Source organism: Miscanthus floridulus, unplaced genomic scaffold (genome assembly GCF_019320115.1).
Source record: "Miscanthus floridulus cultivar M001 unplaced genomic scaffold, ASM1932011v1 fs_102_3_4, whole genome shotgun sequence".
In the NCBI taxonomy this organism is placed as follows: Eukaryota; Viridiplantae; Streptophyta; class Magnoliopsida; order Poales; family Poaceae; genus Miscanthus; species Miscanthus floridulus.
This window is the reverse complement of record NW_027096177.1, coordinates 1-60,000: the sequence shown is the minus strand read 5'-3', so window position 1 is coordinate 60,000 and position 60,000 is coordinate 1. Positions and strand designations below refer to the sequence as shown.

The window sequence follows — 60,000 nt, the reverse complement described above, 5'->3', positions numbered from 1 at the left end:
TTTCTCCTGCTAGGGGCTAGATCAAGTAGGACCTCTCAAGAAAGCAAAAGGCAGCTTCAAGTACATCTTTGTAGCAATTGACAAGTTCACCAAGTGGATTGAATTCAAACCACTTGCAAAATACAATGTAGCCAAAGCAGTCGAGTTCATCCAAGACATTATGCACCGCTTCGGCATGCCCAATCGAATCATCATAGATTTGGGTTCTCCCTTCACAGCCACTGAATTCCAAAGTTGGGCACAGGACTACGGTTTCCACATAGATTACGCATCAGTCGCACATCCAGAGGCCAACGGACAAGTAGAAAGGGCTAATGGACTCATACTAGCTGGATTAAAACCAAGACTGTATGAAGAACTAGTGGACTATGGATCAAAATGGATTGAAGAATTACCCAAGGTCGTATGGGGGCTACGAACTCAAATAAGCAGGGCCACCAGATACTCACCTTTCTTCCTGGTTTACGAATCAGAAGCCATACTACCTACCGACTTGATTTGGACATCACCAAGGATAGAACAATATGACGAAGGAGAAGCAGAATGCACCCGAAGATTAGAGCTCGACTGTACAAAAGAAGTCAGAATAAACGCTACCCTTTAATCAGCAAGATGCCTCCAAGGATTAAGGCGCAACTACAACAAGAATACCCAGTCTCGATCATTATAAGTCGGAGACCTAGTACTAAGAAGAATACAAAAAACTGACGGACGCCATAAACTACTCAGCCCATGGGAAGGTCCTTTTATCGTAAAAAAAGTCACCGGACCAGGCACATACAAGTTGATAACAGAAGATGGAAAAGAAGTCAACAATACATGGCACATCAGCCAGCTATGAAGATTCTACACATAAAAACAACTTAAGGGAAAATATATATACAAGCCACAAGAGATCAATGTTCATGATCAATAAAGATAGCGCTCATCAACAACATATGTACTATTATGACCTATCAATATTCATGATCAATAAAGATGGTTCTTTCTCAACAAACATATGTCTTATTATGGCTTTCCCCGAGTTGTTTCCAATGAGCATCAAAAAGCAAAATGGCTGAAAAGACGCCTGAGCATACCGGCCGAGAGCAAAAGAGCTGAAAACATGCTTGAGCCTACCAATGAGGGTAGCTAACAAGCTAACACCCGAAACAAAAAAGCAAAATGGCTAAAAAGACGCCTGAGCATACCGGACAAGAGCAAAAGAGCTGAAAACATGCTTGAGCCCGCCGATGAGGGTAGCTAACAAGCTAACACCCAAACCAAAAAGCAAAATAGCTAAAAAGACACCTGAGCATACTGGCCGAGAGCAAAAGAGCTGAAAACATGCTTGAGCCCGCCGATGAGGGTAGCTAACAAGCTAACACCCGAAACAAAAAGCAAAATGGCTAAAAAGACACCTAAGCATACCGGCCGAGAGCAAAAGAGCTGAAAACATGCTTGAGCCCATCGATGAGGGTAGCTAACAAGCTAACACCCGAACCAAAAAGCAAAATAGCTGAAAAGACGCCTGAGCATACTGGCCGAGAGCAAAAGAGCTGAAAACATGCTTGAGCCCGCCGATGAGGGTAGCTAATAAGCTAACACCCGAACAAAAAAGCAAAATGGCTGAAAAGACGCCTGAGCATACCGGCCGAGAGCAAAAGAGCTAAAAAGATGCTTGAGCCCGCCGATGAGGGTAGCTAATAAGCTAACACCCGAACTAAAAAGCAAAACGACTGAAACTAAGCCTGAGCATAAATCAGAGCAATTTCAAGACAAGACCCTCCAGCTCCTTGTTCTAAATAGCAAGAGGCTTGAGGGCTACACTCAGAAGATCCCAAGAAGCGCTACACAGTTTTGCTCAAGAAAGCATTCAGACGATGCTTGTTCCTGCTCAACAAGACTTGAAGGAACAAGACAAGGCTTCCAGAGCTCTACCATGAAGTGCTCGGGGGCTTGTCAATCCTAGAATGTTTTTGCAACTAGAGATAGGACCAGATGCTGACCACACTCCGAGAAGAAGAAGCTAGAGATGTCCTAAGTCTTTTTAGTACTAACAAGAACACAAAGATTGTCGAGATTTACAAGTCATAGACGAAAGCCAGACAAGCACTCGACAAATCAAGAAAGTCTATCAAGACATCAACCTACATATACTGAGTTGTTTACAAGGCACAAACGAAAGCCAGAAAAGCACTCGACAGATCAAGAAAGTTTGTCAAGACAATGATTTACCTAAGCCGGGTTGTTTACGAGACAAAGAAATACAGACAAAGAAGACATCAACAAAAAATAAAGATTCTCCATTCAGTTTTCAAGTATAGTGTTTTGTTACAGAAGCTAGAATACAAAGGTCGATTACATTAGGCATTGTCATCAAGAGAAGAAACATCAATGTTAAGATTATCTAAAATCTTTCTGGCTAAGTCATCGACCTTAGGCTCCAACCTCTCAACAGCATCCAGGTACTCTTGGCTCTTGGCTTCATCGGCAACCTTGGACAAAGGAAAGTCTGGAGAAAGAACCTGGACCTGGGCAAGAACGTTCCTGGTGCAAACATGGGCACACCTCTTCATGAACTCCTGGAAACGGGTCGGCACTTGGGGAATGAACTGGGCCCAAGAATGACCGTCGTCTGCTGGAGTCCGGAGAAGGTCGGCTACTGATCGAAAAGACTTCCACAAAGCTTTCCAGTTCTCAGTAGCAGTTGCCAACTTGCCAGTCAAGTCCTCAATAGTCTTTTGGGCCTGCACAAGATCTCTATCAGCTCTACGCCTAATCAACTTAGCAAGCGTGAGTTCTTCTTCAGCTCGAGTAATTACCTCCTCAGCCTTATTATGGTTAGTGCGAATGAGTGTCTTCATCTCCTCGATGACCTCCGAGAGCTTCTGCTTTTCAACCCGGAGAGCTAGACCAAGCAACAAAAGATAAGTCAGCAGAAAGGCAAATTTGAATACAAAGGGAAGTGAAAAAGAACTCGCGATACCGTGACACTCTTTCTTCATGGCCTCCACATTTTTCGAGGCCTCCTGGGCAGCTGTGTCCCTCTGCTTTTCCACCTCAACTACCCGGGCATGGAGAGCTTTCTCCTCATTCTGATGTGTCTGACACTCAGTCTCTAGCTCGGCCTGATAGAGGTCAAGCTCTGCCTTCAGGATACTCACCTTAGAAGACAACTTTTTCTCATTTTCAGATGAGAAAAAGAAGCCAGTATGATCATGAGAAAAAGACTGAGCAAAAAGAGACAAAGAAAAACAAGACATAAGGACAGAAGAAAAATGAACATCCAAAGAAAGAACTGTAGAAAAACTTATCTGGAGCCTTTCCCCAAAAGAAGTCACAAGGGTCGACAAGCTTCCCTAGGCGGCGGTTAGCTTCGATAATCGATGAGTGGCATCAAATTGTTGCACCACATCATCAGCCAAAGGTAGACCACCGGAAGCAAGAAGAGGAGAGGGAGAAGCTGGCCTAGGCGAAGAAGGCACGACTAGGGCAATCTCCTAGGAAGCCACGGCCAATCCCTCAGATGAACCCGCCGCCATGGCCATGGTCACCTCAGGAGTCAGCAAATCAGTAGCTGCGGCGTCTATACCCCTCACAGCCACCTCGGCGATCGTGCGTTCCGAGTCCTGAGACTCAGTACGCAAGGGCGTGCTAGAGGTTTGACAAGAAGTCGACTAGAGGCTCAGGGAAGACGAAGGCCTAAAAGTTGACAAGGAAACTCATCAAAAAGAATAAGAAAAAAAGGAGAACAGAAGCAAAGAAATAAAATCAGAATGCACTCACTCAGCTATCTTCTTCTTTATGAAACCAAAAGAAGACCTCGCAGGGGGAACCACAGCGGCAAAAACATCGCCACCACCCTGCGACAGGAGTGGTGCGGCCGATACTAGAGCCTCAGAAGAACTCGAACTCGATGTCCACTTGCTACAAGAGAACAAGACCAAAGTCAAAACAAAAAGAGGAGTTCAATAATAGGAAAACAAGAAAAGAACTCACCAATGAGTAACGAGGGTAGCATCTTCATCCTCTTCCTCCTCACTCTCAACCAAGGCCACCATAGCTCTAGCTGAAAAGAGGACAAAAGTACTCGGTCAAAGATAAAAACAAACAGAGCGTATTAATATGCTCACCTAAGAGCATGCTAGCTACAACTAGAGTACCTAGATGAGTACTCGTCTGATGGGACTTCTTGGCAGCAGATGGAGCAGAAGAAGAGCTATCCGCTCGCCCCCTCTTTTCAAAAGTACAAGGAGCTCAAGGAACTAGACGAGGAACATACTCTTCATATACGTCAGAAAATGCGGAAGAAACACCAGGAAGCATCATGGTAGTTTGAAACTTACTGGTCAAGGACGCCCCAGCAAGACTACCCCCAGCCTCCACATTTGTAGGGAGATCATCAAGGGGAATTGGATCAGCAAAATTGCGCCCTAATTCCTATAAAAGAGTAAAACAACAGGACAAGGAAGATTAAGCAAAAGTGGATACAACGAAAGAGAATCAAAAGTACTCGCATAAAGAAAAGAACAACTCATAGCAGGGGGCGGGTTCTTAGCGCTGTACTCAAGGACAGCAAGCGAAATGACACTTACTCCTTTCAGCATCTTCTAGAGATGCTCGAGCACCTCCTCGTCGGTCAACTCAAGGGCAGGGACCATACGAGAAGGGTCCTCCGCCCTAGAGTACTCGAAACCGTAATGTTCACGCTCCTTCAAAGGTTGAACTCAACGACGAAGAAAACTTGAAATAATACTAAAGCTGGTCAAGCCTTGCTGTTTTAGAGTGCAAATCCTCTCGAGAAAAGGCTTGATCGTCTAGAGCTCAGCAGTCATCATAGGGTTCTTTTTCCATCGGTCATTAACCAAGGGACTAGATCTGGAGTGAACAGAAAGAGGAGGAATCAAGTTGGCAGCATAGAACCAGTCAGCACGCCAATCCCTTATAGAATCAACCAGGTCATAGTCAAAAAAATTGCTCTTAAGACCCTAGCAAAACTAGATCCCACAGCCACCAAGACCATTGGTGTCATCGCGGCGGGGTTGTGGCTTTAGGCGGAAAAGGTAGCGAAAGAGGGAAAGAGAAGGAGGAATTCCAAGGAAGGTTTCACAAAGATGAACAAAAATGGAAAGATGAAGGACAGCATTGGGGGGCAAGGTGATTCAGGCTAATCCCAAAATAGCTAAGAAATCGATGAAGAAAAGCAGAAGCCAAGAGGCAAAGTCCAGCACGGATAAAGGAAACGAAGAGAATAATCTCACTAGGACCTGGAGCAGGGACCCAATGCTCACCCGGAGCCCTCCATTCAGCAATGTCCTTGCTCTAGATCAGACCATCACCAACAAGCTCGTGAAGCTGGTCTTCAGTCGTTGTCGGAGCCGGCCAAACCTTTTGGGCAGCCCTCATGGCTATGAACTCTTGGTTCTCGATCACAGAAAGTGATGACTCCTCATCCACAAAGGCTGCCTAGGACTTGCTCGTGGCTTTCTTCCTACCCATGTACTAGCGGAAGCAAAAAGGCACTAGGGAAAGAGAAGGTTTGGACGGCAGCACTCAGACGACGGCGGCAATGGCGACAGTGGAGTTGCAAAGGCTAGGGTTTCAAGGCAAAGGCAGGGTACCAAAGAAAAAGAGGAGAAATGCCTTTAAATAGATTTTACACTGGTAAAAACGCGGCCCACCAGGCCCGTTTTAACACGGCATGAGGACGCAACGGTCCATTTACCGACGCAGCTAAAATGACGGACGGCTCAAATCCACACAACGATACAGTTCAACGGGTAGATTTCAGACTTATCTATCCAGCACCACGGTGGAGTTATCATATTACCACAAAAAGAACTCATCAACAATAAAGCAAAGAAGGGCTATCTCACAAGGAGCGCAACAACCCAGTCCTTATATAAAGAACTCAGAAATCTCATCAACAACTAGGACAACCGGGACATCAGGAAAATAAAGAATTACAACTCCGAAGACAAGATTTTTTCCATTATGAATGGTCTCAAAAAAATAGAAGATTACACATCTTACAAGACCCAACGAACTCGGTATTATGACAAGCAAGGTAGCAAAGAGGAACCCAGACACAGCTAGGCTCTGGAACGACTACGTGTTCCAAATTGCTACTCGGTAGAACAAACCGCACTCGGCTACACTATTTTCTTCAAAGGACGGACGCAGTGCATCTAAGGCAGAGATCAGTAGCACGGTGGGACAACATGGAGCAGAGAAGGCCAACAGGCATTTGTCTACCCAAGTCCGATATGATGCTGGATATGGTGTTGATCTGCACCGGACAGTCTCAGGGCAGGCAGCGAGGATCAACCTAGAACTGCCAGATGAAGGAACAAAGCCCACATCACAAGACTTCCTCCAACTATCGCCACGTACATCCTGGTACATTGCTGCTACAGGATTAGTCTACCCCTAATCCCTATCACAAGACTTCCTCCAGCTATGACAAGATATACAAGAACTACAAAATACGCTTGGGGGCTGCTCTACTTCATAAACTACCATATTCATGACTACAGAGACTTCAGAGCAAGCAACAAAATGCTCAATGAATCAAAACAACACTCCAGGAGCGTATTTATAGGCCAAAGAAGCAGTGCACGTGGACTAGGAGCACCAGCGGAACAAACCTAACAAAGGACATAGTGAAAAGACAGAATTCAATGGAAGAGGCCTCAGGCGTGAAGGAACAGTTCTCAAGGACAAGCATATTCGAAAGGATATACCAACACTGTACAACTCGTAAACAAATAGCATTTACACTCAACCACCACCATACAACTACATCTGACAACAGCAGACTACCAGAGAATATGCCAAGACCCTGCATCCGAGTTCTTTCTGTACAAAAGAACCCGGATATATGCTCGAGGGCTGCAACAGGAGAGGTTTTCAGTTCTTTTGAACAACTCAGATTCAAGACCCTCCAACTTTTAGTTCCAAATAGCAGGAGGCTCGGAGGCTACACTCAGTGAGTGCACTTTTTCCTTCAAAAAAGCGCACATCACCAAGAGGACTACTTCAAGAACGACATAAGATTCAAGACCCTCCAACTTTTTGTTCCAAATAGCAAGAGGCTCAGGGGCTACACTCACTGAGTGCACTTTTTCCTTCAAAAAAAGCGCACATCACTCAGAAGACTTCTTCAAGACAGACGACTTCAAGGCCACACAACAAAAAGAACCCGGACATAGCTATATCCGAGCTCTTTTTGACAAAGAACCCGGGTATATGCTCAGAAGCCCTTCGACGAAGAATCAGGGCAATTTCAAGAAAAGATCCTCAAGCTCCTTGTGCCAAACAGCAAGAGGCTCAGGGGCTACATCCAAATGGAAGTACTTTTTTCTTCAAAAAGGTACACACCACGCGAAGATCTCACAAAGCGCTACATGGTTTTGCTCAAGAAAGCACTCGGACAACGCTTGTTCCTGCTCGACAAGACTTGAAGGAACAAACGAGGCTTCCAGAACTCAACCATGAAGTGCTCGGGGGCTTGTCAGTGCGGGACCCATGGGATACCCTGCAAGAAAGGAAGAAGATCTAGTCTAACTAGGATTCTTCCCCTATAATCTTAGTAGTAGTATTATTCTGTAATCCTACTAGGAACTCTCATTGTAAACTGACTAGGATTCTGACCTCCTGACTATATAAAGGAGGGCAGGGATCTTAGGGACGGGAGACTTCTAACAATTGTACAACACAACACTTTACAATCAATCCAATGCAAAGGCTAACGTCGATTGGACGTAGGGCTATTACTCGATCAACGATCGAGGGTCCAAACTAGGATAAATCGATTGTCTCTTGCGTTAATCGTCGAGTTCCACATATGCTGAAGCCCAAACATACTGCCCCGAGGACCCCCATGGTAGGCTATCGGTGGAAAAACATCGACATTGAGGAGAGAGAAAGGTGGGGAAATTACATTCTTGCCCCCTACCTCTATCTTCTTCCTCTCCCCCTTTCCTTTTTTTCCTGTCAGTCTGCGTCTAGTATCCCTACGCGTACTCGGCCACGGGATGCTAGTAGACTAGGGCCGGCGACTACGGGTACTGCTGGTAGTACCAGAGGCTCAATGCAACTAAGTGGGGTAGTGCTGCAACGGCGGCGGCCGGGGCTAGAGGCTTGTTGCTGCCCTCTTCCTTCTTGACTTTGGCGACCTGCACGATCTCTGTAGACCCGACCTTCTTATGCAGCGTATTGGTGAGCTTGATGGACTTGACGTTGGCGACGACGCTAGTCCCTGCAACTGCTTCTTTCTTTTCTCCTTCCACGACATCCCAGGTGTTAGCTGCCAGACACCCATGGCCAAGAGGCTGCCCTATCCCTGTGACCCTGCCGATGGGCGATGGCGGCCCTATCACTACTGCTCTCCTCCACGGTCACTAGTGCCTTGATACCGTTTTATTGCACCTGCCACCACCGGTCGACATCCCACCGCTCGGCTCCAGGCCATGGCACGGAAGATCCCCATGGGCTAGCCAAGATCCGGACTAACAAGACATGGCGCGGAAGCACGCGCGAAGGCAGCGCGAGGAGAACGTCGGCTCCAGCTCCCAGGCCACGCAGCCAGCCACCTCCGAAGAAGCCCTAGCACCGGCGCGCCCCTACGTAGCAGGAACTACCCATCGCCGCCCCCTGCCTGCTCGCCCCACCGCTCTGCCGCCACAAGAAAAAAAGAATGGGAGAGAGAGGATGAAGAAAGAGGTAGGGGCAAGAATGACATTTCTCCACATTTCTCTCTCCTCAACCAGTGAAAATGAATAAAATAAGGGGTGCGGTGTCTAGCAGCATAATTGTCAACAACTAGAGTGTCTTTCAGCAAATGGCTCCACTCTAAGTGTCCGCCAGCAAATGACCTCCACTTTCAGTGTCCATTGGCCAATTTTTCCTAGAATCAAATATTCGGCATATCCTAACAGATTGATCGCTATCTTCTAGATGTCACCTTGATGTCTTGCGGTGCATGTCGAGCAGTGTCGTGCGCCGCAAGTCTTCATCTTGTGGGCTGGACTATCCCTAATGGTGCAACCCATGTCCCCTACCATGGGTACCTAGGGTCATACCCCCCATAGAACCTCCATACATGTATGTTAAGGTAAGGGTTGCCTCAAGTCCCCAACCTTTCACTAGTGTGGCCAAATCTTTCATGAACGGTACGATGATGGGCTGAGATACTAGCTTATTCCATCTACCCCATGCCTCACCTCGAGCTCAATCCACCTGGTTATTTAGTCACCACTAGATACTTGGCATGCCGTGCCCATCCACGACATGTGGTATGTACGGGGGTCACTCTAACTCACTACAACAGAGATACAGTCCTTAAATGGACCAGTGAGCTATGTCATCGAAGACCTCTCTCGTCTTGCCATGAACCAACCCCTCGCTGGTCCTCGAGTCAAATTCATAATATAACAACTACTTGGCATGACGCGCCATCCGCGACATGTGGTATGTGTGGGGGTGTCGACGAAACCTAGTCGACAGTCTACCGAGGGGTATGCCCATGGTAGTAGATGAATCGGTGGAGGTGTGCAAGATGGGAACTAGATGGTGACACAGAATGCAAGAGACAATGATTAGGCAGGTTTAGGCCATCAGCTTAACGTAATACCCTACGTCATGTGTCTTTGGTGGATTGTATTATGAGATAAGATGAAAATGAGGAGGTACCTACCCTCCTTATATAGCGTAGGGGTAGGGTTAAAGGTCGGTTGAATCTATCCTGATCGATTACATGATACGTGTTTACAAGGAATACGATATCTAGCATATCCGATCAGATCTTCCTTCGTCATCAAGGATGCTTTCACGTAGTCTTGCGAGGCACGACAACCTGTACCGTGCTCCGCATGGCATTGTCTTGTGGGCTAGGCCTCCCCTAGCGGCTCTGCCCATGTGAGGTCCTGTGGGTACTGAGGGTTATACCCCCACAGGGGGTCACTCTAACTCACTACGACAGAGATACAGTCCTTAAACGGACCAGTGAGCTATGTCATCGAAGACCTCTCCCGTCTTGCCATGATCCAACCCCTCGCTGGTCCTCGAATCAAATTCATAATATAACATAGATCAAGTTTTAGCTCATTACTCATTTTGATGTTAATTAGTAGACAGGCAATTCCTATATCGCGGGAACAGTAAGAAACCCATCACCAATTCATCTTCTATCGTATCTAAGCAAGCTAAGCATGTGTTACGTTCTAAAATTGTAAAACAACCAAAGCTTCAAGGTAAATGGAACGAATAACAAGGGTGGAGGCTCAGCTAGGTGCTCATGGAATATAGTCATATTGTACACATAGAGACGCATATACATAACACATAGTCAATTATGCAATTAGAAAGAGATCGAGTCAAGATGCTTAGGTGTCTGCCTGGTGGATGAGCAGTGTTCCAATAGCTTAGAATATATGATTATAAATTCGACTCGAGTTATAAGGAAATAGCCTGCCATTAATGAAAAGTTAAAAAAGACCAAAGGTGTGTGCATACATCACCTCTTGGTCAGCCCATTTTCATAGTCCAAAGGCCCAAAGAAAGACCAAAGGTGTGTACCACGTTAATCAACTCATCTCCATAATCCAAAGGCCTAAAGATCACACACATTGCTAAACCAAAATAACCACTCGCCGCCTACAGTTCTGACCCCGTCCTTCTCCTTCTTCTTAACCCCCGGAGATGAGATGATAGATCAAGCTATTTTATTCCATAAACCCCAAAATACGAGAAGTGAAATGGTAATGGACCATCCCATTTTTTTAAAAAATCAAACACACCCTTAGTGCCTGACTTCGTGCAACATTTAGAGGTACTATTTGAGTATGATTATGAAGGGGGAAGGGGGGGGGGGGGGGGGGGGGGGGGGGGGCGGGGAGTTTCGACCTCTAGAGCGATGCTTTTCATCTACACGTGGGACATGAATTTTTAAAATGTATTTATTTTTCTTAACAATACAATAAAACCAGTGGGTTATATACCTTACTCCCTCCGTCCCAAAATATTTGTCGCTTTCGCTTCCCGATAAACAACTTTGATAAAATATATATTAAAAAATATTAATATTTATGGTACATAATTAGTATCATTGGAAAGATCTTTGAATCTAGTTTTTTAATAAATTTATTTGGAGATACAAATGTTGTACGTATTTTCTACAAATCGAGTCAAACTTGTGGCACGAAAACCGGAAACGACAGATAATATGGGACGGAGGGAGTATGTCACTATATTACCAATCCTGAAAATGCTATGAACAGAGCTGTAAACAAATCTAAAAAAACTGTTTTTAGATCTTTTCATGGTTATTCTGAGTTTCGAGGTGTGCTTCAAAGTTTGGGAACCAAAGGCATGGCTTTTGTATTTTCCTAAATTATATGTCAATATAAAAAAATATATATTATTAAATTATCTTAGTACATACTCTCCCGTCCTAAAAGAGAGCCACATATATTCTTATGCAGGTCAAACTTTTTAAATTTGACTAGGTTTATTGAAAATATTAGCTTACATTTGTACCTCCAAACAAATTTATTATAAAAATATTCATTGATTAGTCTAATGATATTTATTATGTACCATAAATATTAATATATGTTTAGTTAAAATTAAAAATATTTGACTTTTTGATAAGTGAAAATGACACTCTTCTCAAGACAATGCCGGAAGTATATGATTTAAAATATGTCGCAAAAAAAGTATATGATTTAAAATAACTCCTGGCGCAATTGTCCGAAACAAAATTACCACCTGCACCCAGCTCGGCAGCTCAATTCCAAAGGCCCAAAAAGCCCCAAAGCCCGCAACCATCTAAGAAAAACGTTGAGGCTTTTACATATATGCCATTAAAAAAGTTTATAATTACACATAAGTCATTAAAAAAATTGACCGCACACGAGTGCCATCGTTCTGAACTTCTTTGCTCTTCAAGCCATTCCGTCGGTGTTACATTCGTTTTTCACCGTTACATGTGGGCCCGATCAGTATTAAGGTCCAAAATACCCCTCTCATCCATGTCCTCTCTCTCTCGAACTCTCTCGCTCTTCTCGCGCCCCGCCCACCTCTATTTCCATACACCGGCAGCACCTGCCGGCCGGGACCAGCAGCGCCCGGGCCTCCAATTCCGTCCGGTTCTCGCCGCGCGCCGTCAGCTCCGTGCCGCACGCCGCCGCGCCCGCCGAGTGCCTCCAGGCGCCGTTCCACAAGCCCGGCGTAGCCGACCTACCGGAGCCGTGGAGAAGCGCGGCCGGGTGCACGTCATCACCCTCACCGGGCACGGGGAGCACCGCCTCAGCCCCGCCCTGCTCTCCGCGATACGCTCCACGGTCGTCGCCGCCCGCCGCGCCTCCACTAGCTGCGCCAGCGCGCTCGTCCTGGCCGCCGAGGGCAAGTTCTTCAGCAACGGCTACGACCTCGCCTGGGCGCGTGCCGGACCGGCCCCGGCGCCGGGGGACCGTGTCTCCGCGATGCGCGCGGCGCTCCACGGCCTCGTCGCCAATCTCCTGGCGCTCCCCGTGCCCACAGTCGCGGCCGTCACGGGCCACGCCGCGCTCGATGGGCTGCCCAGTCCCGCGGGTTCCTTTACATGAGCGAGGTCGATGCGGGCATCAAGATCGCCAGCTTCATCGACGAGCTGGTCCGGCAGAAGGCCCCCGACGCCGTCGCCAGGAGGGATCTGGTCATGAAGGGGGACAAGATGACGGCCGCGGAGGCCATGCGCCGAGGCATAGTGGATGCGGCCGTGGATGGTGGCGTGGAGGACGTCGTGGCCGCGGCGGTCGCCATGGCTGAGGAGCTCGCAGGCAGAGGCTGGGACGGGGAGAACCTGGCCGGCATCAGGAAGGCTACCTGCCCGGGGCTGTGGAGCAAGGTCAACGACTGCGGTGGCCTGTCACCGGAGAGGCCGCGTCTATAAGCCGCAGCTGTCTGCTCCCGAATTTCTATCATTTCTGTGTGAAAACCAAAATCAAACAACTATGCGAACTGCTCAAGTGATTGTTAAGAGTGTTAATGCCACCAAGATCTTCTGCTGTTGTTGTTTCGACCAACGTCCTGGAGCGGCCCCATGGGCTGCCCAGCACGGCCGACCCGGCCGTGTAGATCGCCGGCAACTTCGCGCCCGTCGGGGAGCGGCCGCCCGTGCGCGAGCTCCCCGTCTCCAGCCGCATCCCTCCCTTCATCAACGGCGTCTACGTGCGCAACGGCGCCAACCCCTGCTTCGACCCCGTCGCTGAGCACCACCTCTTCGACGGCGACGGCATGGTGCACGCGCTGCGGATACGCAACGGCGTCTCCGAGTCCTAAGCCTGCCGCTTCACGGAGACCGCGCGCCTTACCCAGGAGCGCGCGATCGGCCGCCCCGTCTACCCCAAGGCCATTGGCGAGCTGCACGGCCACTCCGGGATCGCGCGCCTCGCCCTGTTCTACGCGCGCACCGCGTGCGGCCTCGTCGATCCCTCGGCCAGCACCGGCCTCGTCTACTTCAACGGCCTGTGGAACGCGTGGGAGGACGAGGCGACGGGCGAGGTGGTGGTGATCGGCTCCTGCATGACCCCCGCCGACTCTATCTTGAACGAGTCCGATGATCGCCTCGAGAGCGTGCTCACAGAGATCTGCCTGGACACGCGCACGGGCCGGTCCACGCGTCGCGCCGTGCTGCCGCCGTCGCAGCAGGTGAACCTGGAGGTGGGCATGGTGAATCGCAACCTCCTGGGCCGGCCGCGAGCTCAAGCGCGAGGGGAAGCCGGGCGTGGACGAGGACGCGGTCGTGCGGCCATGGCTGCCGGAACTCGTGGGCGCGGGGCGCGCAGGGCAAGGGTGGCGCTGGAGGTCTCGCCGCCGACGGCCATGGCGGGTAAGGACGCACGCGGCCATTGCAGCTGTAGCTCGTGCGGCGAGGCGCGCGGGGAGAGGGCGGCGCTAAAGGGAGGAGCCGCCGCCAGCGCGGGAGCGGGGGAAGAGGGAGAGAGTTTGAGAGAGAGAGAGGATATGGATGAGAGGGGTATTTTGGACCTTAATACTGACCGGACCCATATGTAACGGTGAAAAACGAACGAAACACACGGAATGGTTTGAAGAGCAAAGAAGTTCAGAATGATGGCACTCGTATGCGATTAATTTTTTTAATGACTTACGTGTAATTACATACATGTAAAAGGCTCAAAAACGTTCGCTCGCCGCCTCGCCTCCATCCATTCCCTGCCCTTCCCGTTGCGAAGTGTTCTCTCTTCTCCACACGCGAAGGAATCACCTGCAGCTCCGCTCGCGTCGCGGCGCGACCGCCGCCTCCCCCCGTCGCGGGACTGATGGCCGCCGGATCCTGGAGCCTTGCAGCCACAATCGCCGGCGGTTGAAGGGGCACGGAAGGGAGGCTTGGCGGCGGCGGGTCGAGTACTGAGCGCCTGACTTCCCATCGACTGCTCATCCCGGCAATCCACGGGTATTTCTTTCATTTTTTGTGTGTGCTAGTTTTATTAAATTTCGTCCCACTTTGTTGAAGTTAAGAGCTGTTGCATGCGCATTAGTGGCGAATTGATGGATGAATGGTGAATATTAACTGGTTCTAGGTTTTCCATTTGACGAATGTGGGTTCATCTCATCTGTGATATTCTAGGGTCAAGATCTGGGGATAAATTGGGATACCCTGTAGTTAGTTACACTGGGTCAGTTGTTTTTAATAAACCTAGTGTTACAAATGTGAAGTTAAACAACCTCAGAACTGACTGTAAAGTAAGCATGGATCATATTGTTCTTATAAATCAGAGGGATACAAAGCTGTGCTTCAGCAGCCGCTTCATATTATCTTTACAACCTTTGTAGTTTTAAACCACGGTAGGTTTCTTCCATTTGTATTTAACCTAGATTTTCATATCGTAGTATCTTTACAAACTTTGCAGTGTACAAGGGTAAAGTGGTGCAACCTGGATCATTCCGGCTCTAGCTTCGCCCCTGCATTGAGATCGAAAGCTCAAGGTCCTATCCGTGCGGTGAGAAGCTGAGAACAATCATGTGCTTGTGGTGGTGAGAGCGCAGATGATGCACCCAGAACCAACAATGAAGCGTGCAGGTGGCCCAACCAGTGCCGTGGACCGGCTCAGTGCCCTGCCGGATGAGCTCCTCCATGTCATCGTGTCCTTCCTCCCGGCACCGCTGGTTGTGCAGACGAGCTTGCTGTCACAGCGGTGGAGGCGCCTCTGGCGGTCCACCCCTCTCATCAAAATCGACGAACAAGACTTTGGAATCTCTATAATGGACAGGGCCAGCACCCTGGAGGGCAGGTGGGCAAAGTTTGAGTATTTCGCCACCAACCTGCTGCTGTTCCATGATAATACCTCAGCCTTGGGTGGATTCCGCTTGCATTGCCAAGTCTATAATTGGCGTCATGTGGATCGATGGATTCGCCGTGGCATTGAGTACTGTCCTTCTGTGCTTCAGATTGAACTAGTAGGTCATGTTCCTGGGTTCAAGCTTCCTCCCATGTTGGAATCAAATTTCCATTGTCTTAAAAGGCTGCGCCTTACGCATATTATTTTGAATAGCCATTTCACTGGCTCTCTGTGTTCTGCATGCCCTGTCTTGGAAGATATGAATCTCAGTTATTCTGAGTTTTGTGACATTTGTCCTCAATGCATTATATCACCCAAGCTGAATAAGTTAGTAATTGAGTATTGTTCGAATAATACACGTTATCCTTTGGTGATCACGGCTCCTAGCCTTACCTATCTCTGTCTCTCATTTGGAAACTTTCTAGCTGGTATTTTGTTATGCAAAATGGATTCCCTTGTCAAAGCAAAGATTTCTGTCCCAGAAGATGAAATATCTGAGGAGAACCAGCGCGAGCTTCTTGGTAGCCTGTGCAATGTGACAAGTTTAGAGTTGATTGGTTTTGAAGCAGAGGTATCTCTTCTCGACGAGCTTCCCTTTGTTCTCCTTTGCATTCCTTATCCCTGAAAGATGGCCATTTGAACAAGAATATTACACATATGTGATCACTGATGCTTGCTGCTCTTATATGAGATTTGCCATTTGCTTCTGGCGGAAAAAAATTATACAGTCTTTGCTTCATCTAGGGTAGCATGTTTTTCATCTAGTGGATAGTTACTCACATGCGTGGCTCAAAAAGAACAGATTATTATCTCGTCACTTTCTGCGTATGGCTGATGCATTTACTTAATCCTGGTTCAATTTCTATCTTCATTTCAGGTGACGCTGAATGAGAATCCTGATGAATTTCCAATATTTCATAATCTGCGAACCTTGAGCCTTCATAGCCGTTTTTTTAATGGATATGAACTGACTGACAAATTGGAGGCTTTAGGGAGCTTTCTTCAGAATGCACCTTGTTTGGAGAAGCTTAGTTTGCAGTACTGCATGGTAAGTTCTTATGTCTTAGGCATATTGTCATTTCTATGATCATTCACTTGGATATCTTACATGAGTCTTTCTATTTCGGCCAAAAGTTCTACTCATTTTCTGATTCGGAGTGGGAAATAGAAACGAAAAACATCACCCTACCCCGTCATGATGGAAAGATTCTCCGTTGTCAAAAGCTGAAGTTGATAGAAGTCGTCTATGATCATGACCATGATCACCAACTAATTGAACTAGTGTGGAGTCTTGGAAGGAGCTTACCAGATGCCAATATCAAACTTAACAAAATTGATAGGTTTCCTCCGTGGTCCATTTCTCTTTGCAGTGTTCCATGAGGCTTTCAAGTCTGTGAAACCTCTACCTCAAGCATATTGAGTGGATGTGTATGTGAACACGTCTGGGCGTGCATAGGGCGTATGGTCTTCATTTCTGTGTTACTATTGTGATGATGCATAAGTTGATTCGTCAGGATGAATTTACGTTTGCAGTCATGGTTTGGGTCAATTTTATATCATTTGGGGAACATAGGTAATTTGATCCCATGTACTACATTATATATGTACTGTAAGTTTTCGAAATTTTATTTGGTTGCGGTTGGACATGGTTACACCTGTGTGGTGCTTTTGTAGAATTTGAAGCCCCGTAAAGTCATTTTGTGTGTGTGTGTGTTTTTTTTTTTTGTTCATTGTATAATCTTAATAGGTCAGCTGCCACAACCTACAGGAACTCAAAATCACAAGGACGTAAAGACATCTGTTTGGTACAGTAGCAATGGAGGTAAAATGGAATCAGGAAACACGAGAGTTCAATAGACAATAGGAATGCATTTGTAAAATACGAGCACTGAAAACACACAGATTACGGCTCTGTTCGGTTGGCTGGAAAAATGGTTGTGCTGATTTATTGTGAGAAAAAAATACTGTTATTTTGCTGAAACGGTACGACTGATAAGTTCAAGCGAACAGGAATTATTGTTCGGATGGAATGGAAAAAAACTGAAGGGAGATGGCGAGGAAGTCTCCCATGCCGTTAACTGTCATTATACTATTTCGTTAAGTCCTTATATAGAGGATTAAAAATATTAAAAAATAATTCTTACGGCCACGAGGGGGCACAATTGCCAGAATAATAGGAGAAATCTCATTTTACCACTTTAAACTATCGTTGTAGTTTGATGTTTTGCTCAAATTCTAAAATCAGACGTCTTATCGTTTGAACTCTTAAAATCGTTCAAATTACCTTTTTGTGCTGGTTTGAATTGGTTTCGAAGGGGTTATACCTCTTTTGTGCTGGATTGAATTGGTTTCGAAGGGGTCATTTTTTAGAAAAAGGAATTTTACCACTAAGACCTTGTGTGGGCCGAACAGAAGATCCCGGCGACCTCGCCAGCGCCAGGTAAGCCTAACCGTCGTACCCCACCGAGCAGCTCCCTCCACGCCCCCACGTAAACCTACCCACTGACCTGTGGGCCCTAAAGGGGTCTTCCTCCGTGGACCGCGTCCACCGCCTGGCCGCCTGGCCGCCCGGCCCTCGCCTTAAATCCCGGGCGGTGTCAGACCTCCGACCTGACCCAGAACCCCTCGCTGCCCGACCGGAGGCGCCGCAGACACAGCCCCGCGCCGCCGCGCCGCTGATGGAGATGGCCGGCCCCGTCTCCTCGGCGCCCCGGACCGTGGAGGACATCTACAAGGACTACGCCGGCCGCCGCGCTGGCCTCGTCCGCGCTCTCACCTCCGGTAACGTCGAGGACACGCCCCCCTCCGTCCCTCCCTTACTCTCCCTCTCTGCCGTTCTCGCGCGCGCCTCTTCGCCGGATCTCGCGTCTCACACCATGCCGGTTTCCTTTGCTTGGCTGCTGCTGCTGCTGCTTGCAGATGTGGACGAGTTCTACAGCATGTGCGGCCCAGGTAAACACCGGATCCGATCTGAGCCGCGGCGGCGGCGCTTTGGTTGCGTTCGCTCCTGCCGCTGTTTGTTTGGGGTTTGACTGGTTTCTCGGGGTACGTGTAGAGAAGGAGAACCTGTGCCTGTACGGTCTCCCCAACGGCGGCTGGGAGGTATCGCTGCCGGTGGAGGAGGTGCCGCCGGAGATGCCCGAACCGGCGCTCGGGATCAACTTCGCCAGGGACGGCATGAAGCGCCGCGACTGGCTCTCGCTCGTCGCCGTGCATTCCGACGCCTGGGTCGTCTCCGTCGCATTCTTCTTCGCCGCCAAACTCAACGCCAACGAGAGGTACTGTGCTCCGGGCTACGCCCCTCCATTAGATTGACTGGTAGCCCGCTCGGTTTGCTTGGTCTGTTTAATTCTCGTTACCGTCAATCTTGGAGAATTCGATTCTCGTAACCGCTTGATTTTTGTCTTGTCTGCGTTATGGTTTATGGTGGTGTCGCTGCTCCTGTGCTTGTGGGGTTTATGGGTTTGCTTATTTTATTTCACAGCACCAGCAGCATGTTTCCGTGCACATGGTTATCGTGCTTTCATGGTTTCCACTTATCTTCTTATCTTGCTGTCAATGGGCCATGTTTTTTGCTTTCGCTTTATGATTTGGTCCTTAATTTGCTACAATGGCACATAATGTGCAAATAGTCTCCCAGCCCCACCCCGTATCTTCAAGTGAAAAGAAATTTGGAAGCTTCTTGTGGGATCGTTGACAAGTATAGGTATCTTTGGACCAGACAACATCTTTTTTTGTCTTTCATATTTACACTCTACAATATGTAGTATGAAAGAATGATGTATCCATAGGCCATGCTACCGTACATTTGTAACGCTTATTTATGGTTTTGCCACTCCAAACGTCTGGATTTTGGGCTGTTCCGCTACAAACGAGTTTATACTTGTTATATTTTGCTCTGATATACTCTCATTTCTTTCCTTGTTTAAACTGGATTACACCCTCAAAAGACTGACCTTTCTGGGACCGAACTGGTGGAGCTGGACTACAGCTTGGTGCGGTCACCTAAGGTCGGTCCATCACTGGCTCAGTGGCTTGATAGAGCACACATGGGCCATAGATCTAGTAGCTAGCATATCTATACGATGTGCATTTCAGTTCTAAAATAGTGGATTGGCTCAAGTCCTCAGGAAATAGAGATGTTTGGAGTTGCAGTGCTGAATTTCATCCTAATTCCTAAAGAAATCACACAAAACTCCAACATAAGCAAATAATGAAATTTCCACACGTCTAACCATAAAACTCAAACCCAGTTTTCTTATATACATAAACTAAATTTGAATTCCTTAAGCTAATTGAAGCTTTTCAAAGCTATTTAAAATGAACATTTTCAGCTTCTCATCATTTTATTGTTTTGTTGTATAACGATTTAGTCATGTAGTTTTGATTAGCCTTTCTTTCATTTCCTTAGTTCAGCTTAACATAGACATCCCTGCTAATATATATTGCAATTTTATGTTTTGTGCAAGAAGTATGATGAACAAACACACTATAACTATATTTTTTTGGTCATTGGCCTACTTGAATGGTGGACCATCTTGCCCTTTCACAAAACCTCTTTGCTATCTTTGTGATATTGCTTAGGTGCTTTATGAATAATTTTCTATTACTTCTGTGCGTGAGCATAGTTAATGTAACCTGTGATGTACCAGGACTTTACTCAACCATTTCCAGAGGTGTTTCTCCTTTTCCAATAGGGACGCTGTCAGCACCTGTGCTATTAATACTCTTTCATTGTATATAGTACTACCTCTATCTCTAAAAGAATGCAACTATGGGTTGCGTGCCACTTTGAGTGCTTCACGTTTGACCAAGTTTCTAGTAAATAATATTCACATTTATGGCTCCAAATTAATTTATTATGAAAATATATTTCGTAATTAATCTAATGATATTTATTTTATTTTATAAATATTTATACTTTTTTATCTATAATTGGTCAAAGGTGATATACTAAAACATGATACTGTTGCAGAATTGCATTCTTTTGGGGACGGAGGGAGTATTACATTTTGTTGTTGTTGCCCATCTCTTTATGGAATATCCAGGATAGTTCCCAGACTGTCTTCTGGCATAAGAATATAATCTTGCTAAATATTTATTCTTGGTAGAGTGTTCAGGAATATTCTGTGGTAGTTACTTCATAAGTTCACAAGGTAGTTACCTCTTTTACCTGTATATACTATACGTCAACAGATTACACTCTGTTTTCACAGTACATTTTAGTTATTTATCATTCAATAACAAAGCATTTTAGTCCCACAAGCTAAGTTGGGGTAGGCTAGAGATGAAATCCCTCAGGATTCACAAATATAGAGGATAAAAATAATAGTACTATTAGGTGACATGTTAATTGTTGTATTGCACTATATTTTTCTTCAAATTTTCAGGGCCCATTTAGGATATTCTTAATGAATCCTTGTTAAATGTGACAATTTGAAATATGGCTCACTTGATATGTCAAGTACTCCCTAGTCTCCTTGATTCTCATACCCTGCTACATCATCCCTCTTTTTTCTAGGGAATGCAGTGGGCATGGTTGATGGAAAGTGTGATTGAATATTTTAACTGAATTCTTCTCGTGCACTCAGTATGCTACCTTTTTTATTCATCAGGAAGCGCTTATTCAACATGATTAATGATCATCCATCTGTGCATGAAACAATGACTGACCGGAAGGGAAGGGAGAATAAGCCTGGTGTTGATAACAGCATCAAACCCAGGCACTCAACAAAGGTTCCATTTTGATACCCATTACTCTGTTAGTCTGTTTGCACTTTGTTATCTGATGTCTTTGAGCTTTAACAGACTGGCATTTTACTTTGTTTATATATATGCAGCGATCAAATGATGGCAAGACAAAGAACTCAAGAGTGGCAGTTGTTGAAGATGGGTATGGGGATGATGGAGAACACAGCGAAACCCTTTGTGGTTCTTGCAGTGGTCTCTACAACTCAAGCGAGTTCTGGATTGGATGCGACATTTGCGAGCGGTGGTTCCACGGCAAATGCGTGAGGATAACTCCAGCGAAAGCGGAACAGATAAAGCACTACAAGTGCCCTGATTGCAGCTACAAGAAAAGCAGCAGGCAATAAAACCTTGGAGCTGCTGGCCTCCTATTGCTGACTCAGCTGATCAACCAAACAATACTCTCCAAGTTGGCCGTAGATGTTAATTACCCTAGGCATTTCTTTGTTGTGGTAGATGCTGGAAAAAAGACATGCGTTGATCTTACAGACTGGTCGATTTCTTTTGTGTTTGTTTCATTGACACCTGTTTACTGGCCATGTCTTCAAAAATCATTTGTTGATGCAGTCTTGGTGGATTGTAGTAATCTTTGCGTTGTGGGCTCTAGCAACGTGATGAGTGATGACCATTGTGGGAATTTGATATTTGCCCCTTAGTGCGCATGTGAAGGTCGTCAGGTTGATTTGTTTCCGCTTGTCTTGTATACAGTTTGTAGAAGTCGGAAACAAATCAACGACGATTCACAAATGCGGATGTGGGTGCCTTACGTGGCCGCGGATCGGAGTTCCTCCGAGCGAGGGAGTAGGGCGGTTGTCTGCTAAGGCGCACGGTCCGCCGCCTTCCTCGTCGGGATGGGGCTCCTCTCGGCAAGGTGGGCACCGGTGCGCGTGGCTCGTGGCGGCTGGCACCGGCGCACCGTACGGCTTGCGTGGTTGATAAGTTATGATTAAAAATATTGTTGACTGATTTGTTGTGAGAGAAAAATATCGTTCGTTGACTGAAACTTAAGTAAACAGTGCAAAGCTCTTGCCCACTGTTGCCTGAGTAGTTCTCGTTTGTATGGGCCAGATCAGGCCATTTCCCTGGCCCATGGCAAAGAGGAGCGGCCGCAGGGCACGGGAGGCGCACCACGCACCGCACGTGGAGGGCTGCGGGTGGCGGCGTGGCGTATGCTGGGCGGCGCCACCGCCCACCGGCTCCGGCGAGTGCGGCACGGTGGGCTGTTGCAGGCCTCCCGGTCTGCTTTGACCTGGGCCGCCAGCTCAGCCCGTGGGCTGGCAGGCGTGCCGTGCTGGGCAGCCGTTCGGCCATCCAACCAACAAGAAGTCACCCTAGGTTTCGATGACATAGGTTTCGGTGACTTCGGCGGCGATCTGCTCCGAAGGATTCCAGGCCCCGGTGATCCCCGTGCTACCCTCGTGCTCGTCCCTGGCTCGGGCTGACCAAGGGGCTGACTAGTTCAGCTACCCGGCCTTGGCTGGTGAAGGCGCCTTTGGTGTCGTGCGGGAGTTTCAGATTGGGTTGCAATGGCTGCTGAATCTTCTGAGTTCAGAGATGAAGGATATGCTGAAGGAGAAAACAATAGCTCTTGCACAATGAGTTGCTTAAGTTGGAAATGTCGCGGTCTTGGTAACGCCGCGACTATTAAAGAGCTTCGTGAGTTCGCGAGGGATGCTGCCCCCACAGTGTTGTGCGTCCTCGAAACACAGGTCCATAGATCACGGGCGGAGGGGTTGAAGAAGACACTAGGCTATGATAATGCATTTGCTGTTAGTAGTAACGTCCGTAGTGGTGGTTAGGGATTTTTTTGGAATAATAATACCAGTGTGTCTTTGTTACCGTATTCACAGTATCACATCGATGCTATTGTTACAGAGGGGGACACTGACCCTTGGAGACTCACATGTGTTTACGGGGAGGCGCAACTAAGTGAACGACATAAGACTTGGGACATGCTCAAGTTTATCAGGTCATCATCTCCTTTGCCTTGGGTTTGTATTGGTGATTTCAACGAAGTTCTACATCGCTCGGAACATGGTGGGGTCCAAGAGAGAAGTGCAGACCAGATTACAACGTTCTGAGAGATGGCTGATGTGTGCGGCCTAACTTATATCGGTTTTAGTGGCCGAAGCTGGACTTTTGAAAAGAAGGTTAGTGGTGGATCATATTGCCGAGTTTGATTAGGTCGTGCACTTGTGTCAGGTGACTGGTATCTGCGGTTCCCTCTAGCCTCAGTACAACACCTTGTTGCAGCGACGTCCGACCATAGGCCCATTTTGTTGACCTGGCGGAGGGCGAACAATGTGCAGAAGAAGTGCCACCGTTTCAGATATGAGGTGATGTGGGAAGCACATGAGGCTTTCACTTGATCCTTGGGCGAATCATGGCAGCAAGACCGTGTAGCAGTGACAGTAAAGGAGCTACAGCTCAAGCTGAAGGGGGTGGCGAACCACTTGGGCAGCTGGGAGCGACAAACTTTTGGTCACGTGAGACGGGAATTAAAGTCCTTGAAGAAGGAATTGGAGAGGATACAGTTGGACCCCAGTCGATTGGGGCCTTCCCAGGCTGAGTTGAAGACCATTGAAAGGATAAATGAATTGCAATATAGGGAGGAAATTATGTGGCGTCAGCGTTCGAGAATTCAATGGCTAGCAGAAGGGGATCGAAACACAAAGTTTTTTCATCTCCGAGCGAGCCAGAGGAGGAGAAAGGATATGATCAAAAACCTCAGAAAGTCGAACGGTGAATTTACATCCTATGAGAAGGAGATGGGCTAGATGACTACTGAATTTTTCAGAAATTTGTATACTTCAGAAGATACACGTAACATGGAAGCTATTCTGGATTCGGTGCCTGTTAAAGTTTTGACGGAGATGAATGAAGGTTTGATGGTGCCTTTTACAGAAAAGGAGGTAAAGGAAGCACTCTTCCAGATGTTTCCAACTAAGGCTCCAGGCCCGGATAGGTTTCCTGCTCATTTTTTCTAGCGACATTGGGACTTTTGTGGCAAGGAAATCACACCAGTGGTCTTGAGGGTGCTTAGTGGTGAAGATGATCCGGCTACAATTAATGACACGTTCATTGTGCTAATTCTGAAGGTTGCTAGTCCGAAGGAGCTAGGTCAATTTAGACCAATAAGTCTCTGCAATGTCATCTTCAAGATTGTATCAAAGGTGGTGACCAATAGACTCAAAGTGGTGCTACCGAAGATTATATCTGAAGAACAGTCAGCGTTTGTGCCGGGCAGGCTGATCACTAATAATATTATTACTGCTTATGAGTGTCTACACTTCATGAAGCAAAAAAAAGCTCAGGACCTCAGGTGTTGTGCTTTGAAGTTGCATATGAAGAAAGCTTATGACCGGGTTGAGTGGAATTATCTCCAAGCAATTATGCTCAAGCTCGGATTTCATCAACTATGGGTACAGCTGATTATGCGGTTAGTCTCCTCAGTTTCTTTTTCTGTACTCTTAAATGGAGATTGTTTGAGTAGTTTCAAGCCGACAAGAGGAATTCGCCAAGGAGACCCCATCTCTCCCTATTTAGTTTTTATAGCAACAGAGGGCCTTTCGTGCCTCTTAAAATCACGATCACAATCATCAGAGCTCAGTGGTATTAAAGTGGCGCCAACAGCACTGATGGTTAGCCACCTTTTCTTTGCAGATGACAACCTGCTGTTTTTTTAAAGCTAATAGGGAGAGTGCGGCAGTGGTGAAGGATATCTTGCAGATTTATTGTGATGCTTCGGGCCAACAGATCAATGTGCAAAAATCATCAATTCACTTTGCCAAGAAGTGTCAACAAAATATTCGAGAGGAAATTAAGTTGGTGCTCAATGTTCAGAATGAATGTCTAAGTGAAAAGTATTTAGGAATGCCATCTGACGTGGGCTCCGCAACTAATGGCGCTTTTAAATTCTTAAAGGACATGATTTGAAATAAGATACTGGGATGGATAGAGCAATGCTCGTCATCTGGCGGCAAGGAAGTGCTCATTAAATCTGTTGCCCAAGCAATACCCACCTATTCAATGTCATGCTTTAAACTGCCTCGAGGCCTATGCAAACATATTAACGGCCTGTTGAGGAATTTCTGGTGGGAAAGTAAGGAAGGAAAGAGGAAGACATGCTGGGTTGCATGGGACGATATGATCATGCCAAAGTTCCTTGGTGGAATGGGTTTCCGTGATATAGAGTTGTTCAACCTTGCTTTGTTAGCGTAACAGGCATGGTGTATCCTCCAGGAACCGGTATCTTTAAGTGCCAGAATTTTAAAGGCGGTGTATTTTCCACAGGGTGACTTCTTGGGGGCAAATCTTGGCTCTACTCCCTCAAAGATATGGCAATCGGTGCTAGATGGCAGGGAAGTGCTGCAGCTCGATCTGATCAGGAGAATCGGCACGGGTTCAACCACTTCTATTTGGAGTATGGACTGGCTTCCGTCGGACAGCATGCGAAGGCCGGTACCTAGCGTAGCTCCACATCCGCCATGGCTTGTGAGTGAGCTGATTGATCATACATCGGCAGCTTGGGATCGGGCAAAACTTCAGGATTTTTTCACGCAAGCTGATATAGATGTGATACTCAATATCCCTCTATGCAATCAGAGCCAACCGGACTTCTGGGCTTAGCACCATGACAAGAAAGGAGTTTTCACAGTTTGTTCTGCATATAGAATGCTTATAATGAGGCATGCTTTTTATCAGAAAATGCAGTAAGATCAAATAGAAAAGAAGAGGAAAAGGAGTGGACATCTTTGTGGAATGTTATGATGCCTTCAAAGGTGTGGGTGTTTCTACGGAGGCTTGCAAGACACTCTCTACCGTCGGCTGATGTTCTCCACCATCGGAATATGGCAGACCATGGGCGCTGTGCTTTTGTGCGGGGCTCCTGGTTCCTGGAAACACTTCTTGCTCGAGTGTAATATGGCGAGGTGTGTATGGGCATTGGAAAGCGAGAAAATCGTTGAACACCTCAATGAGATGCAGGAGGAGACCTCTCGAGGTTGGTTGGCAAATTAAATAGAAACAATGCCACGTACTGATCTCATATGGGTGTTGGTGACTATGTGGACAACCTGGTACGCAAGAAGGAAGGCGAGCTATGAAAATATTTTCTAGAGTGCCATGGTGGTTGCCGCCACCGGCAGGTTGCATGAAGGTAAATGTGGATGCGGCTATTTCTAAGAATCTGAGAAGGGCATCAGTGGCGGCAATAGCCCGGGATCATGCCGATATTTTTTTGGGAGCTTCGGGAGTTGCTCTTGATGGAATTACTGAACCAGAAATTGCCGAGGTGACGACGGAAGGACTTGCTTTGGCGGCTGATCTAATGTTAACTTCAGTACGGTTGGCATCGGATTGTGCCAATACTATCAGAAGCTTGGAATGAAGAAATATGGGTCCGTATGGTCAAATTGTGAAGGAGATTTAGACCAGGGCTCATGATTTTCTTTTGGTTAATTTTATTCGTAAGAATAGAAAATTAAATGTTGATGCTCAAACTCAAACTAGGGCCATGTTTAGTTCACTCCCAACTCCCAACTTTGGCACTATATAAAAAGAAGATTCTCTGTCACATCAAACTTGTGGTACATGCATGGAGTACTAAATGTTGATGAAATCAAAAACTAATTGCACAGTTTGGTTGTACTTTGCGAGACAAACGTTTTGAGCCTAATTAGTGACAATTATTACCAAATACAAACGAAATGCTACAGTGCACTACAGTGTCGCTGGAAATCTGGCGGCACCAATTCCGAGCGCAACTAAACGCGGCCTAGGAGTTTGATTTCTTTTGATATAGGCATCAATGATAGAGAGTGTGGTGATTAAAAAAAACCAACAAGAAGTCGCAAAGTCAATTACGCACGCCGTGTCAATTGTCAAACGAGTCCTCTCTGCTGTTTCCGCCCGTTTTCTCCCTTCCCCTGCGGGCTGCGGGATGGAGAGCGGCGGCGAGCGCCGAGGGGAGACGAGGTCACCGGTGACGCTCTCCTAACCTACTCCTCCTGCCTGTCCCAAGCTCCCGCGCCTACGTCGAGCCCTCTACGCGCTCTCCCAGCGCCTCAGGCCACCTCCCACAGAGCGCGGCAGGCACGCCGCCCAGCTCGGAGGAATTCGGGCCCGCGTGTTCCCCTCCGCACCCCTCTACTGGCCTGGAGGGAAGCGAGAGATCCACCAGGAATTAATTGGATCGGCTTCTCCTTTTTCTTGGTACGCCGCCCTAACCTAACTTGCTTTTGATGTTTTATTTTGCCTGCACATCTTCTCCGATGCGCGCAATGGACCAAATCCCACTTTTTGAGGGTGGGCATGTTGCTGTTTCTCAGCGCAATGGGGGAAAAAAGCTAGCGTTTACCTGAACAGTGACCGCATGTTGCTGTTTCTCAGCCATTTCTATGCAATCGTGAATCAATCCCTGGTTTGCTTGAGATTTCTGAAATCAGATGGCAATGTACAACTTTACATATTCATTCAGTCTTGTCAACATGAACCAGGATATACTTGATATCGCCTATTCTGAAACTTGCATTTACATTTCTTCTTCTACCTGATGCTTGCCAGTTTCTACGTCTTCGGGGTCTCTGGCCCCTGTCAGCCCGTATACATGTACATATTTTCCGTATGGACCAAAACACCCCCGGTTGCTTCTCTCTCTCCACTCACTCACGTGTGGGCCCCACACGTCAGATTCTCCTTCAACCTCCAGCAGTCTTCCTCCTTGAGTCTTCTCTTCCTCCACCGTCCAACGAGGGGGAGGGCCCGCTCGCCTGCGCGCGACCATGGTGGCGCAGGGATGCTGCTCAAGCTGTTCCTGGGGCTCATGCTGCTCGGCATGGTGGTGGTGCTGTCCGTGTTCGCCATGTTCCTGGTGTAGCACGCGGGGGAGGTGGCGGCGGCCGCGCCCGCCCTGTTCCGGCCGTGCCTCGGGGCGGTAGCTGAGTTGGGCTTGTCGAGGGCCGGCGTGAGCGGAGGGCGCGAGGGATGGGCCGGATCTGCGCGGCGGCGGCGGCGGCTGCTGCTGCTCATGGCAAGCAACCAGCGGCAGTGCACGCTCGGGTTAGTAGGGCATGCTTGCGCAAGCACGGCAAGCAGCGAGCGACTACAGCGGGCGGCGGGTTAGCGAGCAGGAGCCGCGGGCCATGGCTGCCGGCGTCGGGGCGCTCGTCCTCGTCCTGCCGCCGCCGACCTCCCCGTCCGTGGCCGGCGACCGGGCGCTCGTCCTGGTCCTGCCGCCGCTGACCTCCTCTGCTCCGTAGTCCTCGACGCTCTCGCCTCGCTCCTCCGAGTCATCGACGACGGTAATCTCGCACTCCCCCTCATCGTTGCGGCGCGCGGTCCCGTTCTGCGTTGCGTAGCCCAGCACCGGCGCCGGCCCCTGACGAGGCAGAGACGTCTTACTGGCCAGGTAGCCCGGGTTGACCGCCCGCGACTCCTCCCTCTCTCCTCCGCTCTCCTCCGCGTCGGCGGCGGGAACGACACGCGCAGCTCCGTCTCCGTGCTTGGTTGTCTCATTCTGCACCACCATCGTCGTCAGTGAGTGGAGGGAGAATCTGACGTGTGGGGCCCACACGTCAGTGAGTGGAGGGAGAGAAGCAGCCGGGGGTGTTTTGGTCCATACGGAAGATGTGTACATGTATACGGCCTGACAGTGGGCCCAGACACCCAGAAGACGTAGAAAATGGCAAGTATCAGGTAGAAGAAGAATTATAATGGCAAGTTTCAGAATAGGTGAATTGTAATGGCAGATCTCCAAAGTTGAATTATAATGGCGTGGATCCAAATAACCCTTGATATTTCTGATGAAATCAGCTGGCAGTTTACATATTCAATCTTGCCAACATGAACCAGGACATACTTGGGCTGCTGTTCGCAAACACGGCCTTGGCGAGGCAATCCATCATTCCGAAGTGTGCTCGGACAGGTTTACTTTGGCTCTGAGATGGCTGATGAGGACTCATCCGACTTCACCTTCTGCAAGGTACGTATGCTTCTGCTTGTGTCACAGCATGGTGTTCGTTTACGCCACGCTGCTTTGCTTGTTGTTCTAGTGCTTCGTGTCTTTCCTTATCGGTGCTTTTCTGATCATAGAATCATCATGCTTGATTAAGAATTCATGTTTTATCGGGGTGATCAGAGAAATTGTCAACATAAGAGAAGCACTTGGTTACCAACCATTTAACATATGGATTGTGACTGCCAGTTTTACAGGCCTTATGCTTTACCGTACCGCAGTGAATAATTTGTTCTGTACTTATATGTTTCCACATAAAAAAATGTCACCAAAAGTTTTAAATCTTGTGGATTGTCTCAAGAACCCACAATAAGCATGGGATATTATTTCACTGATATATGTTCATTTCTGAAACCAGTATAAGTGCATAGGACATAAGTTGTGTTCAAACACTATGCAAACAAGTCAAGGGTTGGAATTAAGGAAGTGAGAAAACACCTGATTGCTTAGGGAGATGGGTTCTGATTGCTTTTTGCTTGCTTAAAATCTGTCTTGGATGCTGTCTCTCACTACAGGCATTTAAACAGTTGCTTTCATTTATTTTTCTATTTATCTTCATCTCCAAAAGCTCCTTAAAAACCACTTGGTAAACCAATGACTATGCCAAGTGAATAAAATGGATAAGAGCTCTATTTTTTCTTTTCTCCAATAGTTTCCAATAGTTAGCTTCCTAAAAATCGAAAACCAGGCAGTGTGGGGGAAAAAATGCACGAAGCGCGGGGGAGGGGGCACCCGGGCAGATAGCAATCACGAAACACTCGTATCTGGGAGTTGAGGGGGCGATTTACCTAGTGCTTTTCTTTAGGGAGTTGTTTTACAAAACTGTTGGAGGGCCCTTTTTCCCCCTTTTTTTTGCCAAAACAGAATTAGGGAGTTGATTTAAGGAGTTTTTGGAGATGCTCTTGCTGCTCATGCCGTTGGATTGGGTCAATTAGTTGTGGATAGTACAAAGCTAGTGCATCTTTATGGGTAGTCACTTCATTACCTTTTTATTTATAGGTTCTTATTTGGATATAGGTTGTAATATTATATGTATCACTTCCACTCGACACACTCAGTTGCATGATAGCTTATCAATTGTTACTGTAGCGACCTAAGCCTTTTCTAATGATTTATCTGCTATTTCTCCCTAAGACCCTTGAGTTGTTAAGATCCCAAATGGTATGACTTACAAACTTACATGTGCCATTTTGATTTTTCTTGCTTTCAGGTTTACTTTCTGATATGACTTCTAAGAACTTATTTTGATATATCTGTTTTGTAGGTTAGTTCTGCAGAAAATGACGGTCAACCAGAATCTCCTAAAGCCATTCCTGTAGAAAGTATGACACTCGAGGATGTTCGTGTTGATAGTGCAAATACTTCAAAGAACAATGGCGTGGAAACTGTTGACTCAGAAAAAGATAGGTCTGGTAACAATGTCAGTGTTTCAACAAAAGACAATAACATGAAAGCACCAGTTACACAGACAAGTGGTGGAGCAGAATCAAATGTGCCATTACAGGCAAAGCGTTCATCAAAGAAACCCGCAGCACGGGCAAAGGTTCCTTTTGAGAAAGGCTATAGTCAAATGGATTGGCTAAAGCTGACACAAACACATCCTGATCTAGCTGGTAAGTTGTTACTTGTTACAGACTTTACTGGTAAGCTGTTTGCTGATCTTTGGTAGTTTGATCTATCTGCATAATTAATGCCTCTCAGAGGACCTGTTGTGGGGTCTGGGAATGACAGTGGGTCATAATTATATTAATTGATGTTTTATAATTAACTAAAATGCTTAAATTCATGTCATTTCTTAGAATTTAAGTTACTGTGATCTATTATTCTGCCGGGCACTTTTGTCTGAAAGAAAGGTCCTTAGAGGTTCCATCAGTGTAGAATAAACAACATAGCCAGCTTGAGATTCAATGTTTACCTTTATGAATAGTTCAATCAACTAAGTTGAGAACCTTTAGCTTCATAAAATCTGTATTAGCTATTTTTCTCTGCCTTTTCTAATTTATCATTTTTTTTGCTGTGGGTTACATGTTGCATTAGCTAAACTGTTCTGAAATTTTAATTGGATATTTGGATGGCTGATTGGCTGTACTTATACGAGCTCCATATATAAGCTTTCACCATACATTTCAGCTTTGTAGCATGCCAAGTGACAATGGGGCCGTAAAGGGACTGAGGCTGTTGTTTCGCCTGAGAGCATAGTTATATTTTGTTTCCTAATGTTAATTCCTTCAATTAAAAAGCGAATGGCATGCATTTCACTTTCATATTTTGTAATTTTTCTAATGGGCATAATAAGGCTTAGGCATATTAACTGTAAGATAATCTGCTGCTTGCTCCATTTGTTTTGCTGGGACAGAAGGTTGACAATAGGTCAATTCCTTGCTGTCCACTGCTGAGCCTGCAAGCAATTGCAGTGTATTGCAAGTGCATAGCAACATCTAGGCTGAATAGCAGCAGAAGAATTGACTGCAAGTCAAGGTCTTCTCTTAGGTAATTTCTAGGAAAGGCACTAGGGCTGTTTTCTGTACTATCTTTTCAGCTATAAATAAGATGCAAAGGCACCAGCAAGCTGCAGCTTACAGCAGCCACAAACAGCCTCCTCCATCTCTGTAGACGTGTAGTGCAGCAGCAGCCTAACAGCTGCATAGTTAATTCTGCACTTCCAGAAGACTTGTGCGTGTGCTCTGTGCTCACTCTCTTCTACCTCCAGCCAAAGGTGTTGTGTGGGTACTGGTGAGCTAGCTGCTCACCTGTGGGGAAGATAAAGGGCCAACAAGTGATGTCAGAGCTGAGGAGCAAAATTGGAATGGTGGATCGCTCAAGGAGTAGCAGCAGGATTAGAGGAAGGATTGTAAGATAATCTGCTGCTTGCTCCGTTTGTTTTACTGGGACAGAAGGTTGACAATAGGTCAATTCCTTGCTCTCCACTGCTGGCCTTGCATAGAAGCCTGCAAGCAATTGCAGTGTAATTTCCTTGCAAGTGCATAGCAACATCTAGGTTGAATAGCAGCAGAAGACTTGGCTGCAATGGCCCGTCTTCCCGCAGCGCCGACAGGTATCCCTGTTGAGAGGCTCGCCGTCCTTCTTCTTCTTCTGCTGCGGGGCCTTGCCGCGGCGCTTGCCATCACCGCCGCGGTTGGAGGAGCCTTCCCCGGACCGCTTCTCCTGCATCCGGGCAGCCCACTCCTCCTCGGTCAGCAGCAGCTTGCTGCCGTCCGTTGTCTTCGCCGTCTCCACGCGCTCGTACACCGCCCTCAACCGCCCAGTCACATCCTTGATTGTGAGGGTGGACATGTCGATCAGCGTCTCAATGTAGAGCGCGATCTGTGTGTACTTGTGGGGAAGGTCAACGGCCAACATTAACTTACAGTGATTTTCTGAGACAACTTGGTTGTTTAATATTTTCCTTGTGCAAACAACAACATGATTATATCAGGATAAAATTATAGAGTAAAATACACCAGAGGTACAACAACTTAAGTAGGTTATATATCTTGCAAATGTTCAATGGGGTCACCATTGTTTTTTTTTCATGGGTGCATTTGCTACTTGGATTGCCACTTGTCACGTTCTGTGTGATGCCATGTCGGCGAAGGAAACCTTGTTGGACCATTTTTTAACAAAGTCGTTTTCACTGTTTTGTAATCATTTCTTAGGATGGACTATGTGATGGTTCCACACTGTTGTGAGGTTTAAGTGCCCTAGCTCTGTTATTTGTCAAAATGAGCTGTTCATTGCATCTCATTATGAATTTAATCAATGAATCTGTCCCATCAGTTCAGTTGAGCGAAGTCGGGGTTGATCATAACTAGTTAGCACCGAGCAGGGATTGGCAGCTGTTTATGTCCCCGACAGACGCTGCTGCTCAGTATACTATAAGTGCAATAAATCTCTGTATTTCAGTCATGTTAATGTTACAGTATGTGCTGATTTAAGTGATCTTTTTCCGGTGAGAATTAGGGCAGTAATGGTGGTGAATTTCCATGTATTAGCGCACATGCATTCATCACTCTATATTCTCTTGCCCTAGTTAACAGTACACCAATACCAACAGCTGGTGGCAAAGAACTAATAAGTATGCTAATAAGGAATTGCTCATAGAGCAGGCGGTGAAGCTCCAAGGTGTGAGCTGATTAGCCAGAACTCGAGACCTGGCTCCCATAATGGCCTCCAAAGAAGGCCATGACAGGGACCCTTTTTAAAAATAAGTACGTTAATAGCAGCTGCTACTACTGTTAGATTGTTTAAAGCTATTACTAGATCAGGTACAATCCCCTTTGTAAATAGCTTCCATGCCCCTTCTACTAGCTCGAGTCATCAGATGATCTAAAAAAAGATAAAAAAGAAAGTTGGAACTGTCAGCGCTGCCATCAACATGTCAATGATGCCTAGCTGGGAGCTGTTGTGGCACTGTGTGATATGACCGTGCTTATCCAAGTTATTAAATGCACCCATAAAACAGCTTTTGTGACATGGTTGAGCATTTTGCAATGTTTATGACCCACCCCTACAATGCAAGCTGTTATCATTGATCTATTTTCCTCCAATTATAAATAGGATGATGTTTGTGTCAGAAATAGCGCCTTGGGTTCGCAATGCTTACCCCCACATTTCAAATTCTTTTAAAGGTTAGATTGACACATTTTGGGATCTTGTAAACCTTGTTATGTCAATCTGGGAGTAACCAGAACTATATGCTTACACAATTGGCACTACAGTTATAATCATGTTTGCCATTTTTGTTTACCTACTTGCAAGTTTTTTTGCCCTCAATTGATTGTCTGATGGAAGGGCGGGCCTGGTGCAAGCGGTAGAGTCTTACCGCCTAGAGTCTTACCAATTGATTATCTGATAATTGATGAAATGATGTTTGCTTTCCTTCCTCTTATAGGGCTTAAGGGGCAGTCAAATCGAAGGTTAATTTCTTTGGAAGAGGTGAAGCAGCACAAAGCAGGAGATTGTATTTGGACAGTTCTCAAAGGCCGCGTGTACAACATTGCTCCATACATGAAATTTCATCCTGGAGGTAGTCATAGTTCCAGTTCATGCAGAGTTATTCTGTTTGAGTTTCAGAACCACTGTTCTCACCTCACAAGTCACAACCTTTTCTGTATTATGATATATTTTCCTAACCTGTATCATGTTCTGGGTCGATTTACAGGTGTTGATATGCTTATGAAAGCCGCTGGGAAAGACTGCACTGCTTTGTTCAGTATCCTTCTACTGCACTGTGACTCATTATCTTGCTGCTTGTGGACTCATCACCATTCTTATTATGCAAGTTGGTGTGGTACCTAAAGGCATGGCATACAAACAGCAATCACTATGATGCCTTTGCAGCTTATGATTACATTTGTTAACTGTCCCATTTTGTGGTTGTTGATTGTGCATCTGCTTATAATTCTTGATTGCTCCTTGACTTGACTATAGATAAATACCATGCTTGGGTAAATGCAGAGTTCCTCTTGGAGAAGTGCCTTGTTGGATTCCTTGATCCCAACGAGTAGATATGGGGGCTCAGGCCGCATGGCATTTGATCATTTGATGCATGGACTGTTTGTAGGCACCTCAGGTGATGAATTAAAGAATGTAAATGTTCTATTGTATCACAGCGGGAATAGAATGATTAAATTCTGTTTCAAAAAGAAAAGCGGAATTGTTATGGAGATGAGAAAATCCAGTCCAATACTGGTATGTCATTACAGTGCGAGGTGAATTGCAACACCTGATGGCAGGGGTGGATTTGGGCCCTGGGCTGCAGCCCGGGGCGAGGCCCAAGAGCAGTGGGAAGTTTCTTCATAAAAATGGCATAAAAGGCTGCCTGGCCCATTAGCCCACCCCGAGGAGAAGTTAGCCTAGCAACTGGCCGTCGCCCTAGCCCGCCTCCCATTCGAACAATCTCACTCGGTCGGTTCCCGTCCGCCTCCACCCTGGCTGCCTCCCTTCCCGTCTGCTTTTAGCCTCGCCCTCCTGTCTCGACCGCCCCAAGCCCCCAAGTCCCTAGCTCCCCGTTGGCCGTGCGCACGGCGCATCCCCGCTGGTCGCGCGCCGCCACCCGCGGCCCCGCGCCAGGTTGCCCCTGACCGCCTCGCCGGTCAGCCCCTCATCGGCACACGCGGCGCGCCCACGCCCCCACGCCGGCCCCCTGCTGAAATTGCTCCGCCACTGCAACAGGTCAGATGACAGATGCCATTTCTTTTTGAAATTGCTCCATGATTGCTATCTTTTACATTGCAAAGTAATGAATATTTCATTTCATTGAGCAGGACTGTCATTGAGTATTTGAGTCTTAGTTTGCAATTGCAACATTTCGTACCTTAGAATGGAGAAATACTATGCTAAAAAGAGTAGTGCCGAAACTATAGAGAACCGGGTTGAGCAAAAAAGACCACGGATTGAACTTGATATGAGAGATATAGTTGCTGATCCCGGAGACAGGAAGCCAATTGATGATTTTCATCATGACATTAGGGATGAGGCAAGGAGAGCATATCTACAAATAGGTCCATATAGACCAACTGGTCATAAGTTTCCAAAAACCAAAAAAGATGGTAAAGGCCAATCAAGAGGATTTGTTGGATCATGGTTTGATCAATTTGATTGGTTAGAGTTCAGTGTAGCCAAGGATGCAACTTATTGCTTTTATTGCCATCTCTTTAAGCCACAACAAGCTGGGTTTCATAGTAACGATACATTCACCAAAGTTGGGTTTAGAAATTGGAAGAATGCAAATGATTCTTTCAAGGAGCATGCTCAATCAATTGATGGCTTTCATAGTAATGCAAGAAAGCGTGCACTTGATTTAAAAAATCAGAGGCAAAGTGTTGAACATGTGTGAACTGTTACAAGTGCAACAGAAGAGGAGGCATATAAAGCTCGTTTAACTATCATGTTAGGCATTGCTAGATTTCTCCTTTTGCAAGCTCTAGCCTTTCGTGGACATGATGAGTCTAAAAGATCAAGAAATAAAGGGAACTTTATGGAGATGCTTGAATGATACAGAAAGAAGGATCCTAAGGCTGCACTTGTGACCGGTGAAAATGCTCCAGGGAATAATCAAATGAGTAGTCTAATAGTTCAGAAAGATTTGACTAGGGCTTGTGCAGAGGAGACAAGTGAGTTAATTAAAAGTAAAATAGGAGATCGTTGGTTTGCGGTGCTTGTTGATGAGGCTCGTGATGCATCTATTAAGGAACAAATGGCTGTGGTTGTGAGGTATATACCTGCTTTCCATTTGGTTATTTCGTTGGTTTTGTTTTGTTGCTTTCAGGCTGATGGAATACATGTCACGACCACTACATCGTCAAGATGAACGCATGTCTGTATACAAAACGAGTTGTTGTTTATATATGAGTGTTATAATCCTTTCCGAGCGCTGTAATATGCATATATATGGATTTATAATTTTTTTTCCACAACTGGGAACTTTCATTTAACATCACGAATAACTATCATGTTCAACATGCAAAAGGATAACCAAGTTCAATTTTGTCGAGAGAACTGCTGATGATTTGTTTTGAAGTTTTGTGATTCTTTTTGATTGATGTAGTTTCTTGAAACTTTTCTTAACTTGTTGAAAATTTAAATATAAATTTAAAATTGTTTGGCACAAAAGTAGAGGCAAAATCGGAGCTCCCTTTATGCTAACCAATATAGCTAGAAAGATTCCTAGATAACATAACCCAACAACTGCAGTTAACTCGAGGTAAAACGGTCATTAACGAAACAGCCTTGATATAAATTTGTTTGAGAGGTGGAAGTCTTTGTTTTTAGCTTGCTAAATAAGATTCATTTTTTTGACGTCCGTATTTTATATTTTGATGAAACAACGTATGTGCGTCTTGTATCGCATAGTATGTGCGGATGGTTTCTATGGAGCGTTGGTAGGCATCTACACCCTGGATTTACTAGAAATGTTTATGGCATCCAATACGTGCGAGCTATGTACTTGCTTCGGTGAACACCATATATTCCTATATGCTTATGGAGTGTTTGGCTGGAATGAAATAAAGCACTGTTTATGTTGAAAACACTGTTTATATTGAAATTTTGTGAGAGAAAAATACTGCTTCGGCTGGAAAAAATAAGTCGAACTTGCTCAGCCGAACAAGCTATTAAACAACTCCCAAGATATTGGAACAATATCCTACTCTACTAGCCAGCATGCGCAAATAAACAAAAAAATGCCGACCATACACACTAATGTATACACAATTTGTGGACTACGTGACAAGAAGACCATCTGTTCCAACAAGCGTGGTGCAGCAACTTAAACGTACGGATCAGTACTCCCTGTCTAGAAATAAACGTCATGTATAAACCAACAAGGTAATACGACGAAACATCAAACATGTATATATAGTGACTCAATGACGTAAGCAACGTCAACTGTGAATATTAAGTACAGTGCTACATAAATCACCCGATCTCAAACTCCAGTGAACACCTTATGTGATGTGTCTCGCCAATCGCCATGGCGCCTTTGATCATCGCCGAAAATGCTAAGTTACATTTTTTCTATTTTTTGATATATTTCACTTAGCAAAAACAGAAATAATGCTTGTAATTAGAGCATCTTCAATAGTTTCTTTTATAAAAAAAGTAGATCAATGAGTTTTAAGTGGCTAAAAAAAGTTGAAAGCATATTTGTTGGGTCCGTCTAACTGTTTTCGAAATCTTGTTCTTAAAATATAAAAGACAATTTTGTATTAGGAACCATTATTTTTAAATTATCATAACCACTTTTATACTTTCTTTCTCTTTACATTTATAATGGGAACCTATCTTTACTCCTTATCCTTTTCCACGTCCTTTCCACTTCTAGATTGGTTGATTGGTATGCGTGCGTTTTTTTCCCACTTTCTTCCCCATTTAGATTGGCTGGTTCATACGCGCGTGTATTTTCTTGGGATTAGATCGGTTTTTTTTCCATGTGCGGATTAGCGCATCGATCGATCTGTCACGCACGTTTGCGCACTCCTTTTATCTAAACACATGAGTTCTCCGAAGTGGAACCGGATGTGCTAGCTGAAACTGAAAGCAGGACAGGCCTCAACGCTGCCCGCCGTTCTTTCATGCCTTTCCCCCCGTTGCCGCGTCCGTTCGCTGGTTTGGTCCACTCTCCACTCAACTCGAGCAGCCTAATCCACCCAAAATGTCATTTTTTCCCCTGCTTTCGCATGCGCTTTTATAAAAGCATACGGAGTCCAAGTTGCAACTAACGGCCATATCTACGAGCTCCCATTCGGCTGATCAGATTTTGGATGATTTCGAATGATTCAATAGTATTCTGTGAGATAGAATAAGCTGAAACAAACTGAAACGAGCTAAGAACTGAGCAGCCGAACGGGACCGAAGGATGGTGCGTAAGACAGATGCTCTTGTGTCCTTTAGAATTCAGAAAGAGAAAGCTCGGGGATTGTGCTGCAGAAAGGCAAAATGCTGGAAAGAGAGGCCAATGCTTGGTGGCATCTTCAAACCTTGGACATGGACGGTTGCGACGACTTCTTCGGCACCTGCTTTTCCATTCCACGGCAGCCCCATGCGCTTTCTCCCAACCAGTGCCTTTTTCAGCAATCAGCATTGGATAAATTAATAGTATAATAAAATAAAACTGCTACTATTAGCTGCTGCTGCTGCTGCTGCTGCTTCTTCTTCTTCTTCTTCTTTTTGGCCCTATTTGCTTATCTTATAATCCGTTTTTTTAGTTTGTTTTTTCAGAGTGTTTTTCTCTCACAACAAATCAGCCGAAATAGTATTTCGGCTTGTTTTTTCAGCGAAGTGAACGGAGGCTATGAGGGGAACTGCTACTATTCGCTTCTGGCAGTTCATTATATCGATGCATCATTCATGGAATAAGGTAGTCCATTCTGATCCCACTAAAAATATCTAGTCGTCTTCGCAAATTTCCCGTAAAATGAACGCGCGCTTCCAAAAAAAAGAAGAAGTAAATTGTACTATATGTGTTCAAACAAACGGATAATGGTTGTATGGTCATGCATGGACTTCTTGGCGCATGGTCGTCGGCATTAGCGGAGCCAAGATGAGCACCTCGGGGGGCTAATCAATAGAGATTTAGAACAAACATCGAAGATTAACGGTGAAATCATATTTTTTCTACAGTAAATATAAAGGAAAATCACTCTCACAGGGGGGCTGCTGCCCCCCTAGCCCCCCCCCCCCTCGTGGATCCGCCACTGGTCGGCGGTCAAATTTCACTACATCATAGTAGTACTACTCCCGGCATAATTAACTTATAGGCCCTGTCGGCTTACCTCATATTCGACTTGTTTTTTTAGCTGGAATAGTGTTTTTCTCTTACAACAATTCAGCCAGAACAGTGTTTTTCAGCCAGTTTCAGACCAGCAAACGGAGCCCATATTTGGCTTTATGGGTGGAGTGACTAGTACCATCGGATGGAAAGGCGTTTGAATGAATGAATTAATTTATCCCCCCCCCCCCCCCCCCCCCCCCACCAAAAAAAAATTGTGATGTTCAGCGAGGCCCCTACGTGGCGGAAAAAAAGAAGTGCCACAACCGCAACTCATTCACCACACCAGTGAAGTGGACATATGGCGCATGGTCGTGGGTCAAATTTCACCGCAAGCACGCTCACGCACACGGCCTGGCCTGAGGTTAAGTCAAGGTCCACCACCCACAGCCGTGCTGTCGTCGATAAAAAAACAGCACGGCTTGGTGGTGGCGATCCGGACAGGTGACAGCAGCCCTCTCGCAGTCACTTGTGCTGGCTGCTGCTGCGTTGCCGTCACTTGTGTCAGGGGTCAACCGGCCTGTTCGGTTGGCTGGTTCATATCGTTGTTGGTTTGTTTACGTGAGAGAGAAGTACTGCTAGCTGGTTCATGTGAATAGTGTTCATGTGAGGGGGCTGGCCAGCCAGCCCCAGCCGATCACGCTGAACAACGTCGGTCGTCGGGGGAATGTGTCCCTTTCCGTACCAACAGCAACAATGCCCGTCGGCGGGGGCGACGATGCAAAGCCAGACAGCCACTTGCCAGCCTGTTCGGTTGGCTGGTTCGTATCGTTGCTGGTTCGTGAAGAAGTACTACTGGCTGGTTTGTGTGAGAGAAAAATACTGTTCCAGCTAGAAATTTACGATCGTTTACGACAAGCAATAGCCAAACGAACAGGCTGGCAGTCGTCCGTCTCGCTCTGGATGACAAAGGACGTGACAAAAATTTCGCTTCTTGCGCTGGCATGCCCGCCCGCTCCGCTCCTGCATACCGAGACTTTATATAAGAATTAAAAAAAACTGGTCTGTTCGCTTGTCTGAATTCTGGAGGAATCTTGATGGTTTGGAGGAATGCTGGATGAATTTATGAGAGAAAAATACTGTTCCAGATGAAAAAAATAAGCGAATCAAGCCGGATTTAAGGGCACGCGAACGAGGCCACGAAAAACATACAAATACAGCAGAAACATGACATCCGGGCCTGCAGGGCCAAGCTGTCGCTCACAAGCAAAGCAGGAGACAAAACCATCGGGGCCCATCAACCGTTGACTCACTAGCCGAGTCTGCTTGATTTGATGGTAAATAAACTAGTACCAGTATCCACGCCCGTTGAGGTGGGAAATCAAGAAAATTAAGCAAAGCAATTGGTATACTCACTCTATCTTAGAAGGAAAAGGAGATAGAAGAATCTTAATCCTAGTCCGTTTGTACGGAGCTTTTATCGAACTCTTAGACCTTGGCATAACTATATATACGTGGGAGCTCTATGTTGTAATCACTAATACTTAGAGGAATAAAAAATAGTCTTCCTATCTTGTGTCTATTTGTTCTCTACTTTCATCTACTGTGTTGATCATGAGAGACGGAGAGAGGAATATCCTAACCGCTGACAACATATTTTATAACACGTTATTAGCATGACAAGCTCTTTGTCGACATCGCCGTTGAAGCCGTCATCGGTCTTTGATGCTGGCGTTTGTACCGTCAACATCACGCAGCGACTACTTCGACGACGTCGACATCTCCGACGTTGTTAGCAGAACGAATCTGCTACCTCTACATGCACTACATGGACATATATATAGTGTCGCCGTCAAACAAATAGATGTACAACAATGTCAAACGCGTACGCCCTACGCGGCATGTAAGGTATATAAATCAATTGGCATCCTCTGTCAGATACCAAAGAACCGCACTGGTAGATTGTGTTTGTCCATGCTATCGAACTGGACAATTTTTCCATCGTACACGTAGTACGTAAAATTGGTATATGCAGTACATACGAGAGTTGCATGTTGAATCTAGGGTTAATAAAAAAAAAGGAAAAACGAGAAAAACACATCGCTGCGTACTGAGTACATGCAAATTGCTTACGATTGAGGCCATGCAAGCACGCGGAGCTTACTAGTTGGCCACCGCATTGGCCGAACTAACTGTTCGTTGTATGATCTTATATTGAATCAATTGGCAAGCTATCGCATGCATGCGGCGCAGCCCAAGTAGCCAATGAGCCTGCTGCCTGCACGCGCAGAACTCCATAGCCCAGTCCGCCACAACATTGACCGGCTCACCATGCGCCATCGTGCCTCACAAAAACAGCTCGCACGCTGCTAGTCGGCTCCGCCCGCACTCGTGAGACTTGCATGCTGCATGGTTTCAGTGCCATCCGTCGGCATACCGCCTCCTCTCTGCTCCTCGTGGCCCGTACGCTGTCCTTGATCTATATGTAGCTTTACGGCCAGCACGTTTTCTATCGACTCCACAGGCCACGACCATTGCCTGCAGCACATATGGCCAACTCCAAGCTGCCAGAGCATCGTGTCCCACGAGGACGCTGCTGAAGAGCGCTTGACGTTGGCCCAGCAGACGCTGCTTGCCCTCGGAAGCCGCTCTCAGCCTCATCTACATGCCGCCGCCGCTAGTGGTCTGCATGCCACCGGCCACCTGCCGTCCACGACCAGGAGTCGCCACACCTTGCAGCGTGTAAGCACACGCCGTCCGTTTGGAATTTTCAGTTTTTAATAAAACAGTTTTCTGAAATATTAACCCAAGACCCTTGCTTATGCATATTTATTATACGCCGCATGTATAAGAACGTGTATATATACACATTAAATCCAAAGTTTAATGGGTGTTGTTTCTAGCTTTATTTATCTGAATTAAATAGTAGATTAATTTTGAAAGTTTTTCTACCTAAAAAATGCTAGTGCAATCTCCATTATGAATTTTATACCATGTAATTGCAAGAATAAAATTTTGAATAACTACACTAGAAACATGGTATAATATATGTGCTCTCTAAATCGTGCATACCTTAGACTTTTCAACTTTGAGAGGCTCATATTTAGTTTTCCCAGCATAATAATTTTTTGGGATGAATGAATGGTTGGTATTAATTCTGAAAATTAGCATGTACCATGATTATATCCTGACAAATGCTACGATGCGTCTAAGAATATTTTGTGTAACCATCCACTATATTTTTGTACCTTGCTACTTGTTTACATGCAGTAAACCTATACGCACAAGATGATTCCAGTTATAATGATATATATGCATAACTTCTTAAAGAAGGAATATCCTGGACTTGCCCTGAATGATAAAATTATATAGTGTCATTGTTAAATCCTAGTAGGATATTTGTCGGGGACCTAATACCGGGGTACCCCAGAAGGTGGAACCAATAACCATCGAACGTTAAAAACTTCTGGACGGATAAGGGCGCCGTTACGTTCCTTGCCCGGATGATAGGAGTTTGGTTTCGCCTCGCTCGACGCCTTTGGGACAGCTCCGCCTCGCCCGAGGGCTAAGGGCTAGTCTCCGTCTCGCCCGACGCCTTTGGGCCGGCCTCGCCTCGCCCGAGGGCTAAGGGCTAGTCTCCACCTCGTCCGACGCCTTTGGGACAGCTCAGCCTCGCCCGAGGGCTAAGGGCTAGTCTCCGTCTCGCCCGACGCCTTTGGGCCGGCCTCGCCTCGCCCGAGGGCTAAGGGCTAGTCTTCGCCTCACCCAACGCTTTTGGGACAGCTCAGCCTCGCCCGAGGGCTAAGGGCTAGTCTCTGTCTCGCCCGACGCCTTTGGGACAGCTCCGCCTCGCCCGAGGGCTAAGGGCTAGTCTCCGCCTCGCCCGACCCCCGAGGGGCAGGCTCGGTCTCACCCAAGGGATAAGGACTGGTCTCTGCCTCGCCAGATGACCGAGGACAAACCTCGCCCCGCTCGATGTCTAAAGACTGGTTTCGTCTTACCTGACAACTTCTCCCCGTTCCCTCATGATGATGGGTACAGGGCAAGACAAGATGTTCGGGTCAACCACGGCTTCAAGGACCATACCCTGCGCCTCGGCAGGAAAGGTACTGCCAGGGGACGACGGGACGGGTACTTTAGACCCTTCCGGGCGCCGCAGAGCCTGAAAAGTATTGCAAGTACGTGCTCCTCGCCCTGTAGAGTTGTAGGCGCCGCCTTCAGCTCTAGGACACGGAACCCGACGAAGATATACGACAACCACTACGCTCCAGAAAAGGGTTTGCGATCTCCACGAATGACGGATATACCGTCACCACGTTATGGACCCAAGGGAGCGACGCCCGCTTTCCGACCCCTCGGGTCCACCAAATCGGAAGACCTTGCCCATGGCGCTACTCCGGACCCCGACCCCGCGTCCCTCCGACAGAGACTCATAGGAACCAGAAGGCGTGCGGAACAAGGCTGGGCGAGGCTCATAAATCAAAACCACTGTACTACAGCCCATACCCTGCGCAGGGTAGCATTCTGTAACCATCCTGACATTCTACAGAGGCATCGACAGTATTGTAGGCGCTTATCATCCTTTCGCACCCATCAGAATGGGAAACTAGGCTAGGTAGACGTGAGCCACAAGGCTAGGTAGAGTATGCATCCTAAACCCTCACTCTTGTAAAGCCGTCCCCTTCATCTATAAAAGGGGATGCGCTTCCTCCAACAGGAGGAGGGAACTTGGGACGGGACAACATACAATACACACAGTCAAGCTGCTACCAAGCTCTTGGCCTCCTTTCGATCCTTCCATCAGAGACTTGGGACCAGTCCCTCTCTCGATCGTTTGTACCCCCTACTACGAACCGTTTTCAGTGCTAATAACACGAGCAGCAACAAACTGGGCGTAGGGACATTCAGCCCGAACCAGTATAAATCTTGTGTCCTTTAGCGCATCATCCGAGCCTAACGCGTATTACTATAAATCTACTTGCCGGTGCTTGTACGAAACACCGACAGTTGGCGCGCCAGGTAGGGGCCTTTGCGCGTTCCAAACTAGGCCTCGGATGGCCACCCACGCAATCAGCTGGGTCCCGGGTGCACACGTGCATTTCGGCGACCTAGATTTTATCGTCACACTAGGAGGAGAGCTGGCGCTGGCCCACATGGCCACACAGTCTCTCCCTTCCATCAACCTCAGTCGTCTGAGGCTTGAGGGCCAGCCAGATGACTCCCTTGGACCCTAGTTATCCAGGGAGGCCCCGCGCAGCATCACCCTATTTCCGGAAGGCCCCGTACAAAGCGCCCCGACAGCATTTCCATTCGGTCTCCGCAACGCTGCGGCGACCGTTGGCCACCTTCTGGCACTACGTATGGTTTAGCCGCCCACGGACAGTGAGTTCGTGGGGACAATTGAACCTGATATGGAGACTCTCCACAGGCTCCTCACGGAGGAGCCAGGATCGTTCTCCAGCTCAGACTCCAGTAGGGGGAGCTATCTCCCTTCCCGGGAGTGCTTCATGGCGTGGACCCTTGAGGGGCACGTCGAGGACGTCTCTGGGGAAGAGGCTACCCCGACAAGCCACCCTGACGGCGGGTCCAGGGGGGAGGCAGCAGCCCCATCTCGTTTGGGGATGGAGCAGCTGAGAGCCCGCAAGCTGGAGATCGATGAGGCCGGACAAGGGCTCGTCCAGGAATACACGGACATCAATCGCGAGATTGAACGCCACGAAGGCGGTGGGCGCGCATGCGCCACGGCCCGCACCATACACCAGAGGATCCTCACCGATGACGGGGGCCTTCCTCACTTCGCTTAGGCAAGCCAAAACATCGCCGCAGCGATGGCCTTGCTGCATGGCCTTCCGCTGGCCGCGATGTCCAAGGATTGCCGCGCCCATTGAGAAATTCGCACGTTGCTCGAGCGTGCGGCGGCGCAGTAGGTAGAAAGCTCGTTGTCTTGACGACATGAGCCCGACGCCAGCCAGCGCACGCCCTCGGTGCGCCCCACCAAGGACGCGTCCGTTCACCAAATACCGCCAGGCGGCTAGTAGCCCTCCGCCGTCCTGGTGCATCAACGCCTCGGCCGTGACCGCGACGTACGCAGCACCATCGACGCTCACAAATGCGCCCACGACGACGCAGGAGAGGCAGCACGCCACGGCTACCATCCCAACGTGGTGGACGCTACGACAGTAGCGAGGACCGAAGCCCGAGCCCCAGCCTGCCAGGCCCTCAGGCCTTCGGCCAACACATCCTCAACGCTGCGTTCCTACTAAGGTATCAACTGCCTACCAATATCCCTAAATATTCTGGGGAAACAAACCCCAGGCTTTGGCTCGAAGACTATCGGCTTGCATGTCAGGCCGGTGGTGCGAGTGATGACGATTTCATTATTCGCAATCTCCCGCTATTCTTGGCCGATTCGGTACGAGCATGGTTGGAGCACCTATCGTCCAACGCCATTCAAAGTTGGACGGATTTGACAGAGATCTTCGTGGGGAACTTCCAGGGCATGTACAAACGCCCCGGAAACCCATGGGACCTCAAGAACTGCCGCCAGAAGGCCAATGAAACCCTCCGTAGGTACATCCGGCGCTTCTCTCGGCAGTGCAACGAGCTCCCTAACATCGCCGACGCCGACGTGATAGGAGCCTTCCTATCCGGGACAACCTGCGAGTCTCTAGTTCACAAGCTAGGGCGCAGGGGCCCGCGAACCACCAAGGAGCTCCTAGACATCACCACCAGCCACGCCTCAGGAGAGGAGGCAGTTGGAGCCATCTTTGACCGCTCCAACGGCAAGGCGAGGCGGGACGAGGACGCCGGCGAAGGCGCTTCCAACTGTCCCACCAAAAAAAAAGAATAAGAAGCAATGGCACGACAACTCACTCGTGGCCGCAGCCGACCGCAAGGGTGGCCGGAAGCCCACGGAGGGTGCTCCGAACCACTTTGAGAAAATGCTCGAGGGGCCATGCCCAAACCATGCTTTCCTGGCCAAGCATCTCTACAAGGATTGCGGCCTCATGCGCAAATACTTGTTCGGGGGCCTCAACAAGGAGGAGTAGGGGAAGGAACCTGCCCCCACTAACGCCGCCGAGGAGAAGGACGACGCCTTCCCAACGCCGAACGGTGGCCTCATGATCTTTGGAGGATCAGCGGCCTACGACTCCAAGCGCCGCTAGAAGGTCGCACGCCGCGAGGTCTATATGACTGGACCGGCCACGCCTGCCTTCCTCCGGTGGTCAGAATCCGCCAAAACCTTTGACCGGACCGACCATCCGGATGTCATCCCACACTCGGGAAGGTACCCACTTGTCATCGACCTAATCGTCGGCCCAAAGCGGCTCACAAAAGTACTGATGGACGGAGGCAGCGGCCTCAACATCATGTATGCCAAGACACTCGACGAGATGGGCATCCACCGAACGAACCTCCGCCCCATCCAAGCGCCCTTCCATGGCGTTGTACCTGGCAGACAGGCCGTACCACTGGGGCAGATCGATCTGCCCGTCACTTTCGGGGATCGGTCCAATTATAGGACTGAGACTCTTACCTTCGACATGGTAGGGTTCCCTGGAACCTTCCATGCCATCCTTGGACGTCCATGCTACGCGAAGTTCATGGCTGTCCCCGACTATACATACCTTAAGCTGAAGATGCCGGGCCCCTGCGGGGTTATCACCATCGGCACCTCCTTTCGTCACGCTTACGAGTGCGAAGTCGAATGCTGCGGCCACGCCACAGCAGTCGTCGCCTACGAAGAGCTCACCACCCTCAGGGAGGAGGTCGTTGAAGAAGCACCCGACACGAAGAGGTCGTCTGGGTCGTTCAAATCGGCGGAAGGGCCCAAGGAGGTGCTCTTGGACCCCAGCAACTCCGAGGGCAAATAAGTCCGCATCAGGACCGTGCTCTCCTCCGAATAGGAAAGCACGCTCGTCAACTTCCTCCGCGATAACAAAGACATCTTTGCGTGGAAACCCTCGGATATGCTAGGCATCTTGAGGGAGGTCGCCGAGCATACCCTAAAAATCCTCCTAGGCTCCAAGCCGGTGAAGCAACGCCTACGCCGCTTCGACGAGAAAAAACGCCGAGCCATCGGTGCAGAGATAGCAAAACTATTGGCTGCTGGGTTCATCAGGGAAGTACACCACCTAGAGTGGTTAGCAAATCCTGTTCTTGTGCGAAAAAAGAGCGGGAAATAGAGAATGTGTGTCGATTACACAGGCCTCAACAAGGCGTGTCCAAAGGATCCATTTCCTTTGCCACAAATAGACCAAATAGTTGATTCCACCTCAGGGTGCAAAACCCTTTGCTTCCTTGACGCATACTCCGGCTACCACCAGATCACGACGAAGGAGTCCGACCAGCTCGCGACGTCTTTTATCACCCCCTTTGGAATGTTCTGCTACATTTCAATGCCATTCGGTCTGAAGAATGCTGGGGCAACTTACCAGCACTGTATGCTCAATTGCTTTGGGACCTCATCAGACGGACCGTTGAGGCCTACGTCGACGACATCATTGTCAAGTCCAAGCGAGCTGACCACCTTGTCGCCGACCTTGAACAAACCTTTGCGAAACTCCGGGCAAACGACATCAAACTCAATCCCAAAAAATGTGTTTTTGGGGTTCCAAGGGGCATGCTGCTTGGCTTTATTATCTCCGAGCATGACATCGAAGCCAACCCGGAGAAAATATCAGCCATCACAAAGATGGGCCCGATCCAAAACATAAAGGGAGTTCAACGGATCACAGGGTGCCTTGCTGCCCTCAGCCGATTCATTTCGTGCCTCGGCGAACAAGGACTCCCCCTTTATCGACTCCTGAAGAAGTCCGACCGCTTCGAGTGGACGACCGAGGCCCAGGAAGCGCTTGACATGGTTAAGCAATTTCTAACTAAACCCTCGGTCCTGGTCCCTCCAAGCAATGGAGAATCCCTCCTCCTGTACATAGCGGCCACCACGCAAGTGGTTAGCACTGCCTTAGTGGTAGAGCGGGAAGAAGAGGGGCACGCCTTCAAGGTGCAGCGCCCTATATATTTCATCAGCGAGGTGTTATCCGACTCCAAAACCCGCTACTCCCAAATCTAGAAACTCCTCTACACCGTCCTCATCACCAAGAGGAAGCTACGCCACTACTTCGAGTCACACCCTGTGACAGTCGTGACGTTGTTCCCCCTCGGCGAGGTCATCCGTAGCCAGGATGCTACAGGAAGAACCGCAAAGTGGGCACTCGAGCTGATGGATCAGGGCATTACTTATACCTCCCGAACAATGATCAAATCCTAGGTGCTGGCTGACTTCATCGTGGAGTGGACTGAGGTCCAGATGCCTCCAGCAATCATCGATCAAGAGTACTAGACGATGTACTTCGACAGATCGCTGATGAAGAAGGGCGTCGGCATGGGACTAGTCTTCGTATCTCCACTTGGGGTCCGCATGAGGTACATGGTTCAGCTCCATTTTCCCTCATCAAACAAAATCACAGAATACGAAGCGCTCATCAATGGCCTATGAATTGCCATCGAGTTAGGCATCCGACGCCTCGACGTCAGGGGCGACTCCCAGCTGGTCGTCAACCAAGTCATGAAGGAGTCATGCTGCCACAATGCCAAGATGGAGGCATACTACCAAGAAGTTCGATGGCTGGAGGACAGATTTGATGGCCTAGAAGTCAACCACATCCCAAGACGTCTCAATGAAGCAGCCGACACGCTCACCAAAGCAGCATCCGACCGAGAGCCAGTCCCGATAGGTGTCTTCGCCAGCGATCAACATAAACCTTTGGTACGCTGTGCGGGGTCAGAATAGGCCAACGATGGCCCATCTAGTCCGACCCCAGGGGCCGATCCGCCAACTGCTCCACCCGACCCCAAGGTCATGGAGCTTGAAGAGGGCCCAGCAATAGAGTCCAACCCTCCCGATGACTGGAGAACGCTTTACCTCGACTACCTCCTCCGCGACACACTACCAATTGACAAGACGGAAGCCCGACGACTTGCAGGTCACGCCAAGTCCTTCGTTCTTGTAGAAGGCGAACTCTACAAACGGAGCCATACGGGGATCCTATAGCTTTGTATCCCTGGCGAATAGGGAAAACTTCTGCTAAGCGATATCCACGGTGGAGTCTGCGGTCACCATGCCGCACCAAGGACCTTGGTTGGGAACGTGTTTCGACAAGGCTTCTACTGGCCCACCACAGTAGCCGACGTCGAGCAAATTGTACGCACCTGCGAAGGGTGTTAGTACTACGCTCGGTAGATTCACCTTCCGGCCCAGGCACTCTAGATGATCCCCATCACATGGCCCTTCGCGGTCTAGGGGCTCAACCTGGTTGGGCCACTCAAAAAAGTGCCCGGGGGCTTCACCCACCTGCTTGTCACCATATACAAGTTTACAAAGTGGATTGAAGCTCGACCGATCTCCACGATCAAGTCCGAGCAAGCTGTACTATTTTTCCTCGATATCATCCATCACTTCAGAGTACCGAACTCCATCATCACAGACAACGGCACACAGTTCACCGACAGGAAATTCATTCAATTTTGCGATCAACAACACATCCAGATCAATTGGGCAGCTGTCGCGCACCCCCAGATGAACGGGCAGGTCAAGCGTGCAAATGGCATGCTCCTGCAAGGCCTTAAACCCAGAATTTTCAACCGGTTGAACAAGTTCAGCGTGCGCTGGCTCGCTGAGCTTCCGGCCGTGCTCTAGAGCCTAAGGACAACTCCTAGCCGGGCCACCGGCTACACACCCTTCTTCATGGTCTACGGCTCTAAGGCCGTTCTCCCAACAGACCTTGACTATGGAGCACCGAGGACCAGGGCATAAGACAAACAGGGGGCCGAGGCATCCCACCAAGATGCCATGGACCAGCTAGATGAAGCCCACGACATCGCCCTCCTCCGTTCAGCTAAGTACCAACAGGCGTTGCGACGGTACCACAGCCGACGGGTGCGGGGTCGAGCCTTCAACGTCGGAGACCTCGTCCTCTGCCTTGTGCAGAGCAACAAGGACCGCCACAAACTCTCCCTGCCCTGAGAGGGGCCCTACATCGTCGCGGAAGTACTTCGCCTGGGCACCTACAAATTGAAAACCATCAACGGCGAGGTCTTCACCAACGCCTAGAACATTGAGCAGGTACGTCGTTTTTACCCTTAAATGAACGCATGTTTCTTCTTATCAGTCTTTGTCTTTACAAAACCCCGATCTTTAGTGACATCCAACCCCTGCAAACTAGGAGGGGCTGGACCTCACTCGAGGGCTGAATACAAGTACAAGTACGTTTATCTTGCAAACACTTCCCCCATTATCTTTGAAAACTTTATCTAAGTTTTCCGATCTTCTCGTAAACAAGTTCTAAGGACTAAGATTTCAGGAAGAAATTCTGATTACAACTGATAGGACTACAGGAGACCCATGCCCCAGTGGCTACAACCTCTTTGCTCACCAGCGTGATCAGAATTAATTCACCCGCATTCCTAAGTTTTTTACGACTTGGGCCATGGGAAGGCACCGAAACCTCTTCTACAAGAAGAGATAACTGAAAAGCTGTTTGCCCTAACAAAAGATGAAAATCTGTTCATTTTTGCACAAATTAACCACTTACAAAATGATTTCATCACGCAAAAGACTAGTGTACTCCTAAAAATCCAAAGGACTGTTCACTCGAGGGCTCCCCCAAACTTATTCAATTACATTCTCTACTAAGCTTTACTATGAGTACTGTTGCGGCCGCCGCACTGAGCTCTCCATCGGCAACGTCCGGGCATGTACACAGGCCAGTTCATCTACTGCGGCCGCCGCACCACGCCCTCCATCGGCAATATCCCACCGCATCACGGGATCTTCGAAGGCACCGTCATCTGCAACATCGAGCACCGCGCCAGTGAATACGACGCCCCTCCATCGGGACCTTCAGGGACTACACCATCATCATCAGCCCCAACCCCGACAACGGCATTGGGGTAGAAAGCGCCTCCCTCTGAAGGAAGGCCGCGACCAGCGGCGGCGAAATCAACAACGCTCATCGCCCTTCGGCGCCTCTTCTCAGCACAGACGAACTGCGCCATCTCATCTACGTTGGATAACCTCTAGCTCGACATCACACTCCGAAATCACGGGTGGACCTGTGAGTTTATCTCTCCCTAGCATTACCCTCTCTTACTTAGGAACCGATACATTCGGTGGAAAGGAAGGAGAAGAGGTGGCGGCTCGAAGGCTGGCAAGGAGGTGCGGCGAGAACTCTTCCCCCCTATTTAAAGAGGGGGCCTGGCAGCTAAGGAAAGGCGAAAGGTTCAGACAAAAAACCCTCTGCCTTCCCCTATTCAATACAAATGCGAAATCAATGCTGACAGAAATCTGAGGTGACACGCCGGAAACGACGGGACGCGCTCTGAGTCGACAGGACGCCGCCTGGTAAGCCAGAATGTCACCTGGGCATGGCCCACCACTAACGCGCCCTGGACGCAAGAACTGAGGCACACTCACCTACAGGTGAATCTCTGCTTCCCTAGGTAGGACCAGGGACGACCCAATAATGGAACCTCCTTCGAGGGTGAGCCCAACGGGCCCCCTAGGTCGATCGGTCGGCCTAGGCAAAACAACGAACGAACGACCGACTGTAAGATAAGCATCCCTGTTTATTTACTTTGAGTGTTGATTTCTTTGCTGAGCTTCCGACCCTAGCAACAGCAGGGACACGGACATCGCTCGGGGGCTGCCGAGGGCGCATGTTTGTTTAAACACCCTCTTAGCCCGATCCCTCCTTACGTTTGGGAAACCAAAAACACGGCGTGTGGGAATACAACGATGAGTACAACTGGACGAACCACCGGACCCTACGCGTCGTCGGCTACGGAGTCTTTTTGGTTCACCAGCATAATCGCGTTCATAGTTCCTCACACTGCTAGCCTTAGCTCCCACCTTCCCAAAAGGACTTTGGAGGGTTCCACCTGTAGAGTCCCCCTTTAGGGTGGTAGATCGCTGAAGAATCAATCGCAAAAACAAAAATAGCAATACTTATGCAGTTTACGACCGGCCTCGTCGGAAACACCGAACCCAAAACCTGGCTCGAACACATCTGGTAGGAGCTTTCCATCATTCGTGCTACCAAGGTAATGTTACCAACCCCGCCTTTATTTTGATTAAATTTTACATTCAAACATTGCATATGCAAAATATTGCATCCCAACACTTTGTGTCGCGTCACGAAACGACAGTCGCCTCATTCGATATGGGTGGCAGTAGGCCGAGGTTCGAAGGCCGGCCCATGAAGGGCTCGAGGCCGCCTCACGCCGAACAGAGCCAGGGAGAAATAACTGAGACAAGCCCCAGCGGCCCTGCCCGACCTTGCTCAGAAGCGGACATGGACGTCTCAACCTTTTCTTGTTCGATTCTAACCCCGAGCCAAACCCACAGAATCTCCATCGAGGAGAGGCCACCAGGACACCTAAGCCTATCGAACGGCTTGGGCATCTGCCGGGAGGTGGATTAAGAAGTTGTGGAATGCCACCAGAGGGCTCTTCCGACCCCATCAACAAATGATGGACCCAGATTCCACACGAACGTAACCATTAGCGAGCTCATTGAGTACAACACTCGAGCCACCAAGGCAAGTGTTGTCAACTCGGCACCTCCGATTACGAAAGACGAGGACGGGGTAACACGCGAATTACGACCGACCCCAATCGGACCCTAACAAGGCCTAGGGGCTCGAGCCGCTCGATACAGGGACAACGGCTCGAAGGCCCCCCTTGCCGAGCCCATAAAATCCCTATTTGGGGAAATATGTTGGAAGGCAGGACGAGGAATAGTGGAACACCACCCGAATCACAAAAACCACGGAATGGGATTCCATCTGAACGCTCTGGTCTCCAGTAACACCCAACATACGGCTACCTCCTTTCCTTTTTTTGAAACAATCATTACATCAAACTCCCTCCTCGCATCAAGACCAGCGGCAAGATTTAGGGGAACAGATTGGTAAGACCGCAAAAAACCAAACGACCAGACAGCTATGGTATGTTTTGCTCAAGTAGCACAACCCAAATTTTTCCCCTGAAAGCACCACCAGCCCTGCGGCCTTAGACAAAGGGAAAGGTCGGATCGAATAAACACTCTTTTTATTGCAAAAAGGGAAGAAGGTGAAATCAAACAAAACGAAATTATGAAGCAAAATCATGAAACTGCTTCCAGATTCGAAAGTACCGAAACTTGTTCACATATTACATATAAGTGTTGTTCAAATTTATTCGACTAACTACTTCCACGAAGGGAGAACCATTTCTTTCAGATTATCCGCTAGGTTCTTCGCAAGAGGAGCCACCACCTTCTCAATCGCGTCTAGCTCATCATCCTCATAAGTAGGCGGGAAACCTTAGCTCATCACCTCTAGGTTGATCTCCTTCTCGTAATGAGCATGGGCTGACGGTGAAGGCATGGGTGATCCCGGCGTGAAAAGCACTCTCCTCAAGCTGGCCCACCCGAGCCTTGATACTAGCGGCATGGGTCGCAAGCGAGCTAGTCCCCTTTTCTTGAGCCACCTGTAGGTTGTCGTAGACCGCCAGAACGGCGAGGGACAGGCGATCATACTCATCACTTTCAGCTTGAAGAAGCCCCCGCACCTCGGCAAGATCGGTGCGCAAACCAGCAGAAACTTCATCGGCATCCAGCCATCGAGTCACCTCGACTCCAAGATCCGCCTGGCGTGCCTTGGCCTCCGGACGCACTTCGTCGCGCTCTTGGGTCATCCGATCGATCACCGCGGCATCCTGGTTCGCCTTCTCCTGCAACATCGCGGACCTCTCCTCAGCCTTCAGCTTGAGGTCCCGCTCTGTCTGTAGCTCCACCAGGAGCTCGTCGGCTTTCTCACTAGCTGCGGCATTCTTCTACAGCAGCTCGTCTTGCTCCTTTCGGAGCCTGGCGATCTCCTCCTCATCCAGCTTTGTCCTCGCCAACAAGTCCTCAAACATCCCATGGGCCTCCTCCGCGTCTTGACGCGCCTGGGCCTCCCGCACATCTCCTCGCAGCTGGGCCTCCTCGGCAAGGCGATCCCATTCTGCCTTCTATTCATGGAGGAACTGGGATTTGCTCCGACTGCGAGCAACAATGACCTAAAAAGAAGACTGGTATCAAAAATACAAAAACACAAAAGTACTTGAAGAAGGAGGAAAACGAGGAAGAACGAGCAGATACCTGGCTAGTAGGAATGACAATTTCACACAGGGCCCCTCTGACCTGGTTCAGGGCATTCATCATAGTCGAAAGCCTGAAGTCAAGACTCTCCCGCTCCATGCTCTCGGTATGGTCGTCGAGCGTGAAAAGAGCCGACGTTGGGTCCTGAGCGGCCATCCACTGAAGCGGTGGCTCGCCCCACGCGGGGGAGCGGCTGCCTCCCGACAAAGGGGCCAGAGGTGACTCCCTCCTAGTCCTCTGCACCACCACCACGACACTCGAGGACCCTCCGACCAGATCCTCCTCCATCTGGGCCACTTCGAGCGCCATAGGCGGATCCACCTGGGCCCCCAGTGGCGCGGACTGCACTACGCCCTCGAGCACCACCGTGGCTGCACCCGGCTGATCCTGTCTTGACACGGTCAAGACCACCTCCACCGACGATACGCGACCCTCGGCCGGTGGTGCCGCACCCACTGTGGAAGATCCTACCTGCTCGGCGGCCACCAAGGGCGCGGGTACTGCCACGGCCGCCGTCGAGTCGACCAACACAGCCGCAGCCTCATCGCCACTCCTGCCCAAAACAGGAGCAACATCGAGCGACGCCCCCCATCCCACCTGACGGGCAAGGCTCTTCTTGGGCGCCGTCCCTAGAGGGCGGCCCGTCCGCAAAAGTCTACACAAGAGAAAAAGGTATAGAGTCAAAACAAAAAAAAACGAAATAAAAGAGAGACAGGGGAGTCAGTGGCTTACCCCGATGCCTTCGGCCGGCGAGAGCACTTTGGGGACGAACCCCTAGACCCCTGCCCCAACTCATCGGGATGGGACCGCTTTGAACCTACCCCCTGCTCCTAGGCAAGGGAGCTCGTCTCTGAGGGCGCGGCTGCAGAGCCACCCCTCTCAGTCCACACCTCAGGCTAGGTGGTAGACCCACTTACCACCATCCTCTTGTGAGGCACGGCAATAGGACCCCCCCTCCTCCATCAGCACCTCAGGTGCCTCCTTGGATCCAGCCACCCACCGATCCTCTGCCAGTACCTCGCGCGAAGCAGCGGACTCTTCGGCTCCAGCCTTCGCCAACCTTGCGGACTCGCTCCCCTCCGCGCGGAACGAGGGGGGTTCCTGCACAGACGGAGGGGCATTGGCCAGCATGCCCTCGTCCTCCAAGATGCCCCAATCCACACCGACAACAACCTCATCAACATCATCATCGTCGTCGTCATCGTCGTCATCACTGCTTACTTCCTCTCCTCGATCCCATGCCTCCTGCTTCCACCGCTCCTTAGCTTTCTTTTGCTCCCTTGTCCTCTTTTTCCACTCGGCCGCGACGCGATTCGCCGCCACCACGACCCGATCCTTCGGCAGCGGGACTAGGTAGTCCTTGAAGTATAGCCTCCTCGGCTGGTCCTGCCATCCCAAGGTTGGTATTAAAGGATCAAAAATTGAATCAAAAAGGAGGATGCAGGGAAGGAAAGCTTACAAATTCAAAGAACCCGGGTTCTGGTCGCATTGGGGGATGCCCTAGCACCGGATACACAGGTTCGAGGGCGGAGCCAGAGGTGTCCTTCATAGGCTCCATCGCCTCCCTGATACGCTGCGCCACTTCAGAAGGAGCAAGTGCCTCATCAACGAGCATCGTTCCTTCGAACGACTCTCTAGGAACCATCCGGTACAAGGGAAGCACGCGCGCCATTAGTGGCACCACCCTCCTCGCATGGTAGGCACCAATGATCCCCGACCCCTTCACACCTCGGGCCTTCAGAGCATGAATGGCGGCGAGAAGGTCAGCAAGGTGTTTCTTCTCCGAATTCGGACAGCCCCACTGCCACGACTCTGGAGCCTCATCGATGAGACGCCCAGAGTACTTCGGCAATGTGGCGCTCAGGTCATCCCTGATATAAAACCACTGCGAGTGCCACCCCTTATTTGAGGATGATAGACGCATCAGTGGGTAGTCCCTTGACCGGGTGTGGCGTAGATGAATGCTGGCACATCCCATCGGCACGCTCACATCCTTCCCCCCAATCTTCCTCTTCTACAAACTGATGGTAAAAAAGTGCTGCCACAAATCGAAGTGGGGATCGATTCCTAGGAAACCCTCACATAGGGCAACAAACGCCGCCATGTGTTGGACACCATTGGGGGTAAGATGCTGCAACTCCACTTGGTAATAATCCAACAACCCCCGAAGAAATCTATGCGCGGGTACGGCAAATCCCCGCTCATGAAAGATGGCAAAAGACACGACATACCCTTTGGGCGGCGCTAGCTCATTCTCATCACCGGGCAGTAGCCACTCCCCGACGGCAGACAGCGGGCGGAGGAGGCCACGGTGAACGAGGCCCTCCAAACGCTGAGAAGTAATGCCGGATCTGCCCCATAGCTCCATCGAAACGTCGGGGGAAGGTGGGTACGAGCTCAACGAGGGCGGCGGCACGGACGCGAGCTCGACGGCGGCGGTAAACGCAGATGCAAACCTAACGGTGGCAACAGTCTTAGCGTGGGAAGCTAAGGCGATTGGCGGTGAAAGCTATGGATGCAAAGGCGAGGAAGCGAAGTATAGAACCCTGGGGGCGAACCCCGTGGTTTTATAGTGGCGACGGATGCGAGAAAGGCAACCGTCCGCCTCGATCTCCGGGCCGGCCACGCACGCCGTCGCGTCGCGTCGCGGGACACGTGCCCACGATCCCTATCCTCTCCCACCAAAATCACGCCGGGCGGTTCGCTTTCCCGAAGCGACCAGACTCTTTTCCCATAGAGGGGACGTGGGCCAGAAAAATCTCTTCACTAAACTCATCTGGGCCCATAACGACCGGAGGTCGGCCCACCTAGGGTCCCAGAGCCAAAGGGCCGTCCCAATGAGGGATAGGCCCGCAAATCACCAGGGCCTTGATCCACAGTCGGGTCACAGCCGGGTCGACACTGGATAAAATTCCCGCGAATGGAATACCAAGATTCCCTTAAAAATATCCATTTAACGAAAAACCAAGCCTTTCAGCATCACCCGCGAAGGGCCTGATACTACCCCCCGGGCGACTCTACTCGAATCCCCCAGGGGCTCAGGGGCTACACCCATCGGGTGCGCTCGCACGCACCCTCTGGCAATGTAACTCCGATGGAATCAAAAACACCCCCAGGCGATTCTATCTGAATCACCCAGAGGCTCGAGGGCTACTGTCGGGGACCTAATACCAGGGTACCCCAGAAGGTGGAACCAATAACCATCAAACGTTAAAAACTTCTAGACGGATAAGGGCGCCGTTACGTTCCATGCCCGAATGATAGGAGTTTGGTTCCGCCTCGCCCGAGGCCTTTGGGACAGCTCCGCCTCACCCGAGGGCTAAGGGCTAGTCTCCATCTCGCCCGACGCCTTTGGGCTGGCCTCGCCTCGCCCGAGGGCTAAGGGCTAGTCTCCGCCTCGCCCGACGCCTTTGGGACAGCTCCGCCTCGCCCGAGGGCTAAGGGCTAGTCTTCGCCTCGCCCGACCCCCGAGGGGCAGGCTCGATCTCGCCCAAGGGATAAGGACTGGTCTCTGCCTCGCCCAACGACCGAGGACGAACCTCGCCCCGCTCGATGTCTGAAGACTGGTTTCGTCTTACCTGACAACTTCTCCCCGTTCCCTCATGATGATGGGTACAGGGCAAGATAAGACGTTCGGGTCAACCACGGCTTCAAAGACCATACCCTGCGCCCCGGTAGGAAAGGTACTGCCAGGGGACGACGGGACGAGTACTTTAGACCCTTCCGGGCGCCGCAGAGCCTAAAAAGTATTGCAAGTACGTGCTCCTCGCCCTGTAGAGTTGTAGGCGCCGCCTTTAGCTCTGGGACATGGAACCCGACGAAGATATACGACAACCACTACGCTCTAGAAAAGGGTTTGCGATCTCCATGAATGACGGATATACCGTCACCACGTTATGGACCCAAGGGAGCGGCGCCCGCTTTCCAACCCCTCGGGTCCACCAAATCGGAAGACCTTGCCCACGGCGCTACTCCAGACCCCGACCCCGCGTCCCTCCGATAGAGACTCATAGGAATCAGAAGACGTGCGGAACAAGGCTGGGCGAGGCTCATAAGTCAAAACCACTGTACTACAGCCCATACCCTGCGCAGGGCAGCATTCTATAACCATCCTGACATTCTACAGAGGCATCGACAGTATTGTAGGCACTTATCATCCTTTCGCACCCATCAGAATGGGAAACCAGGCTGGGTAGACGTGAGCCACAAGGCTAGGTAGAGTACGCATCCTAAACCCTCACCCTTGTAAAGCCGTCCCCTTCATCTATAAAAAGGGATGCGCTTCCTCCAATAGGAGGAGGGAACTTGGGATGGGACAACACACAACACACACAGTCAAGCTGCTACCAAGCTCTTGGCCTCCTTTCGACCCTTCCATCAGAGACTTGGGACCAGTCTCTTTCTCGATCGTTTGTACCCCCTACTACGAACCGTTTTCAGTGCTAATAACACGAGCAGCAACAAACTGGACGTAGGGACATTCAGCCCGAACCAGTATAAATCTTGTGTTCTTTAGCGCACCATCCGAGCCTAACGCGCATTACTATAAATCTACTTGTCGGTGCTTGTACGAAACACCGACAATATTCTACTACCACTGAAGTGGAGTAGACTCAGACACTATAGTTCCTGGTATTACTCTCAAAGAATGAGTATGTGACCAAGCTAAATTCTAAAGGTTTTATGGGACTCACTGCATGTGAAATATCCTAAGTTATGATTATAGAAGAATATCATATTCCATTGAAAGTCGAATTTTCAAGCTTGTAAGCATATAGATTGAGGTATAATGCTGATCTATAAACAATAGCTTGAAGCTTTGTATTGAATGTCTAGAAGACAAGATGTTAAATAAGATTTTATCAATATATATTCTTAAAGAAATGTCTCTTGTGTATAGAATATCAAAGAGCAATGTAATACATGAAGTATTTCAATTTATCATCAGATATCACTCAAATAGAAGTTGAGTTGGAATTTTTAGACAACTTTATGAACCAAGATATATGACTTGCATATGTTACACTCCTAGAAGGATCATGATTACATATCACCACTATGAAATATATAAAGCATTCATGAAGCTGCTAAATGTCAAGCATCGAAGCTAAGACATGTAAGAATGGAAAAGAATTTTTATGGTTTCTCTAGAAGAAGAATTTAAATCATGTGCTTACAGACTTATTTTGTCTTTAAAATTACTAGCAAATATGCCTGTGCGTTGCAACAGGAGAAAAAACATCAAATGGTCATGGAAAGCCACGATAGTTACATATCTATTTATGTTCTATCCCTTTCATAAAATTTAAAATCTATAATTTTTTTTGATAACCATGACATCCATGGTATTAGATAGTTAATATGCTTGGAGACATATTTATTTAATAATAAAATTATAAATTGGACAAACCTTATCTTACTCTAATCTTATCTCTTAATATACCTTAATATTAAATTAAAACATGAAAAGTTTGTTGCTAGTTTTATTATTTTCTATTTAGATTATGATTCCTATTCAGCT

General features: G+C 48.5%; 4 protein-coding genes and 1 pseudogene across 5 annotated transcripts; all 5 read left to right on the top strand.

Annotated features, from left to right (window-relative positions):
* The first annotated feature begins 12,014 nt into the window (after window positions 1–12,014).
* LOC136530291 (enoyl-CoA delta isomerase 2, peroxisomal-like) lies at window positions 12,015–13,008 on the top strand (annotated as a pseudogene).
* A 1,238-nt stretch (window positions 13,009–14,246) lies between these two features.
* On the top strand, window positions 14,247–16,924 carry LOC136530294 (MEIOTIC F-BOX protein MOF-like). The gene is made up of 4 exons (XM_066523067.1): window positions 14,247–14,440; window positions 14,898–15,897; window positions 16,204–16,374; window positions 16,461–16,924. Exons 2-4 carry the CDS (start codon window positions 15,034–15,036, stop codon window positions 16,704–16,706), a joined length of 1,281 nt encoding a protein of 426 aa, XP_066379164.1. The 5' UTR covers window positions 14,247–14,440; window positions 14,898–15,033; the 3' UTR covers window positions 16,707–16,924.
* Window positions 16,925–17,933: 1,009 nt separating this feature from the next.
* On the top strand, window positions 17,934–21,640 carry LOC136530292 (PHD finger protein ALFIN-LIKE 2-like). 2 transcript variants are annotated; one of them, XM_066523063.1, is made up of 5 exons: window positions 17,935–18,107; window positions 18,246–18,278; window positions 18,382–18,604; window positions 20,942–21,062; window positions 21,167–21,640. In XM_066523063.1, exons 1-5 carry the CDS (start codon window positions 18,005–18,007, stop codon window positions 21,419–21,421), a joined length of 735 nt encoding a protein of 244 aa, XP_066379160.1. In that variant the 5' UTR covers window positions 17,935–18,004; the 3' UTR covers window positions 21,422–21,640. The 2 variants fall into 2 exon arrangements, with proteins under 2 accessions (XP_066379161.1, XP_066379160.1); XM_066523064.1 differs by lacking the exon at window positions 18,246–18,278 and having other exon boundaries at window positions 17,934–18,107.
* A 5,323-nt stretch (window positions 21,641–26,963) lies between these two features.
* Window positions 26,964–34,877, top strand: LOC136530293 (cytochrome b5 domain-containing protein RLF-like). The gene is made up of 6 exons (XM_066523065.1): window positions 26,964–27,287; window positions 28,926–29,055; window positions 30,353–30,701; window positions 33,980–34,114; window positions 34,250–34,300; window positions 34,519–34,877. The coding sequence occupies exons 2-6, from the start codon at window positions 29,017–29,019 to the stop codon at window positions 34,593–34,595; spliced, it is 651 nt and encodes a 216-aa protein (XP_066379162.1). The 5' UTR covers window positions 26,964–27,287; window positions 28,926–29,016; the 3' UTR covers window positions 34,596–34,877.
* An 11,764-nt stretch (window positions 34,878–46,641) lies between these two features.
* Window positions 46,642–47,172, top strand: LOC136530290 (uncharacterized). Its single transcript, XM_066523062.1, has one exon. It carries the CDS (start codon window positions 46,642–46,644, stop codon window positions 47,170–47,172), a length of 531 nt encoding a protein of 176 aa, XP_066379159.1.
* Window positions 47,173–60,000: the final 12,828 nt, after the last annotated feature.

Bases quoted from the DNA above. Each gene is read 5' to 3' on its own strand.
- LOC136530294 (XM_066523067.1), top strand. From the start codon at position 15,034: ATGATGCACCCAGAACCAACAATGAAGCGTGCAGGTGGCCCAACCAGT. The intron at 15,898-16,203 runs GTATCTCTTCTC...TCTTCATTTCAG, and splicing joins TGATTGGTTTTGAAGCAGAG to GTGACGCTGAATGAGAATCC. The intron at 16,375-16,460 runs GTAAGTTCTTAT...TTCGGCCAAAAG, and splicing joins TTAGTTTGCAGTACTGCATG to TTCTACTCATTTTCTGATTC.
- LOC136530292 (XM_066523063.1), top strand. From the start codon at position 18,005: ATGGAGATGGCCGGCCCCGTCTCCTCGGCGCCCCGGACCGTGGAGGAC. The intron at 18,279-18,381 runs GTAAACACCGGA...GGGTACGTGTAG, and splicing joins CTACAGCATGTGCGGCCCAG to AGAAGGAGAACCTGTGCCTG. The intron at 18,605-20,941 runs GTACTGTGCTCC...TTTATTCATCAG, and splicing joins AAACTCAACGCCAACGAGAG to GAAGCGCTTATTCAACATGA.
- LOC136530293 (XM_066523065.1), top strand. From the start codon at position 29,017: ATGGCTGATGAGGACTCATCCGACTTCACCTTCTGCAAG. The intron at 29,056-30,352 runs GTACGTATGCTT...TCTGTTTTGTAG, and splicing joins CCGACTTCACCTTCTGCAAG to GTTAGTTCTGCAGAAAATGA. The intron at 34,301-34,518 runs GTATCCTTCTAC...ACTTGACTATAG, and splicing joins AGACTGCACTGCTTTGTTCA to ATAAATACCATGCTTGGGTA.
- LOC136530290 (XM_066523062.1), top strand. From the start codon at position 46,642: ATGGACGGAGGCAGCGGCCTCAACATCATGTATGCCAAGACACTCGAC.